At 50.0% G+C, this 70,774-nt stretch overlaps 2 protein-coding genes across 2 annotated transcripts in view; one reads left to right on the forward strand and one right to left on the reverse strand.

Moving 5' to 3' along the window:
• The first annotated feature begins 10,058 nt into the window (after positions 1-10,058).
• ELF4 (E74-like factor 4 (ets domain transcription factor)) lies at positions 10,059-50,773 on the forward strand. Its single transcript, XM_006862832.1, has 9 exons — positions 10,059-10,089; positions 38,219-38,484; positions 44,951-45,122; positions 45,572-45,664; positions 46,499-46,690; positions 47,479-47,562; positions 47,656-47,848; positions 48,610-48,978; positions 49,917-50,773. Exons 2-9 carry the CDS (start codon positions 38,413-38,415, stop codon positions 50,719-50,721), a joined length of 1,980 nt encoding a protein of 659 aa, XP_006862894.1. The 5' UTR covers positions 10,059-10,089; positions 38,219-38,412; the 3' UTR covers positions 50,722-50,773.
• An 8,468-nt stretch (positions 50,774-59,241) lies between these two features.
• The window catches only part of BCORL1 (BCL6 corepressor-like 1), a 61,917-nt gene continuing 50,384 nt past the window's right edge, over positions 59,242-70,774 (reverse strand). Inside the window, exons 10-12 of the mRNA XM_006862833.1 lie at positions 64,277-64,354; positions 63,094-63,247; positions 59,242-59,524 (exon numbers count right to left, since the gene is read on the reverse strand). Coding sequence (XP_006862895.1) covers positions 59,242-59,524; positions 63,094-63,247; positions 64,277-64,354 — 515 coding nt within the window. The remainder of the gene's footprint in view (positions 59,525-63,093; positions 63,248-64,276; positions 64,355-70,774) is intronic.

Consider the following 70,774-nt stretch of genomic DNA (forward strand, 5'->3'; position numbering starts at 1 on the left):
GAAGAAAGAGTTCCCACTGAATAGTTTCATCTTGTCTCAAGGGATCTGGTGAAAAGAAATAGGGATAAGATTCTTATGATTCAATAATGAGTAATTGTTATCATGACTAATTGCAACTGTCAACAATTGTAAAAGTATAAGTTTTGTAACAGAAACTGAGGACTGTAAAACCATCAAGGGAGAAGAGCACAAGCAGACTGCAGGACCTTATCCAGAGAAGCAGTGACACCAGAGATGGAGGCAGAGATGGGGACATGGAGAAAGAGAGCAGCTGAGGACTCTGGAGTCATGGAAATAGAGGGACTGAGAGCAGGCAGCCAGGAGGCAGACTTGCAGAATGTGCCCTTTGGTGGTTTAAATTATTACATATTCCTGGGTGTTAAAAAAAAAAAGAGAGAGCTAAAATGAATAGATAGAAATACTGTTAACTGATGGTACATGGAGGGGATTATAATCATTGTAATGAAAAAAAGTATATGAATTGTTGAATGTAAAACTGATGATCTGCCCTGTAAACTGTCATTCAATTCACAATAAAAACTTTAAAATCAACAACAACAAAACCTTTTATTTTCCTTTTTCTTTTTACAAATACCAAGTACTACATGTTTAGTGTTGAAAAAGAAATCAAAATACAGATAAGCAAAAAGAAAACTTCCCCAAATCTCATCTCCAGTGATAACCAGTGTTAACAATTACTGAAAATTTTGTCAAACCCTCTCCTCTGTCAGTAAAATGTAGATTTTCTTACATAAATGGAATTGTTGATATTATTTCTGACTTGTGTTTTCACTTATTGTGAACATCTCTTCTATCAATAAATCTTTAAAAACCCAGTTGGTATTGAGTCATTTACAACTGACGGTAAACTCATGTGACTATGCTCCATCAGGTTTTCTTTTAAATTCCATTTATTTATTTGATTGTTTTGCTTTTAAGAATATACACAGCAAAACACATCAATTCAGCAGTTTCTACATGGGCGAGAGTAAATATGGGTACTAGGGTGTCAGTTCACACATGCATGGGCTTATTCCAAAGTAAATGTATTTAAACCTGTCTCTGCTATCAGTGGATATCTGCAGACAAGCTCTCTCTCTCAGTGACATACTTGTCTTAGTCTCCTTAGGGTGCCTTTAAAAATAGGGCCAATCAAAACAGTGGCTTCTGAAAGGATCTGCTGGGCCAACTAAATTCACCTCTACTGAAGGTTATGAAATCTGGTTTTGGGGACTCCAAATGGGGCAACCATGAAAGATTTTCTCAAAGGATACAGGACGACCACAGGGGCTTATTATGAAAGTTTTTAAGAACATTGAAAAATGTATTGCAGAGGAAAAGTCCAGGAAAGTTGTGTCGAGTGATTTCTTTTCCATCACAATGGTGTACCTGCTCATTCTTCATGGGTAGCCAAGTGTCCCTATGAGGATTTCCTTGAGGAACCTTACCCCATCCATACGACAGCCCTGATCTTGGCCCTTCAGTCTTACTTCTGTTCCCCAAACTCAAAAAGAACACAATTTGAGTCCCTTGAGGATGCCAAAACTGCTGTCATGACGTGGTGTAAATAAAAAAGTGCAGAATTCTTCAGGGGAGAGAGATGGAAACACTGCCTTCAGAAGTGTATGGACCTAGTTGGAGGCGATGTAAAGAAACAATAGCTTCACATTTTGTTATTTTTGTTTAATTAAAGGTCTCTATGATTTTATAGCAATATATATATATATATTTTTTACTTACCCTCATACAATTCAATGGCATTGATTACATTCTTTGAATTGCACAACCGTGTTCACTTTCCTTTTCTGAGTTGTTCCTCCATTAACATAAATTCATTACTCCCAAAGGCTCCTATCTAATTTCCCAGTTATTGCTGTTAATTTGATTCCACAGAGGTCTTAAAAGAGTACAATGCTCAAAAGCAGACATTTATTTTACTAGTTAAACTAAAATTGTTCAGTTTTAAGAAGACTTCAGGGGATATTTTTGGTTCAAGGCTTAAAAGATTATCTCAGGGCTTCAGGATTTCTGGAGTTCATGAGAAGTGAAAATTTGGTTTAGCATATTCCCCCTTTTGATTATAGAATCTTTGATCCAAAGGTTTAAATGCTGGTTAGCCAGGCACCATCCAGTTCTTCTGGTCTCATAGCAAACAAAGAAGGCAGTTGTTCAGGAAAGCAATTTAACCCACATTCCATATCCTCCTATTCCTGATTGTTTTTTGTTGCTCCAGGCAAATAAAGAGCAATTATTGAGCCATGGGATGGCCACCTGCAAGCTTTTTAAGACCCCAGGTATTACACAACCAACTAGGAGGTAGAACAGAAGTACTGGACATGTCATTAGGTATGGCCTACCTTTGAGCTGAAGAGAAAAATTAAAAAAAAAAAAAAAGCTATGGGTAGCTCCAGCCTCCCTCCCCCTTTCCAGAGGCTCTGATGTCTGTATGGATGTCTCTTCTACGCTGGCAGCCACCTCCCCTGCTTTCAGGGTGTCCAAAGCCATCTGAGAAAGTTATCTAAAGAAAAGCAAAGGGAAAAAATTTTTAAAAAACCAACAAAAACACCACCAACCCAACGGAACTTAAATGTTCCCAGGTTTTGCTGTGTGCCAGGAGAAATACCGGCTGTCTCCCGCCCAGACCTCAGCGCCCAGGCCGCCTTCCTATGGGGCGGTGCCCAGCTATTCCTGGAAACCCCCTCCCTGCTGCTCACCCTTTCCCCAAGGTGTCTCCTCCCAGAGCATTGCTGAGGACAAGGATCCAGTGGGCAAAGCTTGGTGCTCCCCTGTTCCCTCATTCTGTCCCCTTCCTTGATACCCTCATGCTGGCTTCTCCCCAGCAGGGCCTGAGAAGTGACCTCTCTCTCTGGCCTTGTGCCTCTCACTAGGTGAGCAGGAGTGGATCTGATATACTAATTTGTGTTAATGTGATAATGAATGCTAATGGGATCACGTGCTAGTTTTGGCCAAGTCCTAGCTGGGCCTGCTGCTTTAACCTCAAGTCCAGACTGCAAGGATGGGAATTTCAGGCTGACTAACCTCCCCAGCCACTGGAGGGGGCGGGGCCATGGAAGGAACCGAAGCCCCAGGCCGATCCCAGGGTGCTGGTGCTTACATTTGAGCTGCTGCCTCGGTTTCAGTTTCATCCTTGGCTGACACTTTTCTCTGATGAGTAGAGTTGCTTTGGTTTTCCTCCCGTCCCTCTCCCCTCCCCAGCTGTCCAAAACCTCCCCAGCTGCCCCCCTTTTGGACTTCTAGCTTCCCTCAGCCAGCCCTTCACTTCATGAGGGGAGCGATGGGAAGATAATTTGGCAGCAATGAGGCAAAAATGTACACGTAGACACCCTCAGACTCACAGGGTCACATACCATACTGCCTTGCAGACACACATGAGCACACGCCTTTCCCAAGCACATACGCATTCAGGAGGGGACTCGATGCACCCAAGGCTCATGCATACGTGGACACATGTGCACGTGCGCACACACACACTCCTGGTTACACCCTCACGCACGCACATCTGAGGTCCACACACGCAGACAAGTGAGGTTCTACAGAGCACTAGCTCACTCACAGACCCACACGCACAATTCCCACACTCTCACACACAAACCAGCAGCAGCAGCCGACTTGGATGGCTTCCTCAAAAGAGGGCTGGAAAGTTTGGTTGCTGCCAGCGAAGGGGCCTAGACATTCCATGAAATGACTCATACTGCACCTTCATAGATATTCAATGTTGCATTTTTCTGGGTTCCACAACAACAACCCTTAACCCCTGACCTATGGGGGCAGGGTGGGGATACTGTCTTCCACAGGGCTTCTGCCAGTGGAGCAGAATCATCCAGTACTTGGTGCAAGTCTCTGCCGGAGGCCACCCCATAGCAGGATGTGAAGTGGGTGAAATGGGGAGAGGGGGAAGATGTGTGCCCCCTCCAAGCCTCTCCTCCCCTCCACTCAACCTGGTATCTGGGGTCTGGTCTGGCATCCACTGTGTTATCCCTTCCAAAGTTCTGCAGTTTGCCTCTGATCTAAGCCCCTCCCCAAATCTGGATCTCTCTCCTGGAGGCGTCATCCACAGTGATACAATGAAGCTGGAGTCTCCTCCCCTTCCTTGGGTCTCCTGTCTGCTGAGCAGGGAGCATCAGCTTGATGGTTGCTGTGATCATTTTCACCCCGCCTCCCACCCCCACTCAAGGGCCCACAACAAAGATTCGGTGCCCCTTCAGCATGGCCTCCAAGTATAGGCACCCTGATCCACTTGTCCTGGGCTGCAGGTTCATTAGTCAAGACTTTCATATTTCTACTCTGAGGACACTTCAGACGTTAGAGAGACAAGCAGATCAAGATGGCCAGTCGTCTGCTCCCCAGCCTTGAGCGAGCAGCAGTTCTTGGGCCCACTTGTTTTTCCTGCAGCCATGAGAGGAGGTGGCTTTGTGAGCTCATTTGGAATCACCATGGGACTATGAGGCATAGTGAGGCCGCCCCTCGCCGCATGTAACAGATGTTGAGCTGACAGATTTTGGGCACTGACAGGTTAACTCTGGTTCCATTGGACGGTGGCCTGAACCCCCCAGATGCTGTGCTGCCTGAAAGGTGCCCCGGGGCAGACACTTGCCCCTGGGCCCTAATCTCAGGGACTTTTCCAGGCTGAGCCACTGAGAACCAGTGAGATCAGAGACCCCCAGGGGCTTGCCCTCATTTGCGGAGCTCTATCCAAAGCCACGTCTTCCTTATTTTTATGTTTTTCAAATGAACCACAAGTTTGAATCCTTCCCCCTAACAAACACAAACAAACCTCCCACCAGTCCAGAAGGCCATCTCAAAGGGCACTGAATGTCAGTTTCCTAAGTAACAGGCCCACTCTCCAGCTATGTATATGCCCAGGAGAGCATTTCCCAACAGTCACCAGGCCTCAGAGGCTTACCATATTCCAGGCAGAAGCGCCTTGTCCATCTGACCATCCTCTCCCTCCAGGCAGTCCTTCTGGGTTGCTACCCAGCCCTCCAAGAAGGGAAACCTAGTGGTCCCAGAGCCTGAAACTCCCCTGATGATTTCACAAGGGTTCTAGGGGCTCCAGGACCTGCCCCAGCAAGGCGCTACAGGCAAGAAGGGAATATCCATTTTAATGAGAGTAAACTGAGGGCAGGCAGGAGGGATCAGATGCTTTCCAAGAGCTCCAAGGACCCCGATTCTATGCTCCCAAGTCAAGAAGGCCACTGGCCAGATGAAAGTCCTGATGTGGAAAATTGCTAAGTATATACATCCATCTTCACAACCTATGCTTTAGCCTGGCACACCCCCACTTCCAAATGTGAGTCAAGCAAGGGACTTTACGGAAGGAGAACATTGGTGTAACCTGTCCTGTGGAATTCTGTGTTATAGCTACTCATTAATCTTTTGAGAACAAACACTTCTTCTGCTGACCAGTCACAGCCTGGGACTTAGAGATTTCCGACCCCTGTCGTTTTACTATCTAAGGCCTAGTCATGTATACCCAGTAGATGCCAATCTGGAGTTACAAAGCACATCAACAAAGGGGTGATTATCGGCTTTATAGAAAGGATTATAGGGGGTTTGTCAACGTTACAGGTGGGAAGAGACCTTCTAAACCCTAACTTTTCTCCCAGCTTTTGAGTTATCTATCAAAGTTTCATTGACAGATAACTTTTCCGGCATGTGGAAAGGGTAGGCCAGGGCCACAGAAGCTGTCGCATTGTGGTATCTTGTTCTGGCCACAGGTTTGAATAGAATGTGTTGAAGCCAAGAGGTTGAGCGAGGGAGAAAGCCACTGGCCCTTTGTCTGTCAAGAACTTGGACTGCTTTGCAGAAGAACATGGGCCAGCTAGGCACTGCTCACAAAAGGTGGTGATGGTGGTGGTTATGTGCCGTGGAGTCGGTTCCTACGCATAGCGACCCTGCATAGAGTTTCTGAGGCTGTAAATCTTTACGGGAGCAGAAAGCCTCATCTTTCTCCCACGGAACAGCTGGTAGTTTCGAACAGCTGACCTTGAGGTTAGCAGCCCGACTTGCAACCACTACGCTACCAGAGCTCCTTGCTCACAAAAGAGGGGCTTAGAAAAAAGTCAAAGCGGAAGGGCCAGTTGAGTGCAAAACTAGGGAGGTGGCTCCACAGAGCCGTGGGCAGCCAGGAGGCCCCTGTGCTCTGAGATCTGGGAGGACCGGGTCAGAGAGTGAGGAAGGAATGTGTCTGGAAGGAGAGAAGCAGAGAATACATTGCTGGGTAGTGCAGCCTGGGCATCCATGGGCAACTCGAGAAGGGGAATTCCTGCCAAGTCAGGGAATGAACCACTGGCAGAGACAGTGTGGCTGTCATCAGAAGAGTGGTGAGCTCTGTCTGACTGGCCCCACCTGGCTGGCGCTCCCCAACGGGTAAGTGGGAAAGCAACAGGGAGCCAGGTGGGGAAGGGACAGACTGAGGAACAGCAGGGCCACCCAGCTGGCCCGGAGTCAAGGAGTCAGGAGGGTCTGTCTCCAAGGCAAGGTCAGTGTAGGATTTTCACTGTGAAAAGTGGGGTTTGCCATGACTGTGACTCTCAGATCATGGAGATCTATCTAGTAAGGTCCAAGTGGGAATTTATGGGATTTCCACAAGCCACAGGCTCCAAGTCACTGGCAGGCTTTAGGACCAGCTACCACAAACAAGGCGGCATAGTGCTGACCCCTCTCCCAGTCTTTCCCAAGAAGACCTCTATGAAAATTTAGTTTGAGCAAGGAGAAATGAGGGTGAAGATGCTGCTAATATTTCTTGAAGGCTTACTGCAATGTTCAGATCTCACTAAAGTCTTGTGAGATAGGTTGTTACTACCCTCAATTTAAAGATATGGAAAATGAGGCCCAGAGAATTGAAGAGACTTGCCCAAAGTCACACAACTTGTACCTGGTGTAGTTCTGTATGATGTCAGAGACCAGTGAACTCTTACCAAAATGGGGAAGTGTATTTGTGTCCATTGATGAGTTTTGAGGTCAGGGTAAAGGAAACTTAGGGGGGCATGGAACCCACCGTAGTGCTGAAGGGGAATGTCATAGGTGGGAGACCAGCAGGGAGCTATGGGTTTCCTGGATTTGGAATCCCATGGGGAAACGTGTGCCTGCCTGTAAAAATTATAATGAAGAGGAGTGGACCTTTGCTCTTGGAGCTTGTTTCCAAGACTTGGCCATGGGTAGTTGGAGGGTCTCAGGGGCCAGTATCCCAATCTAGATGCTGGGTCTTTTCCTGGAAGCCTGGAATCTGCTATCATCCACCACCGCTGTCCCCTAGTCCTGTGCTGGGATTGGCCTTTCCCGAGGCTCGGGGAGCAGGCAGACACTGGGGGGCTGAGCAGGTCCCTCAACCTCAGGTCCTTTGATCATCCCTGCCCCTCCGAGAGAGGACCCTCTGTCTCTGGTGCCCCTTCTGCCAAGGAGATGCCAAGGCTGAGACCTAGCTGGGCCCCTCCCCCAGATTAAAAACAAAACAAGCCAAACCTGTTACAATGCAGTCCAGTCTAACTCCAAGCACCCCATAGCATTTCTAAAGCTATAAATCTTCAGGGAAGCAGATGGCCACATTTTCCTCTGGCTGAGCAGTTAGTGGGTTCCAATCATGGACTTTGGGGTTAGCAGTTGTTGTTGTTGTTATGTGCCATCAAGTCGGTTCCGACCCATAGCGACCCTGTATAGGGTTTCCGAGGGTGTAAATCTTTACGGGAGTAGAAAGCCTCATCTTTCTCCTGCGGAGCAGCTGGTAGTTTCGAACCGCTGACCTTAAGGTTCGCAGCCCGATTCGTAACCACTACGCTACCAGAGAAGATGCTTTAATTAACGTGACACCAGGACCTCTCCCAGACTAATGTTGGTGTTAAGTGCTGTTGAGTCAGTTCTGACTCATAGCGACCCTGTGCAAGGTTTACAAGGAACAACTGGTGGGTTTGAACCACTGACCTTGTGGTTAGCAGTCTGGTGTTTATCCTACAACTCCACACCAGGACTCCAAACTAATTGTTGTTCTCCAAAGCCCATTGCCTGGAGTCAATTCTGACTCACTGCAGCTCTGTAGGAGTAGAAATGCCCCACAGGGTTTTCAAGTCTATAAATCTTTATGGAAGTCAACAGCCATGTTGTTCTCCTGTGGAGTGGCTGTTGGAGTCAAATCACTAAGCTTTTGGTTAGCAGCTACCAGAGCACCACTGTGTCACTATTTCCTTAAATAGAGCCATGTTGCTGTTGTTAAGTACCATTGAGTCAGTTCTGACTCATAGCGACCCTGTATAGGCTTTCCAAGGAGCGGCTGGTGAGTTTGAACCACCAATGTGCGGTTCAAATTGACCTTGCGTTCCAGTGCAAATCCTACAGCACCACACCAGTTTCCCCAAAGACAGTCATGCTGTTTTTGTTGTTGTTAGTGCCGTGGAGTCGGTTCTGCCTCAGAGTGACCCTGTAGAGGGTTTCCGAGGGTTTGAACTGTCGGCCTTGTGGTTCACAATCCAGTGCTGATCCTACAGCGCGACACCGGAGTCCAGTAGAGCCATGGGGGTTGGGGTAAGTAGACGAAAACAAAGGAAACACTGCTGGTGAGTAGATTCCAACTCACAGCAACCCTATGGGACAACATAGAATGGCTCCATAGGGTTTACAAAGTGAAGACTATTAAATACACTATGTTGTTGTTGCAGTTAAGTGCCATCGAGTCAGTTCCGACTCACAGCAACCCTCCTTCTGAGGAGGAGCTGGTGGGTTTGAACTTTATAGTCCAAACTGAACTTGTGGTCCAGTGCTTACCCGACAGTGCCACTCCAGGACTCCAAATGTGTACCACTGACTGCCAGAAAAAACCGAAATCTGTCTTGGAAGAAGTACAGCCAGAATGCTCCTTAACTGAGCCTAGTGAAGCGTCGTTGGGGTACTTTGAAGGTGTGATCAGGAGTGACCAAGCCCTGGAGAAGGACATCATGCTTGGTAAAATAGAGGGTCAGCAAAAAGAGGAAGGCCCTCAATGTGACAGATTGACACAGTGGCTGGAACAATGGGCTCAAACACAGGAATGATTGTGAGGATGCTGTAAGAGCCCACAGTGTTTCCTTCTGTTGTATGTAGGGTCGCTCTGAATTGGAACCAACTTGACTAAGTCTGGCTCTCTTTCTACCTGTTGCTGCCAGCCCCTCTTCCTCCAGTCCCTCCCGGGCCCTCTACTGATTCACATCCTCCGGGCCTCCCCTGACTCTCAGAAGTCCTAGGCCCGACTTGGCTGGAATGTCCCAAACATCTCCAGTCACCCCAACCACACAGTGTATTCCGCCCGGGATTCCGCAATATTTGACATATTGTCCCCAGTGATATCTTCTGGGCATCATCACCTGGTCTCACCCACCACCGCCTTGCCCACCCTCCAGCTAGGTCCACACACTGCAGGCCCTCAAAGTAATAGCCTGGTGCGCAGGACTAAGGCCAAAGGCGTCAAGCGAAAGGCGCGCGCAGGCCTTCCAGAGTCCTCGGGTGTGGTTTGAGAGCTTCCCGCCTGGAGGGTGGGCGCAATAGGGGCCGCCATCCGGGGTCAGGGGGCGCGACGCAGGCTCATAGGGCTCGGTCCTCCGCCGCGTGTCTCTCCCAGGTCCCAAGCGCGCGTGCCCCTGGCATGTCTCCCCTGCTGTGCTGGCGACAGTGCGGGCGGCCCGGGGCGGAGGGGCGCTGTTTCCACCGTGATGCTCAGCTCTGGCGCTCCCTCCCCCTCCCGCCCGCGGGCCCTCCCGGGTCGGTCCCTCCCTGGTCGGTCCCTCCCTCTGGCTCTTCCCTCGCGCCCGCCCTGCCGCAGGCGCCCGCCCCAGCCGCCGCCTCAGGGACGTGTGTTTCCAGTGCAGTTTCCCCTTTCGCTCGCTGGTCGCCGCGCAGGTCTCGGCCGGCTCGCGCCCCTTCGTCGGGCGCCCAGCCGCCCTCCCTCGGCCGGGACCCCGCGCCCTGCGCCCCCACCCGAGCCCTGTTCCCGCGCCGCTACTCGCTCACCTGGTGTTCGCAGCGCGCCCTCCAACTTGCCATCGGCGGCGCGGCGCGGCGCGGGGCACCAGCTGGCTCGTCCGGACCAGCGCCGGCGCCGAGGTGAGTCACGGGCGCGGGGCGGGCGGGCGATGACGGTAGCCCCGGCGGCCGCGGGGACCGACCGACCCGGCGCCGCGCGCGCAACTTCCACTTCTCTTTTCGCTGGCACCACTGGCCCTGCCCGACTTCCTAGGGCAGCGGGCGGCCCGGCCGGGAAGGACACCCGCGTCGCGGCCCCGGGATCGGGGAGGGAACCCCGGCCACCGATCTTGGCTGTAAGCCACCAGTGGCTTCAGGTACGTCGATGGCGCCGGCTCTTGGAGCCTTTGGGGACCTGGAAGAGTTTGCCGGCGGGCAGGCGGGTGGGCGCCAGGGGCCCTAGTATGGAGCGGCTGGGGCCCAGGGACGGGTGGGGGCGACGCGGCGGGGATAGTCTGCTCTAGCCTAGATCACCACGAGCTCCTGCCCGGGAGTCAGATGTGAACTCGGCTTCCTGAGATGGGTGTGGGACAGTTTCCCCGCGCCCCGGGCAGCCCGTGGAGGGGGGAGGGGTTCCGTGACCGGGCCGATGGTGACGGGGACCTTCAGAAGGCTCGATGCTCGAGGGCAGTGATGGGACTGTTAGACTGAGCAGACGGCTCCTAGGGGTTTGGGGGGCAGGTGCTTTGGGGTTAAAGAAAAGTAGAGAAAAAAACTTATGACTTGGATCATTGGATCGCCAAAATAGAGACCTCTTGGCAGGGGCCAGAGTTTCGTGTGAGCCAGCCACAGGCTTCCCGCTCCGGCGTTCCCGCTCTCCCGGCTTCCCCCGCCTCTCTGTTCCCTCCCTGCCGTCGCCAAGGGGACTCCGCAGCCGCCTCAAAGAGCGGGGGTCCCCTGCCGCCAGCGCCTGGCTTTCGGGGGGATTGCTCAGCCATAGCCACTCAACCACACCCTTCTGCCCTCTCCTCACGACTCTGCCGGGATCTGGCCTTTCTGACCAGAGTCGCCTCCTGACCCCTTGGCACCCGGGCCGAGTGCGGTTCTGGGGTTGCCTACCCCCTCCTCACCACACCCCAGCCCAGGGATTTGATTTGATGGCCTTTTGATTCCTGCCCCTCATCCCTCTTTCCGAGATAGAGGCCTGTCTGGTCTTGCAGCTTCTTTAGGTTAATGTTTGACAGTTCATTGTAGCTAATCATTTTAATTAGCTCTTAAAGTGGGGAGGAACAGTTAACCTTGGACTTCTCGATTTGGGCCTGGTGGGGCCTCAAATGGGAGGGGTGCTGGGGAGGTAGGAGCGGAAGTGAGGTCACCACCCTGAGGGCCTGAGCCACTACTGCTCCGCTCTCGGGCCCCAACAGCTGGCGGGCACGCCCATCGGGGCTTTACCCCCTGTGAGCTGACCCCGGGTTTGAGTGCCAGGCTGGGGGTGGGTAAGGAAGGAAACGATCCGGCTCTCCCCATTGGGGAGACAGGACACTCTGGCACTGAAAATGCCCAGGGAACACGTATGCTTAGCAAGAATGCAACTCCCCCCCCACTCAATAGTTACACAGGGTTTGACCAGTTACAAAGTGCTTCCTCAACCATTCATTCCGCGGACCCCATGCAGAAGCGCTGGGACGGAGCTGTCTTGAGTTAAAGTGCGGATTATCAGGGAGAACTTCCTATCCCAGTCTGTGGGGGAAGAGGTTGCCATGCCCGTGGTTGTCTCTAGTGCTGGGTTCAAAGCCTGGGATGTCTTGGGGTGGGGGTGGGGGGCGTCGAGCAGGCTCCACGTTGCCACTCTCACCCAGCCTCTCGCTGTGAACCGAAGGAGTGGCTTGTTTGCAACTCTTCCTGGCAGTCTTCCCACTGCTGCACTGTGTTTGCTCGTGGTTGGTTTGGAAGGGACTGGCGCCCACCCCTGGTCAAGCTGGGGGCCCCAAATCCACCCTTCTCCTGTCGAACTTTAAGTGGTGATACAGTAGCTTCTGTCCCCTCTGCCGTGTCTTGGGATCTAAAGTGAGAGGTCTGTCACTGGTGGGCCTCATTGATGGGCTATACCAAATGCCCCCTAGCTTGCAAAATCCAGGGCATTTCCTCCCCCAAGAGACCCAGCCAGAAGCTGGCTGAGATGCTTGCTTTCCCAGGAAAACCCCAGCTCCTAAACTTGGCCTGAGCTTGGCCTTGGCTCTCTCCATACAAACACATCTCACTGTCACCACCAGTGTATTTATTTTGCCTTCTGCACTGGATGGTGGGTGTTTAACTCCAGCTCTTACTGACTCGATCCCAGTCAACTGTATGCCTCAGTTTCCTCATCTGTCCAATAAGACCTACCTGGCAAAGCTGTGATGAGGGTCCAGAAATCCAAAAGCCAACCCACTGATGTTGCCTTGATCCTTACTTATAGTAGAACTGCCCCATAGGATTTCCGAGACTGTAAATCTTTACAGATAAGTGTCCAGTGGGCTCGAACCACAGATCTTGTCGTTAGCAGTCCAACGCCCAACCTACAACACTCTCTACTTTCATCCTTGTTGTTCCGACTTATCTTGACCCTATATAGAGTTTCTGAGGAGTGACTGGTGGGTTTGAATTGCCGACCTTTTGGTTCAAACAGACCTTGATGTCCAGTGCTTATCCTATAGCGCCACACCAGGACTCCTTTTGTTGTTGTTAAGTGCTGTCGAGCCAGTTCCAACTCATAGCGACCCTGTATAGGGTTTCTGAGGAGTGGCTGGTGAATTTGAATCGCTAACTTTATAGTTCAAACTGACCTTATGGCTGAGTGCTTATTCTGGGCCTCATAGTAAGCATGAACTTGCATTATGATACAGTCTAAAACTCAGCTTCCATTCAGCTCAGCAAACATTTACTGAGATCCAGTCCAGCACTGGTCATCAGTCAAGTAGGAGTATGAAGAAGACAGCGCCTGCCTTCCCCTTCTTGTGTGGGCTGGACTGAGGCGGGTGGGCGGTATGGGAGGGGGCCAGGAAAAGTGATAATAAAAACAATAATGCAAACCCAGGCTAAAGTCTTCAAGTCAATGCTAGGAGCCAGGCACCCGGACTTGAAGGGTTCTCCTTGGTCCAGGAGCCTGGCCAGGTTCTGTGAGATGGGGGAACGAGACGGACAGGGAGACTTGGCCCCTGAAGGTAAACAGTCTTTCCTGTGATTTGTTGGCATTATTAGGGCCACCTCCAAACATTCCTATACCCCCTTGGAGTAGCCCTATGCCTACTTGTCACCTGCAGCCTCTTGGGGTCCCCCACGGAACCTTCTCTCCCCAAGCTAGAGCCTGACCTATAACCCCAACCTGGGTTTGCTGAGCTTGCCTGGATTCTAGGCTACAAAGAGGTTTCTGGTTTCATTGTCAATTTCTTTCCTTTGTGGTTCTCAGACTGAAAACTAGTCCTGCAGGGGAGACAGAAAACTCATCTGAGGTGCCCAGAATCCCATGGGCACTTTCCTAGGGGTCAAGGGCTTTTTTCATCAACACCAACCTTCCCGTACCTCTCCGGCCGCTGAGCCTCCTAGGGTCTGTAATAGCTAATGCCCTATAGCTTGGGCCCCAGCGCTGGTTGCCAAGAAACTGCTGGTCGGGGTGCTTGTGAGGGCTCTAACCTCACAGAGACTGCTGGGCTTCAATTCCATGGACATTTATTAATACCTACTGTGTGCCCAACCTGTGTGAAGCTCTGTGTGTGTGTGTATGTGTGTGTGTAGGGGGATGACTAAGACACAGAAACAGAGGCGAGGACAAGCTGCCAGGCCGGTGGCTGGCCAGGTGCTAATTGTGCTCCTTGGAGCAGAGGCCAGAGATGGTTGGGACTTGGAGGTCAGTGGCAACTGGAGGAGGGAGGGAGAGAGAGAGGGAGGGCTTTGTGAGGCACTTGGGGGCTTGAGCTAGACCTTGAAGGGGGGCGGGCAGTGGCGACGTGGGGGGAGACTTAGTTAAGCAGAAAGGGGAGAAAGGGTCCCTTTCTCTCTATTCCCTGGCCACCAACTGACCTTCGAAGGCCGAATAATTGTTTGGCAAATTCATGTCACATAAAAGACCAGACCAGTGAGTGTGGGTGGCTCGTTGTACACCCCGATCTCTACTTCAGGAGATGCAAAGTGGCTGACCCAGACACTCAACACTCCGTAGATTGACAAGACACAAAGGGGTGGTCAGACTTTTCTGCCACCCAAGCTGAGGGGATTTCAAGTTGAAACCCCACCCCCTCAGTATAGGCCCTGGGAAGGAGGGAAGGGAGGTGGTGGTGGTGGTGGGAATGTCTGGGACCAAAGGGACAGGGAAGCTGACAAACCACAGGTGTCCATGGTAGGTATGGGCTGGCTTGTGTCCTACATTTCCCCAGGGCTCTAGGAATTTTCTGGAAGCCCAGAGGTTCAAGTAGAGGACAACACTTTTCATAATTGTTCCCCCCTCAGCTAGCTGGGAGCTTAAAGATCTAGAAGGTCCCACTTGTTCCTGCCTGGACCACCCTGACGAGGGCAAGGACTAACCATATACTTGTTCAGTTGCTTTTGTGTCTTCCTCAGTGAATGGAGCATGGCCAGGTGTGGAGAGGGATGTGGCTGTTGTTGGCTTTGATTGGATAAAAGCACACACACACACACACACACACACACCTCATAATTTCTCATCTCCCATTGCCCTCTCGCCGAGCCTCCTCCTCAGCACATTTCAACGCTACAGGCACATACCAGAATACCCTGACTCTTTGGTTGGGAAATTGAGTCCCCAGATGAATTTCTTGGCAGAAAGATCCTACCCAGTCTTCCCCCTGGGTGAGGAGGAGCGTCAAGCAGTAGAGACAGAGTCTCTCACACAGGAAGGGTCTATAAGGGAAAGCACTGGAAAATTTCTCAGAGAGACTTAACAAGAAGCAAGAGGTTAAAGCAGCTTGCCCACGTTGAGCAAGCTTGACCTTGAATGACCCCCCCCCTCTTGGTGGACCATTTTCTTGCCCCAATGTTGACTTCACCTGCTTTCCTGGAGCTTTTTTTCCTATTCCTTCACAAGAAGTGATATTGATGACTGAAGGAAGAGCACAGGCTCTTTGAGTTCATATCCCAAGATGCATCACTTCCTGCCTGTGTGACTGTGGGCTATTACATAACCTCTCTGGGTCACAGTGCCCACCTCACAGGGTTGGAGTGAGGAGTAAATAAAAAAATTCATGTCGAGCACTCCGCATAGCAACCACCCAGTATGTATGTATTAGCAGTTACTATTCCTGTGACAGTTGTTATTATTTTGCCTCCACATACCCTTGACTTTGCCACGACCCTAGGATAGTGCTGGCAAGGCACACTACGTGCCTTCCTGAAACCAAGAATTAGCTTTTGGTGAATGCTGCCCTTGCACAGGATAAGATGGGAGAGCTGTGTGTGTGTGTAATATATGGTCCTTCTGAGTGGCAGGCAATGTGACAGTCAACAGTGAATCTGAAGTCTTTTAACATTTTTATGAGCATTTTATGAGCACCTTTATCTCCTCGCCATTTTCATCTTGAGTATCATTTTCCACAGACATAAGAGTAAGTCCCTTTGAGAACACTAACATTCTACCCTTGGGAACTATTTAGCGACCATCAGTTCATTATTGACCTACTGAGTATAGAATTCTGGGGACTGACAAGACTCTGCTCCCTTTCTCCCTGCTTTCCCTGGAACAGATGACGGGTCAGTTTGGGTCCAATGCCCAGAAGTCTTGGGTTGGGCCTGGGGCACCATTGTGACCCAGAAGAATTTCCATTCCAAAGACCCACCAGATATTAACTTGGAGGTTCCATCTGCTATTGTGTTTGCTTGAGGCCCGGTGGCCACCCACAGGAGTAGACAGCCCAAGATAAACTGGACCACCCCTGAGCACAGTGCTCCATACAGTCCCTTAGTCCCAGTTTATCAGATTAGTTAGAACTGCTAGGCCTGGGGGGATGGGAGGGTGGGCAATTACTCTTAACCTCCCCAAATTCCTGATGGTCTGATAGCAAGGAGGTACTTAGACATAGTCTTAGGAGATAATCTGTCTTTTCCCCCATAATGCCCCCTGAGGATAAGAGAGGCTAGTTCAGCTCTGCTGAGTCTGTGAGAATCCATGCCCAGAAAACACCTGTCTCATTAGGGACCACTTTATTGGCGCCACTCTGAGCCTAAAAAAACACAGTAGGCCCAGCTCCTTGATCTGAAGAATCTAAACCCAGTTCTAGACTCTAGTAATCCACCTGCACTTAGCCCCGTAGCAGGCGAGAGCTGACCTGACAACCAGCCCAGGGCACTTAATGCTTGTAGATGGGTGGTGTCGATGGGTTTGTAGATGAGTCCAATGACCTGGCTAGAGAAATATCATTGTTCCCCTTCAGCACAATTGGGGAAGGCTTCCTGAAGGGTTGAGGGCAGATGACCTTTCAAAAGAGGAAAGAGAGATTATTGGCTGTGCTATAGGGGCATTCCAGGATAGGTGGGACAATGCCGTTGACATGAGAGTGAGTAAAAGAACAATACAAGCCCATTAGACTTAGCCCACGCAATAAGTTCCAAGGCTTAGTTAGACCTTGACTTTGTTGTTGGCACAAAGGAATGTGTTTACTAGGCGAGTGTGGATGTTCATAGCTTCTTTTATCTTAACATTTTTAGGTGCGTCTCTTACACACAAAATATAACATTGTGCTTAATGTTTTTTAGGATTTCATAGGGTTCTTATGAAGGAGCCCTGGTAGCGTAGTGGTTACAAGTCAGGCTGCTAATCTCACGGTCAGCAGTTCTAAACTACCAGCCGTTCCACGGGAGAAAGATGAGGCTTTCTGCTCCTGTAAAGATTTACAGCCTCAGACACTGTATACAGGGTTGCTGTGAGTCAGAACCGACTCCACGGCGCATAACCACCATCACCACCACCAGGGTTGTTATGAGGATTTACTACATAGTATGTAGTTTCTTGCTATTGCATAACAATAGTGATAGCACTGCCTTCGAGTGAGCTATAGGGACAGAGTAGAACTGCTCTCTAGGGTTTCCAAGGCTGTAAATCTTGATGGAAGCAGATTGTCTCATGTTTCTCCCTTGGAGCAGCTGGTGGATTGGAACTGCCAGCCTCTAGGTTAGCAGTCCAACGCTAAACCAATGTGCCACTAGGGGTCTTAATATGACATTGTTGTTGTGTGCTGCTGAGTTGGTTCTGATTCATAGCCACCCTTTGTAGGGTTTCTGAGACTAATAGTGCCTGATGGGTTTGAACTGCTGACCTTGTGGTTAGCAGTCCAGTGCTTATCCTACAGCATCATACCAGGGCTCAGTATTGGTGTGTGTTGTTGTTAAGTGCCACTGAGTCGGTTCCGACCCATAGCGACCCTGTACAGGGTTTCCGAGGGTGTAAATCTTTACGGGAGTAGAAAACCTCATCTTTCTCCCGCAGAGTGGCTGGTAGTTTCGAACCGCTGACCTTAAGGCTCGCAGCCCGATTCGTAACCACTATGCTACCAGAGCTCCACTATATAATAAAATTGAAGTCCTGGTGTGGTGCTGTAAGATAACCACTGAACTGCTAAGCACAAGGTCAGTGGTTCAAACCTATCAGCCGTTCCTCAGAAATCCTATACAGAGTCAGAACTGACTCAACGTCACTTAACAATAACAACATGTAATAAAATTGGAGTCCTGATGTGGCGCTGTAGGATAAGCACTAGACTGCTAACCACAGGTCGGCAGTTCAAACCCATCAGCTGCTCCTTGGAAACCCTGTACAGGGTCGCTATGAGTCAGAACTGACTCAACGACAGTTAACAACAATGACATATAATAAAATTACATGCTGAGGGTCAGCTGCCATTGGTACTGTTATTTTTACCCAATCTGGGGTCTTTCTTTCTATTTAACAGCTTTACTGAGGTAAAAATGACATACAATATACCACAAATACTTAAAGTATATATTATTTGAGAATTATTTACATATGTATACATCCATGAATGGAGTCCTAGTGTGGCGCTGCAGGTCGGTTTCAACCACAAGGTCATTGGTTCAAACCCACCAGCCGCTCCTCGGAGACCCCAGACAGGGTCTCTATGAGTCGGAACCAACAACATACATTCATGCAACCATTGCAGCAATCCAGATAGTAAACATATGCATCACCCCCAAAAGTTTCCTCGTGCTGATTTGTAATCCCTCCTTCTCATCCCCGGGTGACCACTGATTTGTTTTCTGCCACTATACATTGGTTAGTATTTTCTAGAGTTTTATAGAAATTGAATCATCTCTCTCTCTCTCTCTCTCTCTCTCTCTCTCTCTAGTATTACTCTGATTTGGCCTGGCTTCTTTCACTCATCATACTTATTTTAAGATTCATTCATGTTGCTGTATATAACAGTATTTCATTCCTTTTTATCGCTGAGTAGCATTTCATCAGTTAACAGGGATTGGTGGGTTTCCTCCCCCCCACCCCCACTCTGGTTTTGGCTATTACAGACAAAGGTGCTATAAACATTGGTAGATGAATCTCTCTATGAACATATATTTCCTTTTTTTCTTTGTAAAATACCTAGGAGTGGAATGGCTGTATCATGTAGTAGCTGTGTGTTCAATTTTTAAAGAAACTGACAAACTGTTGTCCAAAAAGGTTTTGCCATTTTACCTTCCCACCAATGGTGTATGTAAATTGCAGCTGCTCTATATCCTCACCAATGCTTGGTTGGTATGGTCAGTCTTTTTAATTTTAGCCAGCCTAGTAGTTGTGAAAGGAGGTCTGGTAGCGTGGTGGTTACAAATTGGCTGCGAGCCGCAAGGTCAACAGTTCAAAACTACCAGCTGTTCCGAGGGAGAAAGATGAGGCTTTCTGCACCCGTAAAGATTTACAACCTCGGAAACCCTGTACAGGGTCGCTATGAGTCGGAACCGACTCGACGGCACACAGCCACCAGTAGTTGTGAAGTAGTATCTCATTGATAAAAAGTTCCAGATGCTGAACATTTTTTCATGTTATTTGTTCTTATATGTCACTTATATATATTCTTTGCTGAAGTGGATGTTCAAATCTTTGTCTATTTTTAAACTGATTTGTTTGTTTTCCTGTACTTGAGGGTTTTTTTTTCCTTCTATTTTTAAAAAAGCATTTTTCTTGTGAATTGACCGAAGGTTTATAGACTAGATCATCAGTTTTGCATTCATCACAACATACACTTTGCTTCATGACAATGATTGTAATTCCTTGCATGTACCATCCATCAGTTAACAGTATGTAAGAGTTCAAGTGAATAGAAGTAAATACTGTATTTGAGTTCTGAGAACGCTTTATATACTCTGGACACAAGACCTTTATCAGATACATGTTTTGTAAAGATATTTTCTCCTATTATATGACTTGCCTTTCGTTCTCTTCACAGTGCCTTTTGAAGAGCAAGAGATTCTAATTTTAATGCAGTTCAATTAACCATTTCTCCCTTTTGCCGATCATGCTTTTGGTGTTATATCTAAGAAACCTTAATCTAGCCCTAAATCATAAATAAAATATCTCATGTTTTCTTGTAGAAGTTCTGAAGTTTTAGGTTTATATTTAGGTCTATGATATAAGGTTGGTGGTTCAAGCTCACCAGTCGCTCCTCGGAAACCCTATACAGGGTTGCTATGAGTCGGAACCGACTCGACGGCACTTAACAACAACACTGAAACATTTTAAGTTAATTTTTGTATACGGTAAGAGGTATGGATACTAATGATTATTTTTATAAGGACATCCAATTGCTCCAGCACCATCTGTTTAAAAGCCTATCCTTGGTCAACCACAGTTCCTTTGTACCTTTGTAAAAATTTCTGGACTCTATATTGTGTTCCATTAAATTGCTTGTGTGTAACCAAAACCACATCGTTTTGATTACTGTAGCATTGTAGTAGTTCTTGGGGTCAGGTAGTATTAGCCCTCTAACTTTGTTCTTCCTTTCCAAGGTTTTGTTTTGTTTGTTTGCTATTTGCAGTTCCATATGAAATTTAGAATTAGATTGTCGATGTCACTTTCTCATACTAGAATTTACTCTATTTACACTAATTGCTGTAACACGTATGTTTTTACTTGCTTTTGTAATAATGGTTATCCTTGATGTCATTTTGTTGTTGGTGATCCCATTGAGTTGGTACTGACTCATAATGACCCCATGCACAACAGAATGAAACCCTGCCCGGTCCTGCTTCATCCTCACAATCGTTGCTACACCTGAGCACATTGATGCTGCCACTGTGCCAATCCATCTTGTTGTGGGTCTTCCTCTTTTTCTCCGATCTTCTACTTTGCCAAACATGATTTCCTTCTCCAGGGACTGGCCGCTCCTAATAATATGTCTGAAGTATGAGAAACGATGTCATTTTAGAAGATACTTATCTTCTTTAAACAAGCCCAAAGAATTCCTTAAGTTTACAACCTATAGATGCCAGTCATTTGCCTCTTCAGCCTGTACTGTCTAAACAAGAGGCTTCTTTAAAAAGTGTGTCTTCGTGTAGCTGCCCTCATACCCCATTCTCTTGAAATATTTTATTTCTCTAGAGCTGGTCCAGCATCATGAAATCTTTCCCGAGGGTCCAGTGAGCAGACCGGCACCTAGTATTCCCAGTATGGAAACATTGTGGTTTTATACAAAGAGAGAATACTTTGATGGTGACCTGATCATCAACCATCTTCTTTTTTTTATTATCTTTTGAAGTTTTATTGTGAATTATGTGATAGTTTACATGGGAGAACATCAGTTTTACATTCACCCTATCGTATATTGTTTCATTGCCATTGCCATGGTTACAATCCCCTCCATGCATCATCAACCAACCAAAGGGTATACCCTGCAAGCCTGCTCCCTCGTCATCAGCACACAACCCCTCTTCCTCCCTGGATCCAGAGTCCCCAGCTGCTCCATCTCTCCACATCATCATCTCTGCTTCCATCTCGGGAACCATTTTCTTGACACGGGTTGGAACAAATAGATGCTTGGAGAAAGAGAGGAAAAGTAATTTTGGGACCCTGGAGATCTTTGTTCCCTAACTGTACTCCACCCCCACCTTAAGACTATAGCCCCAAGATCTATGAGACCTGTGGCCTCTTTTCTAGAAAGCTCATGCAGGTTGAGACTTTACATGGATTTAATTCATGTATGCCTAGACCTATGTTAGAGTCAGGACAAGATGAATTAGGCCTTTATTCCCTGGGTTTTACTGCCTGGTGGGGAAACAAGACGTATATCTACATGAAATGATTAAAGAGCATTTTAAGACTATATGGAATTAAGAGGTCATCTGTAGCGTAGCAGTTAAGAATCTGGCTGGGAGTCTCAAAGTCAGCAGTTCGAAACTACCAGCTGCGGGAGAAAGAGGAGGCTTTCTGCTCCCGTAAAGATTTACAGCCTTGGAAACCCTGTACAGGATCCCTATGAGTCGGATCCGACTCCACGGTACTTAACTAAAACTTTAAAACTTGTAGAATTTAGGGGCTAAGAGCACTTAAAAAAAAGGGGCCATGGGTGAGTTATAGATAGCTATTAGGGCATAACCAGCTCATCGGGTTGAGGGACTTGATTGGGACCCTGCTGGAGAGGCAGTATTTGATTCGTTGAAAAGGAACAACAAACTCATAGCAGGCCTGAGAAAATCCATGAAGGAGCCTAGAATGTTCCCTCAGGAGATCATGAAGAGACCACTGGGCTTGAAGCCAGGCTTGAGCTGGCAAATTATGGGAAATAAGGGTAAGTAAGTAGGTAAGGTGGGGTCAGATTGTGAAGGCCCTTTGGAAACCAAGCAGATGGTATGGACTAGAAGGCTCTGCTGAGGACAGCTGGTGTGGCCATAGGACCTAAATGTGTGCCCAGAGGCTGAGGGAGGAGCTAGGCAGAGGCCAGGCCAAGATCAGAGCCTCGTCTTCTCAATCCCAGTCAATTGGGCTTTCTGTTGTACTGGACCTAGCTTTTAGCGTTCCAAAGGACTTTCCCATTCACTCCACGTACGTTCCTAACAGAGACCACAGGCAGGGGAAGTAAGTAGGCGGTGAAGGCCAGCTCACCCCATGTCCAAGAATGACAGGAGGCAGAATCACAGAGAAGCGCTCCAAAGTTCACCTACCCACTGGTGGGCTTGCCCCAGAGCCACTGTTAGGTTATAGTTTGGTAGCTCCAGATGGCCTCTTAAAATGCAAATGTGTTGAAAGAGGTGACACATTAACCTAATATCAGTTCTTAGCTCATTCATACATAAAATGGCTATATGTTTTTTCTAAGAGGTGAAAGAGCAGATTCCTGGGAATGGGGTGGTGGCCAGAAAGTTTTGATAGAAAGGAGACACATGCAGGCCTGACAGTTACTAGGGTCATTTAGAGCTCTGGGTAGTCAGTGGGGGAAGGGAAGCCTCAGGCTGTGAGAGTCATGTGACATAGCATGCCTGTGGTTGCATAGCCCATTAATGGAGACTTTGCCTGAGCAGTTTTTACAAACTTTCCCACCCAAATGCCCCAAACCATTGAGTTGTATCCTAGAGGCCTAGAAGGGCGTAAACGGTTGTTGTCCGGCTGATTCTGACTTCTGGCGCCCTTGTGTATGTCAGAGGAGAACTGTGCTCCATGGGGTTTCCGGGGGCTGGATTTTTGGAAGGAGAGCACCAGGCCTTTCTTGTGAGGGACTTCCAGGGAGACGCCAATCTTTCGGTTAGCAACTGAACCTCTTAACTGTTTGCACCCCCCAGGGACTCCTAGAAAGATATAACCCAAACCCATCGATTCTATTCCAACTCATACTGATACTACTCTTAGTGACACTGTAGGGTTTCCTAGTGTGACACTATAGGATAGGACAAGCACTGGACGGCTAACCACAAGATCAGTGGTTCAAACCCACCAGCTGCTCCTCAGAAACCCTGTACAGAGTTGCTATGAGTCAGAACTGACTGGACAGCACTTAACAACAACAACAATATGTAAAATTTCGCAGGCTGTAAATCTTTCTGGGAGCAGAAAATCTCCTCTTTCTCTTGGGGAGTGGTTGGCCACTCCATATAGTGTTGTGTGCTAAGTGCAAATCATACAACCTAGCACCCAAAATAGGAGCTCTGGTAGCGTAGTGGTTACAAATTGGGCTGCTAACCTAAAGGTCAGCAGTTCGAAACTACCAGCCGTTCTGCAGGAGAAAGATGAGGCTTTCTGCTCCTGTAAAGATTTCCAGCCTCGGAAACCCCGTACAGGGTGGCTATGGGTCGGAACCGACTCCACGGCACATTACCACCACCACCTTAAGTACTAGTGGTAGTTTCTTAAAATATATATTGTGATTTCTCATTGAACAAAATGGAACCCCCTGGAAGACGGATCAGGCTGAGCCTGTGGTTTAGACTTCTAGATTGGGGCTTGGCTAGCATTAGCAAGCAGGCCCTGTGTCTAGGGGATCCTGGGCAGGTCAGAAAGTGACCTTTTAGGATCTTAGCCCGAAGTATAGTATGTTCATTTGCTTGCGGTCCCCATCTCTGTCCCCCTTTTTTGGTTCAGATCTAGTTCATAGAAAAATCTAGGCCTTTATGTTAGGGGGGAGAGTTGTTTGACTTGCTCTGAGCCTTTGCATGGGTGAGCAGATCTCAGGGTGAGATGGAGACAGTTTGGGAACCAGGAGGCTCTGAAGTTTGGGTATGGATTGGCCAAAGTGGGGCCCCAGGATGTCTGTTTCAACTCCTCCACCCCACTTAGCCACATCCCCTCATTCAGCTGCATCTTTAACTTGGAGCGTGTATGTTCTTCAGTTTACCCTTATTCATCTCCTGGTGGTTGGGGATAGAAGATCTACCAAGCAAGTGTGTCCCCATAGCCTGCAGAGATGACAGTTTCACAAGAACACATGCCCTCCTCAGATTGGGCCAGCTGGATAAAGCACTATGACTATTCAGGTTTCACTCTGACAGGCAGGGCCCCAAGCATTCAGAACCTGTGCCAGGCAGCAGGTCTTTGTCCACACCCTCTGCCTTCCAGGGGCACGGAGAGGGTGCCTGTAGTGACGACACCAGAACAGGTAGGGCCCTGGGCAAGCTGTCTGGGCTGGGTGGGGCGGGGCAGCCGCTGGGTGAGGCCCAGATTCCCCAGGCTGATAAGACAGCCTGTAAACACCCAGCAAGGGGAGGGGGCATAGGGCAGGCCACCAGATGGTGAGGGGGGTGAGGGCAACCAGAGCCCAGGCCTCGCTATAGGAAGCAGGGCTTGATGTGGAAACATCCTGCCTAGTGGGGGCTAGACCAGTGGTCACCAGAGTTCACTCCCTCCATCATGGAGGCAAGTTCAAGCCCAAGGTGGCCAAGAACCTGGTTCCTCCAAAGAGTCTCTATTCTGAGTTGCTCCCGACCCAGGAATACTGGTGGGAAGTCAGGACCAAGCTCCCTATCTCCTCCTCATGCCGATGCTCATAGTCTGAAAGGAGTGGACTCTCCTGGGGAAATCCTCTTCATCCTTTGTCACCATCACTGCGGAGCATTGATTCCAACATCAGGTGTCTGGTGTGGAAGGCTTCTGGCAGCATTCCAAGAAGCCCCTCATATTCCACATGCGATTCTTCTCTGGACCCAGTGGTGGAGCCAGCAGAGCCTTTAGTGAGGGAGCAGCAAACTCATTCACTTCACTTAACACATGGGGCAACTGAGACCCTGAGAGGAACGGGAACCTAGGGTCATGCTAATGACTGACTTGAAATAAAGACCCCTGTCCTAGAGCATTTCCCACTGCAGGATAACGTGCTGGACCACAAGGTCGAACTCACCGGTTGCTCCTCAGAAACCCTATCCAGGGTTGCTGTGAGTCAGAACCGACTCAATGGCACTTAACAGCAACAACCGTGTTGCTTATGAGGCAATGGTAGAATGCTCACCTTCCATACTGGGGGCATTCCCAGCTAATGCACCTCATGTGCAATCTTCACCTGTCTGTCAGAGGAAGCTTGCATTTGCAATTGATGTTGAACAGGTTTCAGTGGCACTTTTGGAGTAAGAGAGACTAGGAAGAAAGGCCTGGAAATCCGCCAATGAAAGCTCTATGAATCACAACAGTCAATTCACAATGGATCATGGAGATGATGCGCAGGGTTGTCATGAGTCAGGGACTGACTCCACATTAGGCGGCTTTAGGTCCAGCCCAAATCCCCAAATCCTCATGCATGGTCTGGGCCTGCTTTGCTCACTTACCAGACCTTGGTCGCTATCCTTGCATAGGGTTATGGCGAGCCTGGTAGGCACAGAGCCTCAGAGTTATAAAGCAGAGTCATAAAGCTCAACTTGTGTGGGGCCTGGAGTAAGCTGTTGCCCTTCTCTGGGCTTCGGTTGTTTTTGTTTTGTTTTGTTTCGTTTTAAATAACAGCTTTATTGAGATATGTTCCACATACCATACAATTCACCCATTTCAAGTGTACAATTCAGTGGTTTTTAGACTATTCATAGAGTCGTGCAGTCATGGCCAGAAAGAAACCCTGTACCCAGGAGCAACCACTCCCCATGTCCCTCTAACCCCCAGGGCCTCCGTTTTGAAGAGAAATTTGCTATGAAATTGTCTTGGAAAGAAAACAGTAATGTTTTAGGCAGATGCTTGCAATGTTGTTTAGGTCAGCTTACTGGAAACTTAGATACTTAAAGACCCTACCACCGAGAAGAATTGGGTGGGCCCGGTGATCAAGCCCTTGGCTATTGGCCTGGCACATATAAGGTGCTTAGGACGAACTTTCCATAAATATTTGAATAAACACATGAACCAACACCCCAAGATAACCAGACTTACATTATGTGTAAGCTGAGAGTAAGTGTAGATTTATGGGGCAGGGACCAACGCCATGGCTGCTCCAGGTCCCGGATCAGACTAGGAGGAACTCTGAAAAAACAGTCAGCTCCAAAAGTACAGGAATTGAGTCAGCCTCTCATATCAACAGAGCTGGAAGCCCCCCACTCCACAATACCCTTCCTCCACAACTGGCCACAAGAACTCCATTTTGTTGCCATGTTGGTGCATAGTTGACCCAAGACATTAAGGTTGACTTATCGAATCGGGCTGCGAACCGCAAGGTCAGTAATTCGAAACTACCAGCCGCTCCGCGGGAGAAAGATGAGGCTTTCTGCTCCCGTAAAGATTTACAGCCTCGGAAACCCTGTATGGGGTCGCTATGGGTCGGAACCGACTCGACGGCACTTAACAACAACAACAACATCTTAAGAAAAGAGCTTTGGTTGGGATTGAGGACACAGATCTGGGAAACTTCTGTCGAGGGCGGTATCATAGAGGGGCTGAGACGTCCAAGTTGGATGTTGACAGGAAGCCCTAAACTAGGGGTCATAGCAGATGATCTTCAGCCTAGGGCAGTTGGGGAAGAGATGGACTTTGAGGTCAAGGTCAGACAGACCTGGGTTTGAGTTCTGTCTCAAGACTGGGGTGGGGTGGGGTGTAGGGAGCAGGCTTAAAGAGTATATACCCTTTGGTTGGTTGATGGGGATTGGAACCATGGCAATGAAACGATATAAGATAGAATGAATGTAAAACTAATGTTCTCCCATGTAAACTACCACATAATTCACAATAAAACATTAAAAACAATGGAAATGCTGGAATAGAATTGTCATAATAGGTTTTAATGAAAACAAAGCTCAAAGAGTAGTCTTTGGAAATAAGCCTGGGTTCAAACCCTAGGTCTGCCACTTACTAACTACTTTGTAGGGAGGCTGTAAGAATTAAAGGAGCTAGATATAGATAAGGTATGTAAAGTGCCTGGCACGGCAGCAACCTCACAGCACGGATCCAATAGATACAAATCCCCGTCACCTTTCCTAAGCTTCACCCTGTGTCACCCAGTAAAATGTTCTCTTTGGCCCCTTTCCACTGAAGCAAGAGGAACAACTTAAAGTGATAGCAGAGGATGCAAAAGAAAAGCTTGCCCACATGAAAACAGGTACCCACGCCCTTGTCCCTCCCCCGACAAGACCCACATGCACTTACCCTGGGCTGGCAGTGATCTCAACTGCTTCTACCCCTCCACCCAGGCTGGATATGCTTTCCAAACACGTGCCACTAGCTTGGAGTTGGGCTGCAACCAAACCCTGACTCTGGGTTTGCTCTGCAGATGTAGGGAGGGGCTGGCAAGAACCCAGGTGCACATCCAGATGTTGTCTCTGAGGCTGCCTTGGCGTCCCTCACACCATCTGTGCAACCATATTTGCACCAACTTCGAGGGGTGGAGAAATAGGCTGGGGTTGTTCAGGCACTCCTTTGAGGGGAATGAGGCCCTGTCGCCAGGGAACCAGCCCCAATTTGTCCATGGGGCATAGAGGAAAAGAAGACAGGGAAACAAATGTAGGACTCTACTCTCTTGAGAGTGGCCTGGCAGGGCAGAGCTTTTGGTCAAAGGTGCAGAGCTGAGAGAGGTATCAAGACTAGATGTCCATCCATAGTTGTTCTCTAAGCTTCTCACACAGCTACTAGAACTTCATGGGACACTATCACCTAAGACAATTAGGTCCATTCACCACTAGATCTCCAACCCAGGCCTCAAGGCTTCTAGAATCATTATAGCCATGTCGTTCTGACCCATTGCCTTGGGAAGGTTTTGCAGAGCTGCTCACCTGTGCTAAGGATCCCTCTGGCACACAGCCCTACTGCCAGGAGCCCCACCTTGCAAGAGTGACTGGGAGGTACCTACAAACATGTGTCACCACACCACATCAGCAGCTGCTACCGAATAGGAGAGTTCTCTGACCCAGAAAAATGTCACTACCCTTGACCTACAAGTGATAGAATACTTTGCTTTTCACGGTTGCCTCTGTCCATTGGCGCCGAGGTTAAGCCCTCTGTGAAATTATGAAGTGAGATCAATTTCAGCGTCATCTTGCTTCAGCGCCTCCCTCCATCCCAAGCCACCCAGGGCCAGCCCCTACTGGACATTGCCCTCAGCCGCAGCATTTATATTCCTGTGTTTCATCCAACCTTGCCAAGGCCGGGCTCACTCTGCCATCCTAGGTGAGAACTAGGTACATTTCTACTCATCTGGTAACAGCCTGGATCTCCCTCCCAGGGAAGAAGACATCCCTGTCTGTATGCTCCCCCTCTGAGCATGAAGCAGGTTGTCTGTAGAAGAATTGTTGGGACATCCCCTTGTGTCTTGTGTCGACAGCTGTCTTCTCAGCCTTCCTGTGAGGGATCCTCTCCACTGGCCAGTCGGGCCCCTCCCCTCTCTGCACCTTCTGACCTGTGGTGGGCAGGGGTGGGGCTGGGAGGGCCAGCAGGCCCTGAAGGGGAAACTGCTGAAACCCCTGGGACAGGAAGTGGCAGAGAGGGGCTGTTTCCTCTGGCAGAGCAGGGGTGCGGTGAGAGCTGGCCCCATCCCCTGCCTGCTCGGCTGTTTGCTGTAGGCCCTGGGAGGTGAGAGACCACGTTTCCCCACCCCCAACTCAAAGGGGAGGCTTTTGCCCACTCCATCCCCCACCCGTGGACTTGTGGGGAGGCCCTTTCCGAGGAGGCCAGGCAGAAGAATTCAGTGCAAAGGGCAGGCAGGTCAGCAGAAGGGAAGGGAGGGGTGGGGCAGGTGAGTAGAGAGTGAGGGGGGCCCCCACAGTGGCAGGGGGAAACCACAGCTGGGCAGAGGAACCTTCTGTAGTCTTTTCCCCTTAGAGGAAGAGATCAAGGCTCTGCTGCCTCAAACTGTGTGAGCTGGAAAAGGCAACAGATTGTTGAATCTCTGAGTGACTGGGCTAGAAAGGGGGCCTTAGACCACCTAAGCCAACCTCCTTCTTGTGCAGATGAGGAAACTGGGGCCCATAAAGCGGAACTGACTTGCCCAAGGTCACATCATGAATCAGGGGCAGAGCCAGAGCCGAAGCTCAGATCGGCTAAGCCCAGACTAGGACTTTCTTTGTGCTTGTTGCCTCCTGGCATCCCCACTTCCAAGTGCTCTGTGACATTCTTCTCAGGAATGAGCTTGAATTCTTTCACACTATTTGTGTGTGTGTGAAGCCTTTAGTCCAGGAGTCAGCAAATTTCCTGTAAAGGGCCAGATAATAAAGGCTTTAGGCTTTTCGGGCCATCTGTTCTCTGTCGCAACTACTCTGCTCGACTTTTTGTAGCAAGAAAGCAACGTAGACGTTACTGAAATGAATATGTTCCAAGAACACTTTCTTTATGGAGACTGAACCGTGAGCTTCAGATCATTTTCATGTGTCTCAAAACTGTCTTCTTTGAATTTTTTTTTTAAACCATTTTCAAATGTAAAACCTTTGTATTTTCATGCTGTGAAAATTCTTAGCCCGTCAGTTGTATACAAACGGGGTGTGTATGCTAAATAAATTTGGCCTGAGGACCATAGTTTACTGACCCTTTAGTTTAAGAAGCCCAGTGCCATCAAGTCGATTCTGACTCATAACGAACGACCCTATGGGACAGACTGAGACTGTAAATGTTTAAGGGAGCAAGCCGACTACCTCATCTTTCTTTTGCAGAGCAGCTAGTGGGCTCCAACTGCCAACTTTTCTGTAAGCAGCCCAGTGCTTAACAGACTGTACCACCAGGGCTACAGTGTTAGGAGGAGGAACAAATATACCAATTGAGGAGGAAACAGGTAAGTCTTTGAAAAGGAGGCAACAGTTGTTTTAGACCTTGAAGGATGAGTGGGCATTAGCCCATAAAAATTGGAGACAGGTATATATATATATCAGACCTAGGGGACAGTGTGAACACAGCAGGTACGGCGAAGGAATTCACGATGAAAGTTGAGTATGTTCAACACATGGTAGCCTCATTGTTATTGGCCAGCCCAGGATCTTTGACTACTGCCTGGGGGTTCTCCCCAGAGGAAAGGGTTAGCTTTGTTGAGGATGCTGAGGGGAGGGGAAGGGTGGTCCGGGGAGTCATAGCGCCTAGCTGTGTGACCTTGAACAAGCCATTTTCCCTTCCTCAGGGACTTGGGTGATTGAGGTTGAATAATAAGAGGGGGCAGCAATCTTTCGGGTCCCTCGGAACTGTGAGATCCTGGGACTGTGATTCCAGGAGAGACTTCAGAAGTGTGTGAGTAGAAAGAAGGCAGTCCAGGCACTCGGCTCGAGAGGAACAGATCTGTGTGGTCCTCCCCATCTTATCCTTTCTTCTTCCTTTGCTTCCGTAGAAGGGATACTGGGGTTCAGACTGTGCGTGCCCCTCTGCCCTTTGCTTTTGTGGTCTGGGAAGTGGCCAGCGAGGGGAGGGGAGATTTGACAGGCTGGCGGCCCACCTACGTAGGGGAGTCCCAGAGCAGAGCAAGATCTTCCACATCAGTTTCTAGGACACATGCTGGTAGGGGCCTTGACAAAGAACACTGTTCCTTCAATAAAAGTTATCTGACTTAATATCCTGTTGGTGCCAAGTCACATACTACCCTAGCTTCTTAAAAAAAAAAAAAAACAACCCACTAATGAATTTAATTAGTCTTTGGGCAGTGTTCCTGTTCCCTCCCCCAGCAATGAAAGCAAGCAGGCCTTCCCGGGGGTGGATAGGCCAGAGACCAGAGATGGATGCCATTGGAAGTCACGGATCATTCAATGGGATTAGGGGATGTGCCAGGCCAGGCCTGTTCTTTTGGCCACTAAAGACTTGTGTAGGCCCCTCCTACCTTGCAGCCCCCACCCCAGACAAAAATGACTCTCTGGGCCCTCCCTCTCTGGCCCGCATTAATCCTGGGGTTTTTGAGATAATCCCAACTTCAAAATGCTCCAACTGAACTCACCTGCTTGCTGTATATGGCCTGCCTCAGTCATTATCTTGGAACATTCTAACAAGGAGAACAGACTACACAGCTTGGCGTCCCTACAGCTAATGTCTGATCCCAGTCTGCCAGGCTTTCTTCTCCTCCAGGATAGTTCTGGGACTCACCTCCTGGATTCCAGCTGCCTTACCAGGTCTTCTTCCATCTCCTCCATCCACCGATCCACTCACACCCCAGACCAAACTGATCTTCCTAAAGACCTACTTTCTTTATGTCCCTCCTTTGCTCGAGTACCTACAGTAGCTCCCAATTGCTTACCATGTAAAATTCAAAGTCCACTGCCTGGTGCATCTAGACCCTACTCACATATCCAAGTTATTTCTCAGACCTCCCTCATTTCCCAGTCATAAGTTCTGTCTCCCCTCTGCTTTCGTTTCATCCCATCATCTCTGTCTCTTCTATTTATCTCCTCATATGTAGGAGCTCTGGTAGCGTAGTGGTTACGAGTCGGGCTGCTAATCTCAGGGTCAGCAGTTTGAAACTACCAGCCATTCCGCGGGAGAAAGATGAGGCTTTTTGCTCCCGTAAAGATTTACAGCCTCGGAAACCCTTTACAGGGTCGCTATGAGTCAGAAGCAACTCCACGGCACACAACCTAACCACCACCACCACCATGTAGAGAGACCTGCCAAATATCTAATGAGTGGCCACAGTCAATATGACCCAAATCAGACCAGGAAATTGAAAAGCATGTTCAGGACACAACGAACAGCTTTTGCCTATATGAACCCATTGACTTATTTATTTATTTTTTATTTATTTTATTTTTATTTTTTTTTTATTAAATGTTTTTATTTTGGACTGAGTGAAAGTTTACAGGTTCACATTCAACCATTCATATAGCTTGTTTCATTACATTGATTATTATCCCCTCCATATATCATCAGTTAACAGTGTTTCTCTCTATCCTCTTTAGCTTTTTGGGGGGGGTGGGGTGGGGAGGAACTTGCCTTTTTGAAATTTACAGTCTCGGCTTTTAGGGAAGGTTTTTACATTTGTCTGCCCATTGACTTTTTATAATAACCCCTTGGGAATGTTGTTATTCCCATTTTACAGATGAGGAAAGTGAGGCTTAGCAGTCCTGCTACCTGCCTACACCCCAGGGCAAAGCTGGATCTTTAGGCTGGGAACTTTATGTTCTTAAAGTCTGTGGGGACTTCTGGGACCTTCTCCTAGACTGTGGTTGACAGTCTGTCGTACTGGGGTTCTTTCTTAGTAACTGGCCTGGACTTGCCTTTGACCCCTGACCTGAAGTGACCCTATTTCCTGCAGTGTGCACCCCCCCCTCCCAATCTCTAATTTGTTCTTCACTTCCCAGGAGCACGCAGTGAACACTACCTCTAGGGGGTGCTCTACTGGTTTTCTCAGGTCAGGTTCTGAGCAGACCGGATGACTGAGGAAATTAGGTTCCCTCTGTCAGTAACCCTCCCCCTCCTCTTCCTCCTCCTCCCCTATTGGGGTTTTTGTCGTACTCTTCTTGCCACATAACCACAACTCAAAGGGCTGGAGAGAACAGGGGGGCTGGGAGCAGTAGTCGGCCCCCTTCCTTGTCAATAGCTGGAACTCTCCAGCTCCACCCTGTCTATGTTCGGGAGCCAAAGGGCAAAATTCTGGGTGGGGGCTTGATGGGGTCCCCAGCACCGCTTGCTCTCAGGGAGGTCACCTGAGATTCATCTGACTGCTTTTAAATGTTGTAAGTGCTTTCCCACTACTATCCCCATTCCCCTCAAACCCGCCCCCCCCCCAGAGCACCTGATAAGCCTGGATTGCCCTCTGACTGTCCCAAGGTAGGGTGCAGTCACGAGAGCCCCCCCCCCCGCCCCTCCTCCCTGTGCCCATTCTAGAGAAAGGAGAGAACATCTCTTGCTTGTCATCTCCTGCAGCTGAGTCACGCCCTGTCTGCGTAGGTTGGGCCCAGGATGGTAGAGGCAGGAAGAGGGTAAGGGGGCAGTGGACAGAGTTCAGGACCAACCTCACTGCCACGGTGCTGAGAAGGCCCATGCTAGAATCAGACATTGACCAAGAAGGAAACTGGGTTTCTTGTAAATACGCACAGAGAAACCCCAACCAACAAAGCTTGCAAAATCTTTTTTTTTTTTTTTTTTCCCTCCCTCTTCCTGATTTCATCTTAAATGGAGGGGGTGGTGGTGGAAAGAAAGGAATAGAGGCCGCAGAGCTGACAAAAGAGTTGTAAGCAGGGCCCCTTTTCTGGAGGGTCCCTTCCTTCCCAAAGAGGAAGCTAGAGCTTGCAGATTAGATTCCAGCTCTAACTGAGCCAACGTCCTGGGTTTGAATCCCCTGACTCTAACCCTCTGTTTCTTAAATACACGCCACTGGTCACGTGGTGCTTTGCTGTGTGATGACAGTTACCCAGAGGAGGGGCTGTTTTCAGTAGAGGGTACAGCTGTTCCTGGGGTAGGTTCCATTTTGTTTATGGCTGTGGGGGAGGGGTGTTGAGGGAGTGGGAAATGGCATGAAGGAAATTGTCACTTCCTTTCCAGAGAATTCCAGAAAGGTTTCATGAAGGACAGGGTATTTCAGGAGTGAGAATTGGCTCTGTGCAGATGAGTGATTAGGGAAGGAGAATTCTACTTTGTAGCCCAGCTGACCATCTGGCCCCCATGTTTCTTGGCATGTGTGAAAATGCCACGGGTGTTACCAGCAATTCTGGGAGAACCATTGGCTCAGCTGAACGGGTGCCGATTTCAACGCACGCTACAGGGACTGAGGACGTGGCTTTCGCACAGGGCCGTTTCCTGTGAAGGAGGCCCAGCTGGGTGGGCGCTGGACACTGCTTGACATGTTCCAGTGACAGACCCAGATTGGGGTCTGTGAGTCTGAAGGGGGCCCAGCTGTGGTGAGGCTGAAGCAGCTCAAACCACTTCTATTTTGCTTTGGTTTTGAAACCACAGAGAGCCAGGGGTGTACGTTTGCAGGCCGGGGCTGGCGCGTCCTCACTTGCTGGCACACATACAGCATCTAGGGACCATCCGCTAGACCAAAGGTTTCGCTTGTAGCAGCCTGTGTAGACCAGGCCCTGGGAATCAGGGACCCTGCAGGGTCTCCAAGGGAGCAGTGCTCTTGACTGGAGCCAGCTGTGCAGTGAGGGACCAGAATGGGGGTAGGGTTGTGGGGGGCGGGTTGTGGAGAGGTAGGGGGCAGGAACTTACCACCGGTTGCTAAGGGCTCCCAGGCACCTCAATTCCTAGAGCCACGTGTCTGTGTATGCCCCCAACCCCCCACTTGGCCAGCCCGGCAGTGTCCGGGGGCGCTGGGCCACTGAAGCATCATCCCAGCCAAAGGGCTCTTGTAAGCATACCGGGGCGCCCCTGGTGTGGGCCTCTGAGGCCTCCAGCAGGGCGGGCCTTCCGTGTTGGTGGCTTCTTTGGTTTCAGATTCCTGGGAGAGGGAGGTTATTTTGAGGGAGGGGGAGGGGGGCGTTTCACTCCTCTGCAGGGGAGAGTGAGTGAACATGCAAACGAGCATCTCCCCACCTCTCACTTTCAAATCCTCAAACATCTCCGAGGGGGAGGGAAGCTTTCTGGCCTGGAAGGTTCCATTGAGGAGGGGGAAGGTTTTCTTAGCCTTGGCCAAAAACATATGAAGCTCCTTCCATCCTTTATCCCTACCCTAAGTTCAGGCTACACCAAGATTCCCAGTGTCATCCTTGGGTGCTGGGCATGGTCTCCGAATCCTGGGCTAGTGAAAGCTTCACCTACCCAGTCTTGCATTTAGACCTTTAAACATGCAGAAAGATGGAAGAAAGTGTCAAAATTAGCCCCGTCCTTTTCTTTTCAAACTTTTTCTCTTCGTGTTGATGGCCAAAGGTTCCATCCAATACAGCAATGAGCCCTGGTGGCCTTCCCTCCCCCACCACGCCCCCAGGAGAGTGGAACATTGGGGGGCTCATTTCCAGGACCCACGGGTCACATTCTTATTGTTGATGGCACTCTGTTCCAAGGAAGCATCCAAGTTGAAATTTGCTTTGTGGGGGGTCGGGAGGCCTGCCTGTTACGTCTTCCCCACCCCACCATTTCTTTTCACCACAGCTGCTTTGAGCCAGCATCAGCCAGCATCAGCCTGGGTTTGGCTTCTCTGGAGGAGGAACCTTACAGGGTCACCATTTGACACATAGAGGTTCTCCCACACATGTTCCCACACTCGGGACACATGAGTAGCTCCGACACACATGCACATCTACCGGGTGTTTGCACACCTACTGCGGACACAGAGCATGCCCCCAAGTAACTAACTTGTTGCTGTTGTTAAGTGCTGTTGAGTCGGTTCCAACTCATTGCGACCCTGTATAGGGTTTCCAAGGAGTGGTTGGTGGGTTTGAACTGCCAACCTTGTGGTTCAAACCAACCTTTTGGTCCATTGCTTTATCCCATAGTGCCACACCAGGCAGGACTCCAGTAACTAACTAACTAGCAATGCACAAATGTACAGCTAGCTGTAACCTACGTTGGTGGTGTGAGGGTTAAGCACTTGACTGCTAACTGAAAGGTTGGTTGTTCCAGTCTACCCAATGACTCTGCAGATGAAAAACGAGACAGTCTGCTTCTGTAAAGATTGACAACCTCAGAAACCCCACGGAACAGGGTTTTTTTTCCTGTCCTATAGAGTCGCTCTGTCCTAAAGGAGCTCTGGTAACTTAGTGGTTATGAGTTGGGCTGCCAACCTCAAGGTCAGTAGTTCGAAACTACCAGCTGTTCTGCGGGAGAAAGATGAGGCGTTCTGCTCCTATAAACATTTACAGCCTCAGAAACCCTGTGCAGGGTCACTATGAGTCGGAACCGACTCCACGGTACTTAACAACAGCAACGATAGGGTTGCTAAGTGGTTATAAGTTGGGCTGCTAACCTCAAGGTCAGCAGTTCGAAACTACCAGCGGCTCCGCGGGACAAAGATGAGGCTTTCTGCTTCCGTAAAGATTGACAGCCTCGGAAACCCTGTGTAGGGTCGCTATGAGTCGGAATCTATTCCACGGCACATAACCACCACCACCATCACAGGGTCGCTATTAGTCAGAATCAACTCCAAGGCACCAAACCACGATGACAACAACAGCAACAAGGCACGTTTGCAATGATCAAATGCATGATCCCCACCTGGCACACGTGGATTTACTCCCCTCATTCATGGCCTCCCCTCATTCATTCATGTAGTCATGTGTTCACTCTTGAGTCGGCTACATGACAGTCTCGGGGTAAAGTGCTAAGGCCAGCACACAGCTGTGTCTGTCCTCTAGCCACTGCCTCTTGGGGGAGGTAGGAAGGCACAGGGTCGTTCCCAGGCAGCAGGGCAGCAGCCGTGACCCCAGCAAACTTGAAATACTTGTATTGATGTGTGCGGAGGAGCCAGAGTTGAGCGAACCTGGAGGGAAGGGTGCTGTAGAATGACCTCGGGGTGCAGGGGGAGCAGTCGCAGGAGTTTCGTGTTTAGACAAAGTGGGATTAGGTGAAAGTGATCCCCTTTCATTTGATTAGTATGCGAAAAGCTGCCAGGGGGCAGACAGGCCTGTGGGAGGGTGGGGAGCTGCGGAATGCAGGCCTTGGGGCGCTTATGCTAGGGTAGACAGACCTTCCAAGCACAAATGGCCTGCTGACTGAGACCAGGTCACAGTCAGGGTCTGTCACGGTGGGGGTGGGGGAGGCAGGCTGGGCTCCTCTCCTGCTTGGGGTAGACCTGGTCAGACTCAGGCTCTCACCCACCCACAGAGAAACTCAGACCTGCCAGGTGAAGAGGTTATTTGGTGGAAAGGTGTGGGAGTGGGATGGGGGTGGGGAGAGGGCGGAGTCAGCCCTGTGGGCTAACGGAAAGGAAGTGGGAGAGGCCTGGGTGTCTCTGGGTGGGGGAAAGCGGTCATCTAGGGAGGTCATCCGTGGCCCCCTCCCTTCTCCCCTTTCCCCCTTTCTGCAGTTCCTCATTTGTTTTCCTGGCCAGGAGAAGGCTTTGCCACCCTGGCACTGCCCAGGGTTTGTCAAGGAGGTAGGGGTGTTGCTCCCACTGTATGTGTGGACTCAGTTCTTCAAGCACTCAAGGTTAAACCAGACTGTTAAAACACACACACATACACACACCTCCACCACCACCCCGGAGGATCTCATGGGCAAGACCCAGGTTTGATTCCTATACCCACTACCCATCTTTCAGTAAGGATTTGAGTGGTGCCATGCTCTGGCGCTGTGGGTTCATGCGCCAGACTGCAAAGCTGTTTGAACTGCAAGGTTGGCAGTTCAAGCTCACCAGCTGCTCCTCGGAAACCCTAACCAGGGTCTCTATGGCTTGAAACCGACTCAGTGGCACTTCACAACAACACAACAACATGATGCCAGACTAGGAAGAAAGGCCTGCTGATCTGTTACTGAAAATTAGCCAGTGAGAACCCTGTGTGGGTCACAACAATCAGTCTGAATCTGTCTGTGGGGATGGGGCAGGGTTGGGCAACATGGGGTCACCAGGAGCCAGGGGCCAAAGACGTGATACCTAGATGTGGAGAAGCAGGCTGCCAGGAAAGAAGGTCCGAGTGGGAGCCAGGACATTGGGAGGCAGGCATGTGTGATCACGGAGGCCACCTGGAAGAGCAGCAATGGGGCTGACAGTCATGAGGAGTGGAGGCCCAGAAAACCACAGGCTGCCGAATGACACGTGAGGGTCTGAGGCAACTGAGGCACAGACTGTGAGCACGGGAGGCATTCTGGGAGCAGCGTTTGTGTAGGGGGAGAGTGGGGCTGCAGCAGACAGAGATTTCCTGGAGAAGAGACCTGAACCAGCCCTGGGGGTGATGGGGAAGGTTCCGTCAGCCCCTCCTCCCCCAGCCAGGGCTCTCCTCACAAGTTTCCAGGGTGACAGTTCAGTCTTGAAACTGAAAGCAAAGCTGAACCAAGAATGCAAACCCACACACAACCCCGAAGGTCATCTTCTCCAGCGCATCTGACCCACCTGTCCCTAGGCCCTCTGGAGGCCAAGTCTGGGAGTCCCTTCCCTGGGATCCAGCCACCAGTGTCTCTGACACAACACAACCCCCATGCTGACTCCAGCTCTTAGAGTGACTGTTCCCACTCCCCAGGTGACTGAGCTCAACACCACCCCTCCCTTCCTTCCCAAGCTAAGAGCGTGCCTTTCACGAGGCCAGGCTCTGTGGCTGCACCCTAGGGATTTGTCTCTAGGTGGGAGAGAACCCAAAGTCCCTCATCTGTCACCTTCTCTGGGGGCCACGTGTCTGGCTCGGGGTGCAGATACTGGTGACCCAGGCTGGCCCCAAGGCTTAGCCACTTCCCACTGGAAGTGATGTCTCTCCTCCCTCATTCTCTACCTGCCTCCTTCCTGCTCCTCTCCACCCGCCCTCCTCTCTGGTCCTCCCTTTCTGCCTCCCCTCTTCTGACAGCCCTAGAAAGGTTCACCCTAGGGACATCGATGACTTACTTCTTGCCCCATCTTTCTTCTCCTAGGTCGCTCCTACGGTTGGTCTAGTCCAGTATGCAGCCCTGAGCCTGCCTTAGTCCACACCGAGTCCAGCTCTCTGTGGCTGTTTGAGTGTGGCTCCGGCTGTGCCCTAGCTGCTTCATTTTGTCACTTCATCAAGAAAATTCTGCAGCTCCGGAGGGTCCTGCAAATCCCGCTTCCAGCTTTCTGAGAAGGCAGCATGGCTATCACCCTGCAGCCCAGTGACCTGATCTTTGAGTTTGCAAGCAACGGGATGGATGACATCCACCAGGTAAGGCCCCAGAGACCAAAGCACAATGAACTAGTGTGCACAATCAGATAAACAGAAAGACAGCCAGCAATCCAGCCAGCAAATATTGACCAAGTACCTACTATGCTTAGAGTGTCATGCCTGCTTGCCAACCCAGTCAGTAGACACTGGGCAGCCGTTTAGTGAGCCAGTTGTCCGTGTGCAATTATGTGGCACGTGCAGCCACCAAGCCTGCCAAGCAGCAGCAACATGTGTCAACTGAGCTGTTGACCAGTCAACAGCACAAACTGAGTGCACAAGGTGTAGACTGACAACCAGATGGGCCTGTGGCCACTCCCTCCACCCCCAGTGTCACAGTGAGAAAGCAAGAGGAAAGCCTGCCAGCTGGCAGGACCATCAGGGTGGAGACCAACCCCTGGCATCTCTAGCCCTGTAGCTGGGCCCTCACCAGTGCTGGAGAAGGTGGCCTTTGGGGCTGTGTGTGGGTTTGTGTTCTTGGTTCAGGAACACACACTGGCCACGGGCCCTTTTGGGGGAGGCAGTTGGACACTAGGACAGGATTTTAGTGCTTACCTCCCCACTACTTTGCACTGGGGCCAGACACTTAGCTGTGCCCATTGGGTACATTCTGGGTATCCTGGTACATTCACTGCCACCCTTCTTCACTCCTGCCACAGCATGGAGAAAGAAGGAATGGAAGATTAGGAGTCAGGAGCCCTGGCTTCTGGTTCCAGTTTGGCCACAGTGTCACCTAGACAAATTCTGTCCCTACCGTTTCTAGGCTACCAAATCCCTCTCTCCACAAAGAGAAGCTCCAGCTGGACTATCCATCCCTAGGAGCCCTGGTGGTGCAGTGGTTAGGCACTCAGCTGCCACACGAAAGGTTCGAACTCACCAGCCTACAGGACAAAGAGGTGGCAGTCTACTCCTGTAAAGATGACAGCCTCGGAAACCCTATGGGGCAGATCCACTCTGTCCTCTAGGGTCACTATGAGTCAGAATAGACTCAGTGGCAACACGTTTGGTTTGTTTGTCTTGGAAGGACCTCCTAGCCTAACTGGTCTTTATCCCAAATCCCTGGGAAAACGGGTAACTTCGTCCACTCTCCAGCGGCCTGTCAAAGGCTGCCCCCTAGCGGTTCTTTTAGCACATTGTTCGTAATTTCTGTCCCGTTCTTCCTCACCCTTGTGATGGAGCCTAGTAGCCTCACGGAAGGCATTGTGCAGGTGAAGGAGATCAGAAGTCTAACCTGACCTGGGCAATCAGTGCTACTTGTCCTTTTTTTTTAAACTTATTTCTAGTCTATTCAGTGGGGTGGTGAAAATGGTTAAGCACTCGACTACTAGCTGAAAGGCAGGCAGTTCAAAGTCACCCAGAGGAGCCTTGGAAGACAGGTCTGGTAATCTGGTTCTGAAAGACTCTAGCCTTCAAAACCCTTTGGAACAGTTCTACTCTGACACCCATGGGGCTGTTAGGAGTCCCAACAGACTGATAGCAGTAAGAGTAACAACTTGCTCCGCCACAGTTTGTCTTTCATAGAACCTGTCTTACCCCCTAAGCCACACCTACTGCCCTTTTACCCTCAGCAAACAACCTTTTGTCCAATCCACAGAGAAATGCAAAGCATGCCCTCAATTTCCCTCCCATCTCCCTGGAATCTTTTCTATCACATCACCTGTTAGAATCTGCTTTGCCCTGACCTGGGAGGAAAAGGTGTCCCTCTTCCTTCCAAGGATAACTCCCTCTTCTTGTACATAATCTGCTCTCTCCTGCCTCCTTCAAATCCTTAAACCATTAATTACTTCCCCTCTCTCCCTGAAGAGGCTTCTAAGATCTTTCTCTCCAATTAGAACATCTTCAGGTCTCCCAGAGAAAGTTGTCCTTTTCTTCTGCCTCCTCCCTTGAAAAACCCTAGCTTCTTAGCTTCTTTCTCCTTGCCACCCCATCAGTTTCTTTTGCTCTTTTTAGGAAATAATGTTTATTGTGGAAACAAAACAGTACATCAATCATATATGTGTGATGAAAGAATAATGTGGATGCTGATACCTAACACTTAGCACTTACTAGATGCCAGGTCCTGTTCCGTGTGCTTTATGTATATTGAGCCATTAAAAAAGCCCCATGGGGTAGATACTATGAAGAAACTGATACACAGAGAGGTTATGTAACTTGCCTAAAGTCACACAGCTAGTAAGCAACTGAGCTTGGCTTTAAACCCAGATAACTGACTTTTAGTTCTACACAATCCAATAGAACTTTCTGAGATGCGGCAAATACCCCATACCTATGCTGTTCTGGGCAGGAACCACTAGCTGCGTGCTGCAAGGAAGCATAGGCTATGTGGCTACTGCAACCGAAGAACTGAATTTATTATTTAAAATTTTTCATTAATTGATGTTGAAGAGTCCCTGGGTGGGGCAAATGGTTAAAGTGATTGGCTGCAAACCCAAAGACTTGGCAAGTTTTAGAAGTTCCATTTCACCCAGAGGCCCCTCAGAAAGGCCTGAAGATCTGCTTCGGAAAAATCAGCCATTGCAAATGCTCCGGAGCATACTTCTACCTGGCACACGTGGGGTGGTCTGTCATGAGACTGAGTTGCCTCGATGGCATGGTCATGGCTATCAGGTGGACACCACAGCTCTAGAATCCAACAGCCTGGTTCCCTCTGAGACCTGTTGTAATTTGACTTGGTGACCCTGCTCTAACCAGGGTGACTGCTCAGTGGCCATTTTCAGAGGCCTCTGATCGATTTGGATTCTTCTAGATCCCTCAGGAACATTAGGCAGAACTGACCATTCTCTGTCCTTTTTTGTGAAGAATTTACATTCCCTTTAAAGAAAATACGGGAAATACATAAAAGTGGGGGGGGGGGGAAGAGGGAGGACTCACCCAATGTCTCACAACCAAAAAAGGCAAGTATATTTCCTTTTCATATGCAATTTAAAAAATGAAACAGTATTGCTCCAACCTTTTATTCATTTGGTGGTGGTGGTTATGTACCATGGAGGCAGTTCTGACTCATAGCGACCCTGTACAGGGTTTCCGAGGCTGTAAATCTTTACAGGAGCAGAAAGCCTTATCTTCCTTCCGTGGAACAGCTGGTAGTTTCAAACTGCTGACCCTGAGGTTAGCAGCCCGATTCGTAACCACTATGCTACCAGAGCTCCTTTTGTTGTTGTTGTTAAGTGCCGTCGAGTTGGTTCCGACCCATAGTGACCCTGTATAGGGTTTCCAAGGAGCAGCTGGTGAGCTGGAACTGTCGACCTTGTAGTTCAAACGGCTTTGCAGTCTGGCGCATGAACCCATAGCGCCAGCTCAGCTTAATTTCCCTGGGTGGTACAAAGGATAAACATGTTTGGTCACTAACTGCAAGGCTGGTAGTTCGAATTCACCCCGAGGCACCTAAGAGGAAAGGCCTAGAGATCTACTTCCAAAAATCCAGCCATCAAAACCTTATTTAAAAAACCCTATGGAGCACACACACAGGGTTGCCGTGAGTCAGAACTGACTTGATCACCAGCTCCCTTTGGAACTCCCGGACACTTATATCTATAGGCTCCCTGTAGACATTTCAAACCCACTGCCACGCAATTGCTTCTGACTCATAACAACCCTATAGAAGCAAAGAGGCTGGTGGGTTTGAACCAGTGACCTTGTGGTTAGCAGCCCAGGGCTTCACCCACAGAACCACCGGGGCTCCCAAAGGTACCTCAAACTCACCATCTCTAAACTTTGTGCCCTTTATCTTTCTCCACAAACCTGCTTCGCTAGGGTCCCCAGGTGGTGCAAGCCCACCCAGCGGCACCACAGAAGAGAGAGACCTAGGGGTCTGCATCTGTAAGATTAAGGCCAAGTAAACCCTATGGAAAAAAGTCCTGGTGGCGTAGTGGTTAAGTGCTTGGCTGCTAACCCAAAAGTCAGCAGTTTGGATCCCCTGGCCACTTCACAGGAGAAAGATGTAGCTGCCCGTTTCTGTAAAGATTTACAGTCTTAGGACGTTCCACTCTCTCCTGTAGAATTGCGATGAGTTGGAATGGTTGGGTTTGGGGTTTCTTAAACTCTATGGCGCAGTTCTACTTTGTAGAACTCAAAAGTCACAAACCCACCACAAAAACAAAGTCAACAACGAACCTGTTCCTCCTCCTCTGGGATTCTCCATTAACATGAACTGTATCCTCATGTTGTCCCTGCCCAACAAATCCCTTGGGAAATGTGAAACACACTCTCTCTCTCCAGCTTCAGACAGTTGTGGTACCCTGGTCTTACTGCCCCTAGAACATTTCTGTTCGTCCGTCTTCATTGCTATTGTCCCTTAGCTGTCCACACTCTGAGTCCCTAACCCTGGCTTCAAACTGGGGCCCTAACTGAACTGCCATTGTTTAGACCTTTCCCACTGCCCTCAGAATGAACCTGACCCTTCCCATAGCCTGAGCTCTTACCCTGGCCACAGATTAACCCATAACCACAACCAATTATAATTTAATTGCCTGCCTTGGTTGAGTGCAGCTGGTGCAGGGCCAACCCGTTTCTGTTCATCAAGAAGCCACACATTTGTGTGGACATGCACACATTACAACACAAACGAGGAAACCCACCTCCTCTGTTATTCCAACATTATTCTGGAAACTTGGACAATACAATTGAACAAGAGAATCAGAAAGATAACTAAGTGGTTAAAAATAGGTGGGAAAATTATATTTATTTCCTGTGAATATGGTTGTATGTCTGGTCAACTTAGCTCAGTAAGATGGCTGGTTAATAAATAAACAGATGAGAGAGAGAGAGGTGTTTAAAAGCTTCATGTAACAAGTAATAACCAATAGTACAGGATCAATATACCAAAGAATAACCAATAGGATTAGGATTAGGCAGCATCCAGTTTGGATAACAGAAACTGTGCCTGTGATTTTAACAAAGGCATTCATATAAGAAGCGTTGGTGGTCCAATGCTGGGTCCAATGCTCAGCTCCTAACTGAACTTGCCCAGCAGCTCTTAGTTCTCTAGTGCTACGGTAACAGAAATGTATTCGCTCCCAGTTTAGGGGGCTAGAAGTCTGAATTCAGAGCGCCAGCTCTAGGGGAAAGCGTTCCCTCCCTGTCAGCTCAGGGGCGGTGGGGGGAGGTCCTTGTCTATTTGCAACATCTGCGAGCCTGGTATCCCTTGAAGATCTCTATGTGTCTTATCACCAATCTAGGAGGTTCTCAGCCTGGGGACCCTGGCTCTTCTTTCTTGGCGGTACTCCGGGCCCTTCCATCTCTGCTGGATTCTCTCTCCTTTTCTCTCTTGTAAAATAAAAGGTGATACAGACCACCCCTCCAGGAAAATTTACATTTAATCTCCTAACATTTGATTGGCTAATCACATCAGATCACATCAGGGAGATGATTGCATCGTTACATAACAACGAAATTACATCATTTCTTAACGGCCAACCCACTGAGAATCATGGCCCAGACAAGTTGAGACATACTGGGGGGCAGTGGGGGGAGCACGATTCAATCCATTATAAGCTCCAAGAAAGAAAGATCTGGCAATTAGCTCCCTTAAAGATTGCTGTTCAGTTCCAACTCACAGTGACCCTGTATAGGGTTTCCAAGGAGCAACTGGGGGGTTTGAAGCGCCAGCCTTGCAGTTAGCAGTCCAGTGCTTATCCTACAGTGCCACCCTGGAACCCCCTTTGAAGATTACAGCCTAGAAAACCCTATAGGCCAGTTCTACTCTGTCTCATGTGTTCACTACGAGTCTAAATCGACTTGATGGCCCCTAACTACAGTAATAATTAATGTGAGGAATTGATTAAACAAAACCTGGAGAATGGTGAAAATCAGGCTGTGGTAGGCAGAAGAATGCCTCCCCCCAAATATGAATATGCTACTCTCCAGACCCTGTGAATATGTAAGGTTACATGACAAGGGGGATGTGGTTGCAGACGGAAGTAGGGTTTCTAACCAGGTAACTTTAAAATAGGGAGTGTAGTCTTGATCATTCCGTTGGGCCCAATGCCATCACTAGGGTCCTTCCAAGTGAAGGAGGGAGGGAAAGGCAGGTAAGGGACAATCAGAGAGATGGCAGAGTACGAAGGACTTAGGTCAGTGTTCTGGCTTTGAAGATGGAAGAAGGGGCCACTAGCCAAGGGATCTAGGCAGTCTTTGGAAGCTGGAAAAGGGGAGGAAAGGGACACTCCCCTCATGTCTCCAGAAGAAAACACAACCCTCCTATCGCCTTGATTTTAGTCTGGTGAGACCCATGTTGGACTTCTGACCTCCAGAACTGTAATGACAACAAATTTGTGTTGTTTCAAGCCACTGAGGAAAAAAAGAACCCATGTCAAGTATAACCTAGTGATGTTGAGCATAGGGCAATATCATATCATCTTCTACAGAGGACAGGTCCCTCAGGCATAGCAGGAAGGGCCAGACTCTGGAATGGGAGGGCTTCCTGGAAGAGATGAGTGGGCCTTGAACCAGATCCTTATCTTCTCCATAGCTAGAAGACCCCTCAGTGTTCCCAGCTGTGATTGTGGAGCAGGTACCCTATCCCGAATTACTGCACCTGTATTCAGGCCTGGAACTGGACGACGGTCACAACGGTATTCTAACGGATGGGACCGTATGCATGACGGAAAATCCGATCCTGGAGGGCAGGTTTTTGTTGACAGGTCTGTCCCCTTCCCCAGCAGGGAAGGAAGGGCTTGTGGAAAGAGGGGTTCTGTCTTTAACGACCAGCAGCCCACAGTGGCTCTTAGTGACTCTGGGCAGCATGGGCAAGGCTCCCAACAGTTGGAAACTAGAGAGGGTGGTTAGGACCAGCAATAGGCAGTGCTGTTTCACAGGGGAGGGACTCGTCTTAGTGGATTCATGATCTTTAGGGATGGGGTGGGGAAGGAGATGTGGAGGCCAGCTGGCGAGGGATGGAGGAAAGGGTGAAGAGTTATGGCGGGCGGAGTGCTGAGCCTTCCAGGCTGTCCTGTGGGACCTCTGCTTATCTGGCTCTTTAACAGCATCCTCTGGGCCAGCCCCGATCCTCACTGTACCTCTTGCCCTGTGCCCTATATATAAATCCTGATGGGGCTTTTTCTGTCTCCCCACCTCTTCAATCTGGGGTCAGATGACAATGAGGCAACCTCGCCCACCATGTCAACCACTGAAGTCTTGCTCAATGTGGAATCTCCCAACGACATCCTGGATGAGAAGCAGATCTGTAAGTTGAAGCCCCCGTGACCAGTCGTTCCAGGCAGCCTGTACTTACATCCTGTACTTACATAGCACCTCACGTTATCGGACTCAGGCATGCGTGTACGTTCCATATGTACACACGCTCCTGAGCTATGACTGGAATAAGAGAGGTCAAAGGGGTGCTATAGATGGCCAGTGGCTTTGCTGACCTCTCTGCTCTCTTACCTGGCTCTGGGAGATGAAAAAATACAGGCTCTGTCTGAGTAGAGCACTCACCTAGCTATTGAGAAATGGACTAGGCTAGAAACCTTCAATAACCCTTTCCTGTTACTGGAGGGATGAGGTGGCTCCTAGCCTGGTTCATTTAACTAAGAGGGCTCAGATCCCTGCCGATCCCACCTGGCTCCTACCTCCTGCCCCAGTCATCCCCATAGGGGACCACCCTTTCTCAAGGGGGTGATGTGATGCACTGGGTAGAGAAAGCCCTGAAGCTGAAAATGAAGAGTCCTCGAGTTTCTAATCCTGACTCTGTCACAAATATCCATCCCAGATTGACCAGGGTTTTCCTCAGTGCCAACTAGTCCCAGGCCTTGCCATCTCTGGGTGTCAGTCAAGCAGAGGACTGGGACTAACTGGATTTCTAAGGTCTCTTTGAGTTGTAAACTGAGTGAGTGACTAAATCAAGCAGCCCTTACACTGGGTGCTACCCCAGAACTTGCCCACAGCTCCGTAGATGTCCCCGTCCCTCATATGGTGGGAGACGCCTGAGGTATCCTCAGTTCTAGCCTGCCCTTCTCTCAAGCCTTGGGGGACCCGGCACCCAGCCCCACTCACTCACCTCAGACCTTTCCTCTTGCAGTCAGCACCTCTGAAATTCTTGCTGACTCAGACGCTGCTCCAGCCGTCTCTCTGCCCAACTACCTGTTTCCTACCTCTGAGCCTGAGGCCCTGAACAGGGCAGGTGGCACAGGTGACCAGGAGGGGCAATCTCTGGAGGAGAAGAGCCTCCAAGAGGAGAATGCTAGAAAGACGGGCAAATCAAAGAAGAGAAGTAAGTATGTGTGTGTTTGGACAGTGAGTGTGGGGTCAGGGAGACCATTGTGAAGGACTGGACTGAGGCCTATGGTCACGTGAAAAACCCAGTTCTCTGGTTTACCAAGGTGGTCCTGAAAGGCTGAGGCTGGGAGCTGGTGGGGAGGGCCTCTGCCTAGCAAAGATGGGTCATGTACCATGTGCTTATCTTCCTTCTGTGGAGCTTATGAAACTGAGGTCACATGTGGGAGAGGACTTTGAGCTTTCCCAAGCCCTGGTGTTATTGATTTACTCGGGTAGCAGCTGGTTGAGACTGCCCCGTCAGCCACTTGACCTGCCCTTAGGTTGCCTTTCTATTCCAAAAGTTAGGGTCACTTCCCCACAAGGAGCCCTGGTGGTGAAAGGGTTAATTAAGCACTCGGTTGCTGACAGGTTGGTGATTCAAACCTACCCAGTGCCCGTGCCCGTGCCCATGCCTGTTGGAGCAAAGATCTGAGGATCTGCTTCTGTAAAGGTTACAGCCTAGGGAACCCCATGGGGCAGTTTTCCTCTCTTACCTTGCGTTGCAATGAGTTGGAATTAACTCCATGGCACCTAACACATCACGCTTCTCCGCACCCTCCCCTAGCTGTGTCTGGGTGCTACCTTTGGGTCTGGAAATGAAGGTGGGCCATTGAGCAAGGATGGGCCCAGAGAGCTAGGCGTTCAACCCCCATGACTTGGCCACGTTGTCCCACCCCACCGGGTGAGCTCCTGGGCCCTCCCTCCCTCTCGGCCTCAGCCTACCCTCCCACCTCCCTTTCACAGTCCGGAAAACCAAGGGCAACCGAAGTACCTCACCTGTCACTGACCCCAGTGTGCCCATAAGGAAAAAATCCAAGGACGGCAAAGGTATGGCTCGGAGGGCTGGGAGGTGGGAGAGGAGAGCCTTCTCTGCCTCCAGGGTGCCCAGGTTGCCCTCACCGCCTGCCTGCCCTCCCGCAGGCAGCACCATCTATCTGTGGGAGTTCCTGCTGGCGCTTCTGCAGGACAGAAACACCTGCCCCAAGTACATCAAGTGGACCCAGCGAGAGAAGGGCATCTTCAAGCTGGTGGACTCCAAAGCCGTGTCCAAGCTGTGGGGGAAGCAGAAAAACAAGCCTGACATGAACTACGAGACGATGGGGCGCGCCCTAAGGTAGGGGCTGCTAGGGCATGGGTTCCCCTTTCCGGTGACGTCACCTTAGGTCCATCATCTTATGCCCAAAGAGGTCTCAACAGGCCTCCCATCTGCTTGTTCCTGAGCCCCTTTCCCAGGCCCACATGGACTTCTGGGAGGGAAAACCCCCTCCTCATTGCATCTCTAGAGACCTGGTGTGGCGCTGTAGGATAAGCACTTGACTGTAAGTTTGAACCACTCACCACGTGCTCCTCAGAAACCCAATACAGGGTCTCTGTAAGTCAAAACTGACTGGACGGCACTTAACAACAACAACAACATGTTCAAGAAGGGTTTTCTTCATGTATTACAGGCCAGAGATGCCAGGGGACCGGCCTGAGTTGGTCTCTCAGACTGGGACCTCACTCCTGTTCTCCATCCCTTAGTCAGTCATGCATTATTGTAAGGAACCCTGGTAACCTAGTGGGTCATATGTTAGGCTGCTAACTGCAGTCTCAGCAGTTTGAATTCACCAGCTGCACCTCGGGAGAAAGATGAGACTTTCTGTTCCCGCAAAGATTTAGTTTTGGAAACTCTATACAAGGTCGCTATGAGTCGGAACTGACTCGATGGCATGCAGCAGCAGCCACAAACATCATTACCCTTTGAGTCCTTAAAGGGGGAAATCTTAGACATGTCCTTGAAGCCTCTCAAGTTCAGGAGTTGGCCTTGTCCTTGCTCTCCTGCCCTGGAGGGTGAAGGAACGACTCACTCACCTTAGCCTGATCCTTGTCCCCCAGATATTACTACCAAAGAGGCATCCTGGCCAAAGTGGAAGGGCAGAGGCTGGTGTACCAGTTTAAGGAGATGCCCAAGGATTTGGTGGTGATTGAAGATGAGGAGGAGAGACGTGAGGCCACAGCCGAGTCCCCTCAGGCCTCCACTTCTTCCACCACTACCCCCCGCCGAGCCAGCTCCAGGGTCTCATCCAGAGCTGCCACCCAGGGCAAGGGTGGCCCTTCCTGGGAGAAGCCAAAGATTCCACACGTCGGGCTACAGCCCTCGGCGAGTCTGGAATTGGGGCTGTCTCTGGATGAGGAGATTCCTACTACCTCCACTGTGCTTGTCTCTCCACCAGAGGGCCAGGCCAAACTCACCCAGGCCGTGAGGTAAGGTCACCGGTGTAATTACCATGCTAGTCCCAGCACCTCGGGGTGGGTGGGGTGGAGTGGGGGGGGGAGGGGTCAGTCTTCAGCTTCTTGCAAAACTCTGCTGTGTCTATGGTCTCATGGGACTTGCACAGCGCCCCTGGGGAGCCAATGGAGCACTTGTTGATCAAGAGGGGAAAAGTGACTTGCCCAAGGTCACACATTGAAGGAATGGCACTTGACCGCGAGAAACTTCTGCCACCAGCTGGGGCTGCACCTGTCACCCAGCGGTCTCCTCCAAGCAGCCACCAGGAGCCTCCAGCCCTGGACCCATCCTCACAAGCCTCCTTCACTCCCAAAAAGAGGCAGTAGAGACTGTTGCAGCGAACCCCTCCACCTTCCTCAGAACCTCCAGGCCCATCTGGGATGCTCTCACTCCTAGGCCATGTGACGGTGCCCCCGATATATAACATCAATAAGAGAGGTTGGACTTTTCCTGGGTTCTGCCGATGTGCCTCTCACCCTTCTTAAGGGCAGCCTTAGAGCAGAACGGCGAGCAACACGAGTGACACCCCTCAGCGGCCTCAAGCAGTAAAATCAGATTGGTCATCTTATGAAATTGTGGGCTGTTGTGAGGACTGTGAAATTTCGCATGTAAGATACTTCGAATGATCCCTAGCTAACAGATCCCTGGAGGGTGTAAATGGTTTGCCCTCAGCCACTAACCCAAAGCTTGATGGTTTAGTAAAGACCCTAAACAAGTAAACCCTGTGGGGCAGTGCTACTCTCTAGTCAGAATTGGCTCGACAGCAACCAATAAAACAACAGCAAACAACACACCTTCAAAACAACAACAACAACAAAATACCTTCAGCTTCATTCCTCATATGCCTTGCTTTCCAGGAAGCTGGGGCAATGTCTACAGTCTTCCCCAAACCTGTTTTCTGTTTTTTTCTTAGCACTTCTTCAGTGTCGGGCAACATCCATCTAGGAGTGGCCCCTGTCGGGTCGGGCTCCGCCTTGACCCTGCAGACAATCCCTCTGACCACGGTGCTGACCAACGGGCCTCCCGCCAGTACTACTGCTTCAACCCAGCTGGTTCTCCAGAATGTTCCACCTGCTTCAACCTTCAAGGACACCTTCACTTTGCAGGCCTCCTTCCCTGTGAACACCAGTTTCCCAGAGAGCCAGGTGGTGGCACCAGGGCCTCCACTGATTCTTGGTGGCCTCCCCCAACTTCTAGCTGGGGCCAACCACCCAACCAACCCAGCGCCACTCCCAGTAACGGCTGCTGGACCAGCAGGGCCCAGCTCTCAGCCCCCTGGGACTGTCATTGCTGCCTTCATCAGGACTTCCGGCACCACAACAGCTCCCGGGGTCAAGGAGGGGCCACTCAGGCCCTCCTCGTATGTGCACAGCATGGTGACTGGGGCCCCCATGGGGGGGCTGCTGGTTCCAGAAGAGACCCTGAGGGAGCTCCTGAGAGATCAGGCTCACCTTCAGCCACTCCCAACCCAGCTGGTTTCAAGGGGTTCCCAGAATCAGAGCCTTATGGGAAACCAGACTTTCTCTCCACCCAGCCGCCCCACTGTTGGGCTGACCCCAGTGGCTGAACTTGAGCTCTCCTCAGGCTCAGGGTCCCTGTATATGGCTGAGCCTAGTGTGACCACCTCTGGGAGCCTGCTGGCCAGACCCCCAACTCCAGCCCCCTTCTCTCCATTCAACCCAACATCCCTCATTAAGATGGAGCCCCATGACATATAAGGCAAGGTAGAAGGGGAAGTGTAGCCCACTAGGCCAAGTTGAGTGGCATTTTTGAAGTGGACTTCTTCTAGTGAGACTGACTTGAGTAGAGTTCCCTACCCTTCCATCTCAGCCCCCACCCCCTCCTGGTGTTACCATGGCCAAGCATCAGACCATAGCCCTCAAGAGTACTAGGGGATCTGCTCTTGTTGGGACACTAGCTTGACTTGGTGATGGCGGGAGAAGTCTGACCAGTCCGTGATGTGGCCTTTAGCCTGACTGCACTGCACCAGCTACATTCCCTACACAGGGACTTTGCTATCCCATATGTGAATATCTGTATGTATCTGTAAGTCTTAGTTTCTTCGGGGAGAAGAAGAGAGATGTAGCTGTGAGATCTTCAAGGCTGTGTGTCTCTCCATGGGTCACCTAGAGATATGGGGATTTCTTCTTCTTTTTTTTTGTACAAACCAGGAGTCACTTGGTTTGGAGACTGTGAGGTACAGTACAGGTTGGAGTCTTCTGATCTAGAGAGATGTCACAGCTGGCAAAGGCCCATGGCAGGAGAGCTGCAGTGTGAGGGGGTGGGGGAATGCAGTTGGAACGGTATAAACCCAGAGAGGGGGCGGGATGGGGACTCAATCCCAGGCAACCTCTGGCACCAGAGTCAACAGGTCAAAAGGCTGCCCCTGTGGTTAACCCCAGAGTCCTGGTGCGGCACTGCGGATAATGCACTGGACCACAAGGCCGTTTTGAACTCAAAGGTCAGTGGTTCAAACTCACCAGCCCCTCCACACACACGACAGCCCTCTTTGGCACCCTGATCTACATGCTCGGTCCTGGGTGTCCTCTGGACTCATGTTAAAAACAAAACCCAAAAAACCGTTTCCATCGAGTAGACTCTGCCTTCTGGCAACTCTACGTGTGTCAGAGTAGAACTGTGCTCCATAGGGTTCTCAATGGATGACTTTTCGGGAGCAAATTGCTACGGTTTTCTTCTAGGACGCTTGAGTGGACTCGAACCTCCAACCTTTTGGTTAGCTGCTGGGTACATTAACCATTTGCACCACCCAGGGACTCCCTGGATTCATTTCACCCCTGACATGACAGCTGTCAGGAGTAGCTGGGAATAGTCCAGTATGGATGCTCTGCTCCTGCCACCTGGCCTGCCTTCTCGTCTCGTGACTTCCATAGACATTCTCACGTAGAACACTGTCTTTCATCTCCAACCCTCAGAAGAAGGCGGATGCTCCTGCGGTGCCTAGCCTGCCCTCTTTCTGAGGGTCACCCTATTCTCTGTTAAAACCAGCCCCTCTTTGAATTAGCCTGCCTCTCTCCCGCCAAGTTTGGGGGCAAGGCTAAGAAGTGTCAGCCTCGGAAACAGCCATGTCTTTCTGGTGAATGTGGTTGGTGTGAATCCGTGCCTCAGGACCTTCTTATGTCCTTGGTACAAAGCTGTGCACTTGACCTAACTACCTCCCCTGGTTGCTCCTCTCCCTTTCCTTTTGGTCGCTACCTGCATACGATCATCCTCTCCCATTCTTTTCTATGGTCATGCAGGTGCGTTTACTACATGTCTCCTGCAGATGGCATTAAAGTGTCTTTTTCTAATAAAATCAGTTTATTACGACAATTTCTTGGTGGCTGAGAGTAACACATCTTGAGAAGGGGTCACCTTTGTAAAATGTGCACAAATGTGCTGCATGGGTTGGGGAAAGGTGCCTCCTCCTGAAATTTGGTTTTGTTCTCCCCCCTCCCCGCAGAAACTCATAATTCGATGGCCATCAAATAGCCTCACAGTTAAATCAAATGTCATTTTCACAGTTCCCGGCTCCTGTGAGCACTCTGAGCACGTGGCATTTCCCAGCCCCTCCGTCTGCACCAGCCTGGTTCTCCCGTGGCCTGTGTACTGTGCTGGCTTATCTGTGGCTTTCAATGTGGGTGCTCCGCAAGGCACAACTCTGGTGACTCCAGCTTGGTTCTTTGGAGAGGAGTCCCAAATCTAGAATGCCAGCTCCCCACTTTCTTCCTATGTTACTGGCTCACATATCTGGTGGGCTGCTGGCCATTTCCACCTCGATGCCTATTAGCCCTTCAAAGATGTTGTTATGTGCCGTGGAGTCGGTTCCGACTCATAGCGACCCTGTACAGGGTTTCCGAGTCTGTACATCTTTACGGGAGCAGAAAGCCTCACCTTTCTCCCACGGAACAGCTGGTAGTTTCGAACTGCTGACCTTGTGGTTCACAGCCCAATTCGTAACCACTAAGCTCCCAGAGCTCCTCAGAGATAGCCTCTCTATTAACTGTATTCTCATACTGCACACAAAAGGAGCCCTGGAAGCGTCATGGGTTGTATGTTGGGCTGCTAACCTCAAGGTCAGCAGTTTGAATCTACCAACTTCTCCAAAGGAGAAAGATGCAGCTTTCTGCTTCTGTAAAGATTTATAGTCTCAGAAACCCTAGACAGGGTCGCTATGAGTCAACACACAGCCACCATCACCACCGCCATGCACTAAAAACCCTTTCAAAATGAAACTTTCTTCCACGTTCCCAAAGCTACAGCATAACACAATTCACCCCAGACACATAAGTGGCACCCCTTACCAGGTCACCAAGTCAGTCTTCCTCCTGCTAAAAAGATGGAGCTCTGGTAGCTTAGTGGTTATGAGTTGGACTGCTAACGTCAAGGTCAGCAGTTCGAAACTACCAGCTGCTCCTCGGGAAAAAGATGAGGCTTTCTGCTCCCGTAAAGATTTACAGCCTCAGAAACCCAGTACAGGGTCACTATGAGTCGGAACCAACTCCACGGCACATAACCACCACCACTTGCTAAAGAGCCTCCAGCACCTTCTAATGGCCCACAGGGTAGGAGCGATACTCAAAATACTTTACCTCCAAGCCATCTGAGATGACGGCGCATGAATTGTTTAGGTGCTGATTCATGAGCCATCCAGGGGTCCTGGAGGAGTTGGGGCGGGGGTGGGGCACTTGGAGGGTTCAGGGCAGTAGTTATAGAAGTATTTCAAGTTTAGCACCAGCCCGGCCTTCAGATTAAATCTCAAGTCTTTGGCGCACTATTTGAGGCCCTTTCCTGTTAGTTCCTTCTTGACTTTTCGGGTCGTGTCTCCCAGTGCTCCGCCACTGCTCCATTTGGGTGGATGGACTCGCTGGCCCCTTCCGGCCCCACCATGCTTTGGCTTTACTGGGTTCTGCTCAGCCACAATGGTTGTCCCACATCTCTTCTTCCCAAGTGCCTTGCCTCCAACTCACGGTGACCTCATGTGTCTCAGAGTAGAACTGTGCTCAGTAGGTTTTTGTGACTGTCATTATTCAAGCATAGGTCACCAGACCTTTCTTCTGAGGTGCCTCTGGGTGGATGGACTCTTAACTAGCAACCTTTTGGTTAGCAGTCGAGCTCCTCTACAGCCCAAACCCAAGCAAATTCAATTCCGATGCAGTTACCCTACACAGGGTTTCCAAGGGGCTGCCCTCACGATACCCCCACCATCCAGCCTTGTGCTGTCGAGTCGGTTCCAACTCATAGTGACCCTGTATAGGGTTTTGGAGAGTGGCTGGTGAGCTTGAACCACCAGCTTTGCTTTTATCCTGAAGTGCCACTAAGCTCCCAAGATTTGGTACTTTTTTGCCTATGTTCTGTTCATAAAAAGCCTTCCCTGTCTAGTGTGCCTTTCCTACTCAAGGAGTTCAACTAGCCAATTTGATAAACTAACCTGTGCTGAACAGCAGGAGGCAGGCTCATTTGAAGTGGAGGGGGGGGTCACGTGACAACCACATGCCAGTCTTTGCCACGTGCCACGTCTAGCAGCTTACCTCTCCTCCCGGCTCCCTCAGCACCTTGATGATTTGTGTGTGTCTCCCCTTTAGTAGACTCTGAGCTCCTTAAGGGCAGCGACAACTGTGTGCTAGTCACTGCTGGATCCCCACTGCCTATTGTTGTTAAGTGCCGTCTCGTCGGTTCCCACTCGGCGACCCTGTAGAGGGTTTCTGGTTCAAACTGCAAGATGGCGGTTCAAACCGACGTGGTGGTCCAGTGCTTATCCTGGCACACGGTGGTGGTGGTGGTTATGTGCCGTGGAGTCGGTTCCGACTCACAGCCCGATTCGTAACCGCTACGCTACCAGAGCTCCTTACCAATTGGTACACAGTAGGTGCTCAGTAAATGCTTAGTGAGAGAATGAACCAGTACTGTCTTTAACAGAAGGGCTTCAGTCCTGTACTATAGCAGTACAATTTTTGGGAGCTCTGGCAGCGTAGTGGTTAGGAATAGGGCTGTGAACCGCAAGGTCAGCAGTTGGAAACTACCAGCTGTTCCGCGGGAGAAAGATGAGGCTTTCTGCTCCCGTAAAGATTTACAACCTTGGAAACCCTGTGCAGGGTCGCTAGGAGTTGGTCCGACACCATGGCACATAACCACCACCACCACCACCACCATAACACCGCGAGGCAGTTGCCCAAGTCTAGAGTCATCACCCAGGCAACGGGGTCCAGGAGGAACCCAAGGCCGCTTCCAGCTGTGCGTGCCTTGTTGTCACCAGGCACAGCAGGCCAAGTCCTGAACTCCCTAAGGGGGCCGCTCCTCCCTCCTTCCAGGGACTGCCTCACCACTATTTCCTCATCACTGGGCGGGACTGAGTGGTGGGACTGTCAGGCCCCAGTGGGAGGGGCTGGAGAAAGAGTTACTCTGACCACTATAGACCTTTCTGACCCCGTCATGTATAAGAAAAGAGGCAAAAGCTGCTGAACCAAGAGTGAGACGACTCGGGACCCAGCCTCGGAGAGCCTCGGCCTTGGAACGGCGGGTGTGGAGGCCGACGTCCAGCAGGTGGTGCTGTGGAGCCAGCGACGGCGGGCGGTTGGCCCGGCTGAGCCCAGGAAGGGAGGAGGGGCGGGGCGGCGGCTGCCGCTCCCGGCGGAGGTGGCCGGTAGCTTTCCATCCCTCTGTTAGGCCCCGGCACCTCCAACTGTCCTCCAGCTGCCCCGGCCTCCATCAACTCCTCCCAGGGCTCTGGAGCTTTAACCCGCCCCTCCCTCCCGGGGAAGGTAGGGGTCCATTGAATGGCCTCTCCCCATTGGCCAGTCGCGCAGACCCTGCCGCTTCCGCCCGGCAGGTGAGCACGAGACGGCGGCGGCGGCGGTTCCTCCAGCAGAGTGTGCGCTGCGACCCCGCTGCTGTCCTCGCCCGGCCGGCCGGCCGGCCTGCCTAGCCACCTTCACGTGGGCTGCTTTCCACCGTGAAATGGGAGCGGGAGCCTAGTACCCGGGACATAAGCTGCCCAAGGCCCCGACCTGACCTCCTAAGCAGGATGTCCTTGCGGCAGGTCGCCCCCCACACCAACACACACGCACACTTGGATGTGGGACAGGAATGCAACACCCAAGAGGCCCCGTTATAGGTGGTAGTGTGGAAGGACAGGGGCACGAGTTTACTGACCAGTTAGTTCACTACCCTCCAGACCCACCTGAAGCCCATGACCCTGAGTGGACGCTTGACTCCCAGCAACCCCATGTGTGTCACAGTGGACCTGTGCTCCATAGGGCTTTCAGTGGCTGATTCCAACTAGAAATAAGGAGATTTAAGCAGAGGAATGACACGAATCAGATCTGTTCTGGGGCTGTTTGTGAACCAGAGAATGTCTTGGGGTCTGAAATGAGGAGGGGAAGACCAAAGTTGGGGCTCAGAAGGGATGATGCCCCAGATGTACATCTGGGCAGAAAGGCACTGGGACGAGACCAGCTCCTGGGGCTTGAGCAAAGAACAGTTGGGGCCGAGTGGATTCTCGTCCATGGAGCCCTAGCGCTCGACTAAACCAAAAGGTCAGCGGTTCGAATTCACCAGTCACTCTTCGGGAGAACGATGTGGCAGTCTGCTCCTGTAAAGATTTAGTGTTGGAAACCCTATAGGGCAATTTTACTCGGTCCTATTTGGCCTCTATGACTTGATGGCAGCAGGTTTGGTTTTTGGTTTTCTTTTGGGATGCTAGTTGGCCAGATATACACTTCCACCTATACAACTCTTTTCCCAGGGCTCCCTAGAGACTTCGACCCTGGTGAGAGGCCCCAAGAATAGAACTTGAAAGGACCTCATCACAGTCCTGTCAAACACTTCCTTTCCCTTGAACAGGAACAGTACTTTCTGGAAGCAGTAGTCACAAGGCATCCACGGGAGGGGGGGAGCAGTCTGTGCAGGTGTCAGCTTGGGCAGTCCAGGGCAGGCAACTGGAGGCGAGAGAAGCCTGACCAGCAGGTGAGAGTTTTGCTTGCTGCCCGCCCCTCCCTGCTCCTAAAGCAGCCATATCACAAGTCTCACCAGCCTGCGACTCCGGTAGCCAACATGCCCACACAACCCCACACACCACACCAATAGGGCTCCATGATGCCTGCCGGCTCACCCCGAGGTTGACCCGGTGACCCAGATTCCCAGTAGTCACCTTACTTTCATTTGTTGCAGCCCCCACCCCCACCCCTCATCCCATACTGCCGAGTGGGATGGACCAGGGATTTATTTCCCCATCGACTTCATCGGGAAGCCACAAAGGGCAGAGCGTGAAAAGAGAGACAGCAGACAGAAGCCCCGAGCCAGGTTTTCGGTTTGCAAGTGTTTTTGACTCCACAGCCTGTTTGCTTAAAAAAATGAAACATCAACGGCAGCCAGAATACACACCCAAATGCGGAAAAAGTAAAGGCAAATATCAAAGAAACCACACAATACCATGTCCCCAACAAAACCAAAAAATCCAAATGCAAAACCCCTCAACTTTATATAGATATATATTTTTGTTGTTTTTTTTTTGTTGTTTTTGTTTTGTTTTGTTTTTTTGAAAAAGGGCGAACAACTGTTCAAAACCAACTGGGCAGTATGGTGGGGGTGGGAGCAGTCCTACAGAAGGGGGTCTAGAACATCCCCCTGAGAACAAAGAACAAACACAATACAAAGAAAATAACCACCAAATGCTCCTACACAGGTCAGGAGCCGCCAGAGAACAGATTGTCCCATCCTCAAACTGGCTGTTATTGTGTGTGTGTGTTTTGTTTTTTTGTCTTGTTTTCCATTTTCTTCTTTTGTTGTAGTTTTAGCACCTGTACAATAAAACTGTACCATCTCCAACCAGAGCCAGCCACAGTGAGGCCCTCTTGCCTTTAGATGGCACATACTCTCTACAAGGATTGTTCGGAAAAATAGCAATTGATAGAAAAATAAGAACAGGAGTGAAGAAGACAACGCCACGGAGGAGGCGGGGCTGGAGAAGCTGCCAAGCTCCTCCCTCCTGTGCTCTCCGCTCTGAGCCCAGTCTCTGAATGAGCCCAGCTCGCTGCAGGCCCAGAGGCAGGAGGGAGGCCTGCAGGCATTAGTGGAGCCCGGGTTGGAGACAAATCTCTTGCCTAGGAAACAACGGAGGCCTGGATTTCACATCTGGCAGTCAGTCCCAAAGCCCTCTCCAGATTCCAAAGGAGACTGGGGGCCGAGGGAGGAGATAGAGGAGCGGGCTCTGCTAGTTTGGGAAAGGCTGAGAGCTGGGTGCTGAGAAGCTTGGTATCTAGAGAGGGTGGGGCCAGGGTGGGGTGGGGTGGGGCTTCAGGGGGGAAAGCTGTGGGAACCAACCCATATTGTGCACTCTGAGTAGGGGGGAAAGCAGTGAAGAGGGGGCACCTGATCCATCAGACCCATTCTCCACTCTTCCTTTATTAGAGAATTAACCTCTCACCCCACAATCCTCTTGGCTCCCCACCCTCTAAGACCCCCCCCAAACACACGCATTTCAAGAGAGCAGGGCTGCCACAAATGGGGGCAGGGGGGAGAGGAAAACCAGAAAAAAACAAACAAACAACAATGGGGGAAGCACCAAAGCCTCAGGATGGACCCCAACCCCCAAGCCCTAGGCCAGCACCAGCTAGCTTCATGAGTCATACTCCAGGTCCACCCCTACCCCACCCCCCAGTCACTTTGTCAGAGGGAAAGAGCAGCTCCAGAGGAACAGAAAGAAGGGAAAGAAGTCCCTCAACATAACCAAGTTGTCTCAAATCATCACAGTGATACAGACTTATCAGAAACCAATGAAACAATACAAATTAAATACTAATAAAATAAATACTATGAAAGACAGAAGAACACAGGGGAACGGAGGGGCGTTGTTCAAAGATTTGGGCTTTTCTCATTTCTCCTCAGGACAGGCCCAGGTTTGGTCTTGGTCATACACAGGGAGGCTGGTCCAAAGGACCCTAGCCGCCTCCAACCACCCCTGGGATCTCTTGTCCTCAGACGTGGGGTTCAACTTTCCACCTCTATCACCAACCACAGCAACAATGACGTTGACAGGGAGATGAAAACTAATTGTAACCCCCCTCAAAAAACAACAAAAAAAATCCAGTCACTAATGCTGGCATTTGATAAGGCGGCTTCTTGTTGGTCCAGATTATTGCCTCATTCTGCAGTCTGGTGCTCGGTGGGTGAGGGAGACATGGGAGGCAGGGGGGAGGGCATACTCTGGAGGAGAAAGGAGAACAGGGAGGAGTGGTTCCCCGTCAACTGCTCCAGGACTGGAATTCCACCTCAGACCCTAGCAGCCTGAGCAGCTCGGGCTCATACCGCACCAGCTCCACAGTCTCAGAGGAGCCTGCCAGGGATCTGTCATCCAGGCCTCCAGGTCTCTCTGCAGGGGTCAGCAGCTGACTCGAAGCTACCTGCCCGTAGAATTCTGCCTTGGGCAAGGTGGCGATTTCAAAGTGCGGGAATCGAGCCTGAAAGATCCTTGAGGACAGCTTCAGCCTCTTCAGAACATCTGTAAAGAGGAACCAGTTGCAGGGCCTAGAAAAGGCAAGAATAGGAGTTAGGGCCCCTGGGCTTGAACCCACTGGGCCATGATGCTAGTCTGGCCACGCATCTCCATCTCCCACCCCTGAACCACACCCACTGCCAATCCAGTCAATTCAGACTCACGGCGACCCTATAGAGAGTAGAACCACTCCATGGTGGTGGTTATGTGCCGCGGAGTCAGTTCCAACCCATGGCGACCCCGTACAGGGTTTCCGAGGCTGTGTATCTTTACGGGAGCAGAAAGCCTCATGTTTCTCCCGCGGAACGGCTGGTAGTTTCGAACTGCTGACCCTGAGGTTCGCAGTCCGATTGGTAACCACTATGCTACCAGAGCATAGGGCAGTCTTTATGGGGGCAGAGGACCCCATCTTTGTCCTGCAGAGCAGCTGGCAGGTTTGACCCACCAGCCTTTCAGTTAGCAGTGGAGCGCTTTGACCACGGCATCACCAGGACTCGTCCTTGGGTGTCTTTGCTGTATTTTCTCCTGTCCCCTCCAATGCCTGGCCCAGCTTTTGCCAAAATGGCTATCACTCAACTTATGCCTGACCTGCTCCAAAGACAGGGGGTGGGAAGGAAATGCGAGCTTTCCCAGAACCCACAACTCTTCCCCACTTCCCCAAGATGTCGCCAGTACCCGGTGACCTGGGATTGACCATCTGCTGCCACCCCGCTGCTCCCCCTTCCCTCTTCTCACTCCTATTTCCCATGCCTTCTGGTTCTCCGGGTCTTCCCCAGCTGAGGGGAGCCGTGGAGAAAGGCCTAAATTGCGGGTAATCCAAAAGGCATTTCTCTTTGGCTCTGGAATGCATTAGACAAGTTTTTTCTCGGGTGGCGGCGGCGGCACCATCATTTCTGCCCAAGCTCACATTACAGGCCGACTTTGCTGAGTGTACCCAACTGGGCAGCAGCCTGGGGACAGCTAGCAGGGGTACTGGGGAGGCCGGTCAGGGGCCAAACTCTAGCTCTGGTAAACCAGGAAGGGGGTGATGGAGAAATGCTACCTCCCTCCCCCCCCCCTCCTTCCTCCTGCTTCATTTACAGGGTTTCCCTCCTGCCCGAGTCCCTGCTGCCACCACCTCTGGCCTGGACTCTGTTGGATCAGTCTTTAAACTGGTTCCCTCAGCTAACACTTACTCTTCTGCATCCCCCACCTCTCCTCATCAGATCCTCTCTGTTACTATTAGTTTTCTACAAACAAAATCTGACCTTCTTCCTCTCTCCCTCCACAGCTTTCAGTGGCTCCCCAGTACCTCCAAAAAACTCCAGATTCTTTAGCCTGATATGAAACAAGACCTTCTAAGTGTGACTCCATTTGACCTCGTCAGCCCAATCTCCACTCTGTAACACACACGTACACTGTACCCCTCACCTCACCAAGTGCCAGCCATTTGACCCAACACCACCCACTACTTTCAGAATATACCAGGCACTCGAGGGCCCCAGTGCCTTTGCTCATGCCATGCCCTCCACTTTTCTCTCCTTTTGGGCCCAGGTCAGTTGTCATACCACCAGTGAAGCCTCCTCCCAATGTGAGAGATTGCTCATCCCATCTTCTATGGTCTCCTGGCACCTGAGACCCTGCTGCAAGGGTAACAGAGCCCCTATCGACCAGGATGCAATCAGGGCTTGGGGTGAAGTGGGGCTTTTTGGTTTCAGACAACACTGTTTTGAACTGCTTTTTACAATGAGCATGTGTTCGTTTCCTAATAAGTCTCCGTAGAACATTTTGTTTTTGATTCTAGTTAATTGTGTGCTGCTCTGGCTCCTCCACCAGACTGTTGTGGAGTCTTTAAAGGCCAGAGTTGTGGTTTGGTCATCTGGGTTTGACCTGATGCAGCTGCTCAAGACATGTTTATGGAACCAAACTCTCTGTACAGCACCTAAAACTTCTACTCAGACCCACAATCCTTCTCCTTAAAATGCACTATTTCTCCCAAATGACAGCAACCTCTGTCATCTCAAATAATCAGGGAATAGAGTGTTCTGAAAGGGACCATCAATGCCATCTATTTGGACTATCATTTTCAAAAAAAGAAAAGATAAAATCCTGGAACAAAAATATGGATGATGAGAACGCAGCCTTGCTTTGATGATTCAGAAGGTACTTCTGAACCCCACAGGGTCTCAGAGCCATCATTCTACACTCCTAGCCCCCCCCTTGCTCCCCCCTTGAAGAACATAAATTTTCCCATCATGCCACAGCTGTGGGGGAGAGCAGCTTCAGAATTTACTGTCGTTGTCAGGAAAACCTGCAAACCAGCTTTGCCAATCCTCTCCACTAAAACCGTGCTTGCTTGCTGGGTGGCACACCAGCCCCTGGTTGCCCTGAGTGCTGCCTGTGCCTAAAGCAGACTGCCCTGACCCTTTTACTGCCCGGGGCCCAAGATCTGGTTTCAGAGAAGGCGATGCTGAATACTTTGGAGGAATTAATTAACTGTGCAATACTATAGCCCAGAGGCCCTCCCCTGCCCACAGGGATCAGCTTATGCCCAGAAGAATAAGGACCAAAAGCCCTGAAACTTGACTCCTACGAGTGTCATCATATGGGCTATTTTTACTCGTATCAGGCCCTGGGGTAAGGGATGCAAAGAAACCTTTGTCTAGTGGTCCGAGGTGTAAACTGAGGTCTCATCTGAATGGTTCCTAACCCATATTTCCACCCCACATCATGTGCCCTTCAGGACATTTCACTTAAAAAAAAAAAAAAAAAAAAGAGGATCCGATACCTTTTCCACTAGATATCAGAGAATCATCCTTCCTACAATTGTGTGCAAAGGTATTTGAAATAGGCGAAGATGGAGGTAAGAAGACAATACTTACTAATGAAGCTAAGAACAAAAGGCCAATCCATGCTGACATTCTCTTCACCAGCGTGTCCCCCCACACCGATCATACGAGAAGAACCACAAATGGAACTGAAACTGGGTTCGTTTCATATGAAGTGCCAAGTATAGAGTCCCTGAAAATGGGTGATCCCTGTTACAACAGACATGGTGAGCGGAGACCACAGCAGATGCCACCATCTTGCCAACATGAAGATACCAAGCTGTGATGACTTAAACACCTGAGTGGCCCCCCCAGCTATGGGAACCATATGTCCCAGCTTTTCCAAGAATTTCAATCTTAAATATTCTGTCTGACTGTCCCCAGAAACCACAAAAATGTTCCAAAGAGTCTAATAGTTCATCAGTCCAAATATCTTCCAGCTCATTTCTTATACCCAGGAACCAAAACCAAAACTAACCCCCATGCCATCGAGTCGATTCCGACCCGGAACAACACATAACAAAAAACAAAAAAACCCTGAGAGTGAATCTTCATTTCCGGTCCAGGAAATGCTATACAGTCAGTCGGCCTAGAGCCCACAGACTCTTTTGTGAACATAAGTAATCCGGGCAGGAAGTCATGCTGGTCTTTGTCATAGATGAGCTTCCTATGCGCCTGTGCTCCTTCTCTGGGTCTTCAGCTTCCGCCTGGAGCACTCCACCCTTCCTTGGGAGGCGGGCCAGGGGTTGCCAGGATCTCGGTGCTTTGTCCCTGTAGATTTCTTAGACACTTACCCGCGGGACACTGACACTTGGAGGTTGTAGCATGGGAGAAGAGGCTTGTCTGAGAGTTCAAACATGAAATCATCCTCTTCCACATCATCTCCTTCTTGATCGGAGCTCCCAGGAGGATTGTGCAGGAGGTCACAGGCAAACCCGTCTTTTTCCTCTGTAAGGAGAGAGCACATCGGGAGTTTAGACTTTGCTGACAAAACTGAAGAAATGTTACGACATAAAGGGGTATGCAGGGCAGTGACTGGGAGACGACAAACAACAAGCCTACAGACCCTTGGTCAGGGTCAAGTTCTTACTGCTTCCATGGCTCACATCCTTGGGAGGGGCGTGTGAAAGTTCTAGTCTTGGAAGAAAGCTATTTTGTAGCCAGAGGTTCACTAGACTCCTCCCTCCTCTAATTGGAACATGCACGGGGACATGACGGATTAGCTGTTCACAGCTGTTGAAGATTGGAGCCCAACGAGATCTTATGAGTGTCAAGAGCCAGGTAAAAATCCTGCCCTCTGCTTGCTGAAGCCTTCCCAAACTCCCCTAGTGCCTGCTGGGATTCCTTAGGAGCCTGGAAGGATCTCAGATGGTTTCCTTCCTCAGCCACATGTTTGGTTGTGACCTATTTCATTCTACCCCAACCTTCTTCCCTAGCTTTCCCCAAGCTGCGAGGCAGGTGCTTCCCTCAGTCTTCAACCTCTGGCCCAATGGGACAAATGCGAGGTGACTACCATCCATAAAGTCATGCTGCTCTTCCTCGAAAGTACAACTTGAGCTAGAGGCTCAAGGCCCAGGAGATAGCAGCTACCTCACAAATTCAGTGTGCATCGCAGGGGCAGAGCCACCAGATCTGGTCCTTCTCGCGTGTCACCAGATGAAGTGACAAAGCAAGGGAGAAGAAAGAAACTTAAAAGTACGAAGTCAAAAAGCCCCCAAAAGTGTGGAGCGGTAGAAGGCTATTGAGGGATAGCTTTGGCCAATCAGTGTTGAATCTCTTGGTGTAGGCCAGTGAGTTCTGCCTATGGGGAAAGGATGGGCTAAGGTTGTGACTAAAAGAAAGCTAACAACAGGTGAAGAAGGGATAAAACTCTACTGGGTTCGTCCTGTCTTTTTGCGAAGGATCAGTAAAACCCAAACCAAATCCCACATTTGAGCCACACAGTCAAGGGTTGGAAGAAAACCACTTAAAGCTTACCCAACACAGAACTGCTGTAAAAGTCCCAGGAGAGTCCAGGGTCACCCTCTGTCCGGCCCTGGAGATCTGAGAGGTGATCTGATGAAGGAAGAGAAGCCATGAGACCCAGAAGATGAGCTGGAGGAGAACTCTAGCAGCAACATTGGCATGTGGGGCCAGGAGAGTGGGCGAAGGGAAGGAAGGACCATGAGGGGCCTGGAGTGGCCAGAGAGATGCTTCCTGCTCTCAACCAGAGGTTGTAAGCCAGTAGCTGGGAGTCAAATCTCGCCCATTGGGGATTTGGCCGGTATTTTAAAACCAAAAACTTTCATTAAATCCCTACATTTTAAAATTGGGAGGTTATACATAAGAATCCAGATTTCCTACTTTTCTAGAAAAAATATCAGATAATACTGCATCCAAATTCCTGCATGTCAAAAGTTGGCTGAAGGGACAGGTGATACGTACTCTCTCCAATTCACCAGTCCCCACCAAGTGGCTTCTCTTGACTGTTCAAAGGCAGTTCGGTCTGTGCCCCCTGCTTTCAGTGCGATAGGGAAGGACTTGCTAGCAAAATCCTAGGCCTAGTCCATTAGCTGAATCCAGTACTCATATCTCCACCCGCGAACTCTCCCATTTAAACTTCAATATACCCACCACTGGAGTCCTGGTGTGGCACTGAGGGTTAATGCGCTGGACTGTAAAGTCAGTTTGAACTGCAAGGTCGGCGGTTTCAAGCCCACCAGTTGTTCCTCGGAAGCCCTATACAGGATCGCTATGGGTCAGAACCGACCTGATGGCACTTAACAACAACAACAATATACCTCCTACCATCGAGTTGATTCGGACCCCTAGAGACCCTATGTACGTTTTCCAAGACTGTAAGGCTTATGGGAGTAGACAGCATTGTCTTTCTCTGGTGGAGCAGCCTGTGGGTTTGAACTGCACAGGGTTTCCAAGGCCATAAATCTTTATAGGAGCACAAAGCCTCTTCTTTCACCCACGGAGTGGCTTATGATTAGCAGTCCAGTACTTATCCTACAGTGCCCCCAGGGCTCCTAAAAGTAAGTATGTTATTGTTGTGAGTTGGTTCTGACCCATAGCAACCCTGTGTAAGGTTTCCAAGGAGTGGCTGGTGAGCTTGAACCACTGACCTTGCGGTTCAAACTGACCTTGCAGTCCAGCACATTAACCCGCATTAACCTCCATTAACCTCCAAAGTATGTTGTTGTTGTTATGTGCCTTGGAGTCGGTTCCGACTCATAGCAACCCTGCACAGGGTTTCCGAGGCTATAAATCTTTACGGGAGCAAAAAGCCCCCTCTTTCTCCCGCAGAACAGCTGGTAGTTTCCAGCTGCTGACCGTGAGATAAGCAGCCCGATTTGCAACCACTACGTTACCAGAGCTCCTTGAAGTAAGTGTTAAGTATGGGTATTTCCTTCAGTGTCACTTTTGACAACCCTGGGGGAAATGGTCAGCTTTATCCTCATAGAAACTTTTCACTTCTACCCCTAGGTATAGACCCCAAAGAACCAAAAGCAGATGTTCAAATCCAAACTTGTACAGCAATGCTCACTGCAGAACTTACTACTCACAGTAGCCCAAAGGTGGAAACAATGGACTCACGTGTCCGTGAACACATGATGAGAAAGCAAAACGCAGTCTATACATACAACGGGATATAAGCCATAAAAAGGAATAAAGGACCCAAACATGCTGGCTGAACCTTGAACACATTACACTAAGTGGAATTTTCAGAACAGGTAAATCCATAGAGCCAGGAAGTAGGCTGGTGGTTGCCAGAGGCTGGGTGCAGGGGGAAATGGAAAGTGACTGCTTACTGGGCACGTGGTTTCCTTTAGGGGTGATGACAACTTCTGGGCCTAGATAGAGGTGAAGGTTGCACAACACTGTGAATGTACGAAATGCCACTCAACTGTACACTTTTAAGAGGCTTGCAATGGTAAATTTTGTAATGTGTACTTGAACACAAGAAAAAAATAACAGAAAACACTTTTGCTTACTTGAGCTGAGGTCAGACTTCATTAGCCTCCTTGTTTCTTGGCTCAGCGCCATCTAGTGGAGCCGTTTCACCTCACGGCCTCATGTGAGCAGAAGGGCCCACTGATTTTCCTGGCAAATCCAACTGTGTCACCTGTGAGGTGCTGCTGACTTAGCTGTCCCCAGCTCTCGAATGGCACCAATAGGATAGGGGAAAGTCCAAAGGGCACCGGTGAGGCCAGGGTGCCCACTGAACACTCAATCCCAGGAGGAAGTTGGCAGTTACTGTTACAGGAGGTGGAACTAGTTTCCACCAATTGAAAGCGCTGTGGCACCCCAATATAGCTTCCCTTGGGGGCACACATCCTAGCGACAAGAATATCTATCAGCTGTGTCGAGCTGCTGAAAGAACTCATTTCATAGCAACCTTCTAGAAGATGAAGGGTTTCTCCTGGTAAGAAAAGACAGCTAGAGAGAAGCTTTCAACGCAATAGCTGAGCACCCAGACTGGAAAAACTTCAGTAGTGTAGGTTAGGTCTTTTGTGCATTCCATGAAAAAAAGAAAAGCAAAGAAAACCCAAGCTCCACCTCTGAGGTCATACTGCCAGCTTCTGTGTTCTGCTGTATGTAACCTGTACCACTTAGAGAGTTGGAGGCAGTTTCTTCCAGAAGCAAATGCAAGTTAGGTACATGTCTACTCGCTGGCTCTAGCCCTGTGCTAGGTGTCATGGGAGATAAAGGAATGAGTTTGTTCGCTCCCAAACAGTGGGTCCCATCTCTCTGTTGCTCATCGGTGTCTCCCTGGCACCTAAGCTCAGCACCTGTCACATGGTAAGAGCTTAATAAATACATGGGAATGGAAGAAGATGAGAAGGAGGGGAGGGAGGGAGAGAGGGAGGGAAGGGGGAGAAGAAAGAAAGTGTGCTATTTGCTTAAGCAGCCGTGCTGCAACATACACATTCAAATGATTGTCATTCCCTTCAGAGGTCCCAGGGAGATTTCCTCACAGGGCAGCTCTAGTTCACCACATTCTTGGGGCTCCTCTCAAGGAATCACCTTAGAGCTCCCCAGCACATTCCCTTAACTCTCTTCACTGTTTGCAACTCTTGGTCGCTTGCAGGTGCATTTGCCTTTTTGAGACAGCTGAATGCTAACTGGCATGAGCAAAGATGCTAACGGTGTAGCAGGGCCATGAAGAAGCACACAGGAGGAGCGCCAGGATTTGCTTGATGTCGCAGCTTCAATCCCCATGTTCTCATACATGTTCACGAACAACACTCAGGATGGACACTGACTTTCCTTTGCTCCACTTTCACACATTCCCCTCCTCCTTGCTCAAGCCCCTAAGTCCTTTCTTACTCTGACCTTCAGAAAGTACCACTGGCCTAGCAAATGTCACTCCTAGGCATCTCCCCCAAAGACTTGAAAGCAGGGAGTTAAACAGTTTCTTGTATACACCAATGTCCATTGCAGTACTATTCACAACAGCCACAAAGTGGAAACAACCCAAGTGTCCAGCAGTGGATGAATGGATAGACAAAATTCAGTCCATACATGCACCGGAAGATTACTCAGCCATGCCATAAGAGAAATGGAATCCTCATACATGCAACAGTATGGGTGGACCTTGAAAACATCATGCCGAGCCACATAAGTCAGTCACCAAAGGATAACTATCATAAGAATTCATGAATATGAAATATCGACAACAGGAAATCCAGAGACCCAGAAAGCAGATTAGAGGGGACTAAGGGCTGCGGGAGAGGAGGATGGGGAGTTATTGCTGAATGGGTACAGAGTTTCTGTTTGGAGGTGAAGAAGAAGTTCGGGAACTAGGTTGTGGTGATGGCCGCCACTGAACTGTACACTTATTATACATGGTTTAAAGGCAAATTCTGTTAGTTCTATTTTACCATAAAACATAACAATTTAAGAAAAAACAAAGCCTACACCATCATGGGAGTCCTGGTGTGGTGCTGCGGGTTAATGCACTGGACTGACCGCAAGGTCGATTTGATCCTCAAGGTTGGTGGTTCAAGCTCACCAGCCAGCCACTCCTTGAAACCCCTATACAGGGTTGCTATGGGTCAGAACTGACTCAACAGCACTTAGCAACCACAACATACCATAATGAGATACCACTTCATGCCCACTGGTGGGGGGTGGGGTGGGGGATTGTGTACCGCCTAGTCAGTTCTGAGTCATAGTGACCCTGTATACGGTTTCCAAGGCTGTGAGCCTTTATGGGAGCAGAAAGCCTCATCTTTCTCCTGAGGAGCTGCTGGTAGATTTGAACTGCTGACCTTGTGGTTAGCTGCCCAACACATAATCCACTATGCTCCCAGGATTCCTTTCATGCCTACTAGGTTGGCTATAATAAACAAGACGGACAATAGCAAGACAAGTGTTGGTGGGAAAGTGGAGAAACAGAAATCCTCATATACTGCTTGTGGAAATGTCCAATGGTGCAGCCACTGGAGAAACCAGTTTTGCTGTTCCTCAAATTGTTCAACAGAGAACTACCATATAACCCAGAAAGTCTACTCTGAGCTATGTGGCCAAGAGAAAGTAAAAGAATTACTGAAAAACTAACTACATGAACACCGTGTTCACAACGGCAAATTTGTAGTAGCCTAAAAGTAGAAACCAGCCCAAATGCCCACTAATGGGTGAACAGATACACAAAATGGGGTTTGCCCAACAATGGAATATGATCCAGCCTCAACCAGGAATCACATACTGATTGATTTACCCACTACAACGTGAGCGGGCCTTGAAAACATGCTGAGCGAAGGGAGTTAGTCACAAAGGAATAAATGCTCCCTGATCACCCAACTCCTATGAGGTACAGAGAATGGACTACTGCAAAGAGACAGAAAGCAGTGGTTTCCAGGGGCTGAGACAAGGGGGCGAGAAGAGGTCACAACTTATTGGGCATGAGGTTTCCTTCCAGAGATTCAAAAGGTATGGAACTACACCCCACACAGCACTGAGAACGCACTCAATGAATGTTTGCTTGAAAATGGTGATTTTTACCTTAATCACAAACGTCTGACAAAGAAGTTCCCTCAGGGAGTCACCGTGGACACAGAATCTCTTCACCTCTATGTGAGCATCAGTGCCCCGGCCGGCCCCCTGCAGTCACAATGTTCTTTACTTCCTAGGGTCCCACCCAAGTAAGTCATCAGCTGAGGGATGTACGAGAAGAAAGAAACCAGAAGTCCTCTTGGACATGGTGTCACATGGCAGAGGTCTTAGACAGGCAAAACAAACCCCTGTGGTTCGGGGGTAAATTGGTAACCAACCCTTTCATCAGTGGAGGAAAAGCAGTCATGGTACTTCCTTGGACGCCTCAAAGTAAACTACAGCAACTCATCCTCACCCTACATTCTCCACTCTGCCCCTTCCCCCCCACCCCCCACATACACGAGGAGGAAGTCTCCTTTTGGCTAAGTATGTTATTGTTGTTGTTAAGTGCCATCGAGTACGTTCCGACTCATAGGGATCCTGTATAGGGTTTCCGAGGAGCAGCTGGTGGCTTTCAACTGCCCACCTTGTGGTTCCCAGTCCAGTGCTGATCCTACAGTGCCACACCAGGAGTCCAGTTGTAATTCAGCCCAAGGGAGAGGCCTTTCAAAGGCTGCTCCGAGGGGCTGGCTGGATGTTGGGTGCTCCAAGCCCCGAGAGTGAGGGTGAGGTTGAAAGGGGTTACTGTCTGGTCTCCATATTCCACATAGCCCAGGACTGTAACAAAACCCCAAAGCAAACTCACTACCATCGAGTCCATCTGGACTCACAGTGACCCTATAGGGCACAATAGAACTTCTCTATAGGGTTTCCGAGACTGTCAATCTTTATGGAAGCGACTGGGGGGTTTGAGCAACTGAACTTGTGGTTAGCAGCCTAATGCTTAATCCATGGTGCCACCAGGGTTCCTTTGGATCTAACAGATGCTCACTAAACGCTTGGTAACTGAATGGATAAATGAATGAATGAATGAATGAACAAATGAAGGAAAGCCGTTCCATCCTTTATAATCACAGGAGAAATGGCCTCACTTTAAGCAAACCTAGTATCTTAAAAATCCACATTTACAAGCTGCATGAATTACCAGCATCTTCTGCTTTAGAAAAGGGTATCTGGAAACTCAGACATTGCTATGTGTTTTTAAAAAGAAGATTTGATTTCCAAAAGACTCTTCCCAAACAGGGGCCTTGCACAAAGCCAGGACAGCAGGCCCAGGCCCAGGCCCAGGCCCAGGCCTATGTGCCTGCTCACCTGCTCTGCCTGCAGAAAATGGAGCCCTTTGAACCCCACAAGGCCTCGCCTTCATTTTCCACCCAGTGGGATCGCCACTAGGGGAGGAAGAGGACCATTAATCTATGGAGGGTCTGGTCAGGCAAATGCTCAGGGATGAAAAGCAAAAAAAAAATTTTAAGTACCTCAGCCAGACAGGCCAGGTTGAAAAACAAAACCACCACCCAGAAGCCCACACAAGTATGTCCATGTGTAGGGCTT

Source organism: Chrysochloris asiatica, unplaced genomic scaffold, assembly GCF_000296735.1.
Source record: "Chrysochloris asiatica unplaced genomic scaffold, ChrAsi1.0 scaffold00051, whole genome shotgun sequence".
NCBI lineage: Eukaryota > Metazoa > Chordata > Mammalia > Afrosoricida > Chrysochloridae > Chrysochloris > Chrysochloris asiatica.

Coding starts and splice junctions, on each gene's coding strand:
- ELF4 (XM_006862832.1), top strand. CDS start 38,413: ATGGCTATCACCCTGCAGCCCAGTGACCTGATCTTTGAGTTTGCAAGC. Junction 47,563..47,655: donor AAAATCCAAGGACGGCAAAG/GTATGGCTCGGA, acceptor GCCCTCCCGCAG/GCAGCACCATCTATCTGTGG. Junction 48,979..49,916: donor AAACTCACCCAGGCCGTGAG/GTAAGGTCACCG, acceptor TTTTTTTCTTAG/CACTTCTTCAGTGTCGGGCA.